We start from the raw sequence: 66,599 nt of genomic DNA on the forward strand, positions 1-66,599 counted from the left end.
TCCATTTCTCTAGGAGCTGGGTCAAAAAGGATCTTGCTGTGATTTATGTCATAGAGTGTTCTGCCTATGTTTTCCTCTAAGAGTTTTATAGTGTCTGGTCTTACATTTAGGTCTTTAATCCATTTTGAGCTTATTTTTTGTGCATGGTGTTAGGGAGTGTTCTAATTTCATTCTTTTACAAGTAGCTGTCCAGTTTTCCCAGCACCACTTATCGAAGAGGCTGTCTTTTCCCCATTGTATATTCTTGCCTCCTTTATCAAAAATAAGGTGACCATATGTGCGTGGGTTAATCTCTGGGCTTTCTATCCTGTTCCATTGATCTGTATTTCTGTTTTTATGCCAGTAGCATACTATCTTTATTACTGTAGCTTTGCAGTATAGTCTGAAGTCCGGAAGCCTGATTCCTCCAGTTTCATTTTCCTTTCTCAAGATTGCTTTAGCTATTTGGGGTCTTTTGTGTTTCCATACAAATTGTGAAATCTTTTGTTCTCGTTCTGTGAAAAATGCCACTGGTATTTTGATAGGGATTGCATTGAATCTGTAGATTGCTTTGGGTAGTATAGTCATTTTCACAATGTTGATTCTTCCAAGTGAAGAACATGGTATATCTCTCCATCTGTTTGTATCATCTTTCATTTCTTTTATCAGTGTCTTGTAGTTTTCTGCATACAGGTCTTTTGTCTCCTTAGGTAAGTTTATACCTAGGTATTTTATTCTTTTTGTTGCAATGGTAAATGGGAGTGTTTCCTTAATTTCTCTTTCAGATTTTTCATCATTAGGGTATAGGAATGCCAGAGATTTCTGTGCATTAATTTTGTATCCTGCTACTTTACCAAATTCATTGATTAGCTCTAGTAGTTTTCTGGTAGCATCTTTAGGATTCTCTATGTATAGTATCATGTCATCTGCAAACAGTGACAGTTTTACTTCTTCTCTTCTGATTTGGATTCCTTTTATTTCTTTTTCTTCTCTCATTGCTGTGACTAAAACTTCCAAAACTATGGTGAATAATAGTGGTGAGAATGGACAACCTTGTCTTTTTCCTGATCTTAGAGGAAATGCTTTCAGTTTTTCACCATTGAGAACGATGTTGGCTGTGGGTTTGTCGTATATGGCCTTTTTTATGTTGAGGTAGGTTCCTTCTATGCCTACTCTCTGAAGAGTTTTTTTTTATCATAAATGGGTGTTGAATTTTGTCAAAAGCTTTTTCTGCATCTATTGAGATGATCATTTGTTTTTTGTCCTTCAATTTGTTAATATGGTGTATCCCATTGATTGATTTGCATATACTGAAGAATCCTTGCATTCCTGGGATAAACCCCACTTGATCATGGTGTACGATCCTTTTAATGTGCTGTTGGATTCTGTTTGCTAGTATTTTGTTGAGGATTTTTGCATCTATGTTCATCAGTGATATTGGCTTGTAATTTTCTTTCTTGTGACACCTTTGGCTGGTTTTGGTATCAGGGTGATGGTGGCTTCGTAGAATGAGTTTGGGAGTGTTCCTCCCTCTGCTCTATTTTGGAAGAGTTTAAGAAGGATAGATGTTAGCTGTTCTCTAAATGTTTGATAGAATTCGCCTGTGAAGCCATCTGGTCCTGGGCTTTTGCTTGTTGGAAGATTTTTAATCACAGTCTCAATTTCAGTGCTCGTGATTGGTCTGTTTATATTTTCTGTTTCTTCCTGGTTCAGTCTCGGAAGGTTGTGCTTTTCTAAGAATTTGTCCAAGTCTTCCAGGTTGTCCATTTTATTGGCATGTAGTTGCTTGTAGTATTCTCTCATGATCCTTTGTATTTCTGCAGTGTCAGTTGTTACTTCTCCTTTTTCATTTCTAATTCTATTGAGTCTTCTCTCTTTTTTTCTTGATGAGTCTGGCTAATGGTTTATCTATTTTGTTTATCTTCTCAAAGAACCAGCTTTTAGTTTTATTGATCTTTGCTATTGTTTCCTTCATTTCTTTTTCATTTATTTCTGATCTGATCTTTATGATTTCTTTCCTTCTGCTAACTTTGGGGTTTTTTTGTTTTTCTTTCTCTAATTGCTTTAGGTGTAAGATTAGGTTGTTTATTTGAGATGTTTTGTGTTTCTTGGGGTAGGATTGTGTTGCTATAAACTTCCCTCTTGGAACTGCTTTTGCTGCATCCCATAGGTTTTGGGTCATAGTGTTTTGTCATTTGTTTCTAGATATTTTTGATTTCCTCTTTGATTTCTTCAGTGATCTCTTGGTTGTTAAGTAGTGTATTGTTTAGCCTCCATGTGTTTGTATTTCTTACAGATTTTTTCCTGTAACTGATATCTAGTCTCATAGTGTTGTGGTCAGAAAAGATACTTGATATGATTTCAATTTTCTTAAATTTACCAAGGCTTGAATTGAGACCCAAGACATGATCCTGGAGAACATTCTGTGAGCACTTGAGAAGAAAGTGTATTCTGTTGTTTTTGGATGGAATGTCCTATAAATATCAATTAAGTCCATCTTGTTTAATGTATCATGTAAAGCCTGTGTTCCATTTTTTTTTTTTTTTTTTTTTTTTTGCTGTACGCAGGCCTCTCACTATTGTGGCCTTTCCCATTGTGGAGCACGGGCTCCGGACCCACGGGCTCAGCAGCCATAGCTCACGGGCCTAGCCACTCCACGGCATGTGGGATCTTCCCGGACCGGGGCACGAACCTGTGTTCCCTGCATCAGCAGGCGGACTCTCAACTACTGCGCCACCAGGGAAACCCTGTGTTCCCTTATTTATTTTCATTTTGGATGATATGTCCATTGTGAAAGTGGGGTGTTAATGTCCGCTACTATGATTATGTTACTGTCGATTTCCCCTTTTATGGCTGTTAGCATTTGCCTTATGTATTGAGGTGCTCCTATGTTGGGTGCATAAGTATTTATAATTGTTATATCTTCTTCTTGGATTGATCCCTTGATCATTATGTAGTGTCCTTCTTTGTCTCTTGTAATAGTCTTTATTTTAAAGTCTATTTTGTCTTATATGAGAATTGCTACTCCAGCTTTCTTTTGATTTCCATTTGCATGGAATATCTTTTTCCATCCCCTCACTTTCAGTCTGTATGTGTCCCTAGGTCTGAAGTGGGTCACTTGTAGACAGCATATATATGGGGCTTATTTTTGTATCCATTCAGCCAGTCTGTCTTTTGGTTGGAGCATTTAATCCATTTACATTTAAGGTAGTTATCGATATGTATGTTTCTGTTACCATTTTCTCAATTGTTTTGGGTTTGTTATTGTGGGTCTTTTCCTTCTCTTGTTTTTCCTGCCTAGAGAAGTTCCTTTAGCATTTGTTGTAAAGCTTGTTTGGTGATGCTGAATTCTCTTAGCTTTTGCTTGTCTGTAAAGGTTTTAATTTCTCTGTCAAATCTGAATGAGTTCCTTGCTGAGTAGAGTAATCTTGGTTGTAGGTTATTCCCATCTACCGCTTTAAATATGTCCTGTCACTCCTTTCTGGCTTTCAGAGTTCCTGCTGAAAGATCAGCTGTTTACCTTATGGGGATTCCCTTGTATATTATTTGTTGTTTTTCCCTTGCTGTTTTTAATATTTTTTCTTTGTATTTAATTTTTGATAGTTTGATTAATATGTGTCTTGGCACGTTTTTCTTTGGATTTATGCTGTATGGGACTCCCTGCACTTCCTGGACTTGATTAACTATTTCCTTTCCCATATTAGGGAAGTTTTGAACTATAATCTCTTCAAATATTTTCTCAGTCCCTTTCTTTTTATTTATTTATTTTTTTAATTAAATTTCTTTTTAATTTTTGGCTGCATTGGGTTTTTGTTGTTGCGAGCGGGTTTTTCTCTAGTTGCAGCGAGTGGGGGCTACTCTTCATTGCACACGGGCTTCTCATTGCAGTGGCTTCTCTTGTTGTGGAGCATGGGCTCTAGGCACACAGGCTTCAGTAGTTGTGGCACTCGGACTCAGTAGTTGTAGCTCGCGGGCTCTAGCGCACAGGCTCAGTAGTTGTGGCGCATGGGCTTAGTTGCTCCGCGGCATGGGGGATCTTCCCGGACCAGGGCTCGAACCCATGTTCCCTGCATTGGCAGGCGAATTCTCAACCACTGTGCCACCAGGTAAGTCCCAGTCCCTTTCTTTTTCTCTTCTTCTTCTGGAACCCCTATAATTCAAATGTTGGTGTGTTTAATGTTGTCCCAGAGGTCTCTGGGACTGTCCTCAATTCTTTTCATTCTTTTTTCTTTATTCTGCTCTGCAGTAGTTACTTCCACTATTTTATCTTCCAGGTCACTTATCCGTTCTTCTGCCTCAATTATTCTGCTATTGATTCCTTCTAGAGACTTTTTAATTTCATTATGTTTTTCATCAGTTTGTTTGCTCTTCAGTTCTTCTAGGTCCCTGTTAAATGTTTCTTATATTTTCTCCATTCTATTTCCAAGATTTTGGATCATCTTTACTATCATTACTCTGAATTCTTTTTCAGGTAGACTGCCTATTTCCTCTTCATTTGTTTGGTCTGGTGGGTTTTTACCTTGCTCCTTCATCTGCTGTGTGTTTCCCTCTCTTCTCATGATCCTTTGGTTCTTAAGGTACAAATAAATCCAGACTTATGGGAATCTATGCAACCAAGGTAGACTCAGCCAGGGAGTCAGGAGAGCTGAAGGCTGTGTATAGAGTCAACACTCATTCTTATTGTCCCTATTCTTCATGTCTCCTCTCTCTCTGAGGTCAAAGAGGATGGGGTTGTTACTTTTGTTTCTGATAGCCATAAAAGTGGATTCATCTCACATGGTCTAGGATGTGGTAAGAAGATTTTAAATAGGGGCATTCAAAAGGACATGGACCTTTTGGTCCTGTTTAACCTTGAGTAAATTACTAGAATTCTCTGTTTATAATAGGAAATATCTATTGGGGTCTGAATTGTTTCCTCCCCAAAGTCATATGGGAAATCCCTAACCCCCAGTGTGACTGTACTGGTAGATAGGGCCTTTAAGGATGGAATTCAGGTTAAATAAGGTCAGAAGGGTGGGGTCCTAATCTAATAGGACTAGACTGGTATCCTTTTAAGAGACACTAGAGAATGAAATCTCTCTCTCTGCTCCTGTGCATGGAGTGAGGAAAGGCCAAGTGAGAAGGCAGATGTCTGGAAAGTAGGAAGATATTCCTCACTGGAAACCATCTCTGCTGGAACCTTGAACATGGGTTTCTGGTCTCCAGAATTGTGAGAAAATAAACATCTGCTGTTTAAGCCACTAAGTCAGATATCTTGTTATGGCAGCCCAAGCAGACTAGTATACATCTAACGTATATAAAGCATCTGGCAAAGAGTGGCACAAATATTGAGTTCCTTCTTCAATATCTTCTACACTTCAGACACAGATATTCAATCTCCCGTTATATTTTTCACCCAGATATTCCAAGCATCTCAAGATCAGCACTTCCTAAAGCAAATTAATCGTCTTCTCCCTCACACCTCCTAGTCACCTAGGCTGGAAACCTCCATCATCTTGTTTCCTCTCTTGCTTGCACCTCAAATCTGATGTGTCTCCAGGCCTGTCCACTGTTACCACAGTATCTCTTCTTTCCTCCCTGCACTCCCTACTCCATAGCCCTGCTTTAAACATTTCTTTCAACTTGGACTATTACAAGAGTACTCTTGACTCTCAGGGACACCAAGTGGTCTCTGTGACCCAAGTGTCTACCTTTCAAATCATATAGAAAAGTCTCTCCAAATTACCGACTTCACATCTCTTCCCAAAAACTTCACTGACTTTTGGAGGATATGGAATTGCTTGGTCACAAAACTTGGTCACAAAAAAGTATGTTTTAAAGTCTGCCAAGTGCTAAAAATGTTCCAGATATGGTTTTAAGGGGGAAAACACAGAGTTTTGGGTGACTTAAAAGTTGAAAATGACATTAGTTTTCTAAAACCATATAGATTCTATGTGTATTTTATACTTCAAAGAACACAATAGAAGAATCTGGTCATCACAAAATAATCATCCAATTTAGAGGAGGATGAGGTAAGTGGCCTTCCCAGGTTCCTTCAGACCATGAGAATCTGATTGCTTAGAGTTTGATGGTATTTTATACATTTGTCCTTTCACTACCTATTTAATTCATTCAACAAATGTAAGTGTGTGCTATGTGCAAGGCTGAAGAATGAATTATGCAATGAGCAAGGGCTTTCCAAAGAATAGAGAAGACTGAAGAAGAGGGAGAGGGATGGCAGACAGGGAAAGTGACGTTCTAGGTGGGACTCTAGCTAGGTTGCTACGGAAGCTGACAGCCAACCTAAAAACTTTCCAGAACTAAATTCTTAGCTCTTTCTCTAACCTGCTTTCTGTACTTCCTTCTTGGCCTTTCTTCATTAAAACTTTCAATTGAATGACTACTATAAGCCAGGAGTTCACTGTCTAGTGAGATGGTTACAATTCAGTTAAAGGAAGAACATCTAAGGAAGGTTCAAAGCCTACTTTCTGGAGGCCTAACTCTCAGAAATATATACTAGTCAAAGCAGAATAAGCAAAGGTACAGAGCAGTTTGGAGTTGATGTCATTAAGTGTGGGACAGGGAATGAAAGGTGACTTGTGCCCCAAGGCAGGAAGTGAAGCTTTGTAGGTCCAGTAAGCCAAGTGGGTCTCTTCTGGGAGATTTTTCTTCTGGCTGGCTATTTTTTCTCATTGGATCATCCATTACCTTCTAACCTGTGCTCCAAAAACCTTCATGCATCCCATCTTATTAAACCATTTCACTCTTAATGTTGACATTTAAGGCTCTGCTGGAGGCCCATTCCAGCCTTCTCTCTCACAACTCTTAGATGAAACTGGACTGCCAATAAAGCAGCCACCTGCTGTTCTCTGAGCAGATTCTTCTGTGCTATGCAGCTTCCGCTCCATCATGTACCTCTGCCTCTCACCATACCAGGCTCTCTCCCTCTGCCACCCCCTCCTCCAACACAGACACAGTCACACAGAGCCTTCAAAACATAATTCAGGTGTGGCAAACTGGTTAAGAAGTGTTGTGAACTTTAAAATCTGTTTCTCTTGAAAAATCAAAAGACCTGGCATATCTGGGCCAGAATCTCTGCATGGCATTAACTGGCTAAAACTGAGTCAGGGTTATCCTTTTAGATGGGCATGTGCACTTCAGTTTACAGCACTCAGCTCTTCTCATTTCATTTACATTAGCTACCTGGCCTCTACAGACTTTGGGGTTTCTATTCCCTAACCTAATGTAAATGTCAACCCTTTCAAGATCCCTTCCTTCTTCCCTGTACCAGATGTAAATTCTCCCAATTTGAATGGCAGTCATACTGTATATTCATGACCTGTATTTTTAGTATTACCTTAAAAAAAAATTACCTTTTCTACCAGTCTTTTACGCATGGCCAGTATTCAACAGATATTTATTTTCTCAACAGAATGACAGCACTTTACTTCCCTAACATGAGAATAAATACTGTTTGTGGCTATGAATTTCTATTTTGAAGAGGTACTCCCACTACCTGCCAAAAAAAATCATACAAATACTTACATTTTCCTTAGGAACTTATTAGATGGTTCTTGCCCTTTATAGGTATCCCTTTCTCTCAGGAGTACTGACTCAAGCCAAAATAAAATTGAACTCACCTTTAAATTTGTGGGAGTAATACTTTTGCCACTGACAATTTCAGATTTGATTCAATAGCTTCTCTGCCTCTGAAGACATAAGTCGATCAGTAAAATCTAAACAATGTCTTTTGTAAAAGATAACTGTGATCACGTCATAAGGTATACCTTGTTTTATTGTGCTTTGCCTTACTGCTTTTTTTTTTTTAAATAAATTGAAGGTTGTGTCAACCCTGCATCAAACGAGTCTATTGGTGCCATTTTTCCAACAGCACTTGTTCACTTCATTTTTCTGTGTCATATTTTGGCAATTCTTGCAATATTTCAAACATTTTCATTATTGTTATATTTGTTACATGATCTGTGATCAGTGATCTTTTTTTTTTTTTTGGTACACGGGCCTCTCACTGTTGCGGCCTCTCCCGTTGCGGAGCACAGGCTCCAGACACGCAGGCTCAGCGGCCATGGCTCACGGGCCCAGCCACTCCGCGGCATGTGGGATCTTCCCAGACCGGGGCATGAACCCGTGTTCCCTGCATCGGCAGGCGGACTCTCAACCACTGCGCCACCAGGGAAGCCCTGTGATCAGTGATCTTTGACGTTACTGCTATGACTCACTGAAGGCTCAGACGATGGTTAGCATTTTTTAGCAATAAAGTATTTTTAATTAAGGTATTACATTGTTTTTTAGACATAATGCTATTGCAGTTAATAGACTACAGTACAGTATAAACATAACTTCTATATGTACTGGGAAATCAGAAAATTCAAGTGACTCACTTCCTCACGATATTTGCTTTATTGTGGTACTCCAAGGCATGCCTGTACTCACAAAACACTTTGTGGATATCCTACTGGATGAAATGCTGTCAACAAAGCCATCTTCTATGACTCTGCACTCAAATACAAGGCCACGAGGGAGGCAAAGTTCAAGTATGAGACAATCAAAGACAGACAAAATAAGTGATTCTTCCAAAGGCTGTGATTTTAGATGTTGCCTACTACATCAAAACAATTTCCCAAGAGAAAAATAAACAGAAGGTAGTAGTATCCAAAATACTCCATTTAAAAAAGTTTTTTTATGGATAACTGTCATTATGAGTACAGCAGGAACTGTTATGATTTGAAAGATACAAAAAAAAATCAGGAGAGTGTTAGCATTCAATAGAAACTAAAACCTAAGTTGAAGGCTAATCAAAATGTTTGGTACTCGGCATTGTTCTGATGAAAGATAAGAAATTGTTTGGTTTTGTAAATAATTCATATAACTCAGAAAAAGTTAAACTTAGATTTCAAAGGAGCTACAATGCACCAACACTTGACTTTTTAAAAACCTCACTTTGCTACAGGCAAACATTTAAGATAATCAGGGTTATATGAAGCTCTCAAAGGGGAAGGCAGGGAGGCAAGTAAATTGTAGATTTTTAATTTGCAAGTTGAGATGGTTTTGGAAAAATAATTTTGGTTTAATTATTCATAGATCTAAACGGCTAGTTCAGTTTGCCAGAGCACAAGAGAATGCCAAGAGAAGTCAAAGCCATGGGGATGGACTAACATAAATCCATTCTAATTTCTGGAAAACAAGTGACATGGCGTAACACCATCACAAAGGATAGTATTAGCAGGAATAGGAGACCTGCGGTCTAATTCAGTTCTCTCTTTGGCTTCTAGAGTATCACTTACTAAGAATTTAGTGAAAAACAGGGAAATTCTACTCCTTTAATTAATTATCCATAAGCAGCAGGAAAGAAACAAAGGAAAGCTAACATAGAGTGATGCACCTTCTTGATTAAAAATTTGTGAACATGAATTCATTTTAATATGTTGAATCTTGAGTCATACTTACAAACCAATGGCTAATACACTACAAAACTTTACAAACATAAAATCTCATCTACTACAGAACTCCAAAACTAATGGAATTAATTTCTTCTCCCTTTTAAGTATTCCTTCCACAGAAATTCCTGAAACTGAGTAGTCATTGGAACTACACTTCTACACGTGTCATCAAAACATGACTGTTTTGTCAAAATGATGCAAGAAGCAATTTCGAATGAGATCAAGCTTATATTCTCTCAAAACACATTTTCAATTCTTTGTACTCCAAGTTACATAAAAAATAAGGAAGGCTGGACTCAATGTAATTTCTCTCAGTCCAATGTCATTAAACTCCCAATGTCTCCATGCTAGGAAAGGATACAGTATTTAAGTGCACTATTAAAAAATATCTCCAGTTCTAAAAGAAATGCTTTTTATTTTTAAAAGAGGGCTGTTGCAGTGCCCTTTACTTAGCGGAGACCAGCCACTGACTTCCTTCCTTTACCAGCTTTCCAAGATGATACTAAGTGAGTTTTTGCCCTAATATTTTTGCCCCGGGTTTTACGAGGCTTCTCTTCTTTGTGCACCTTCATGTGCTGCCTAAGATGAGAGCTCTGGCTGAAGCATTTGCCACATTCACTGCACTGGTAGGGTTTCTCCCCTGTGTGGGTTCTCTGATGTTGAATGAGGTGGGAACTCTGGCTGAAACATCGGCCACATTCATCGCACTGATAGGGTTTTTCTCCAGTATGAATTCTCTGGTGCTGAATGAGATTTGAGCTCTGTTTAAACCTTTCTCCACACTCATCACATTTGTAGGGCTTTTCCCCAGTATGGATCCGTCGATGCTGAATGAGATTAGAACTCTGAAAGAAACTTTTTCCACAATCAGCACATTTATGGGATTTCTTTCCAGTATGGATCTTCTGGTGTTGAAAAAGAGTTGAGCTCTGACTGAAACTCTTTTCACATTCGACACATTTATAAGGCTTCTCATCCAAGCTTCTTCTCAGTCTACTCAAGCTTGATTCAAAGCGAACAGTCATTCCCCATCTCTGCCGCTGCCGGCCTGTTTTGCGCTGGTTCTCATAGACTTTTCCTTGGCTCGAGCTCCGAGATATACCTCCCTTAGGTTTTCCTAACCGCATGGTGAAGAGCCAAATGTATTCTTAAGAGTCTACACTCTTCTTCTGAATGAATATTTCACTTCCTAGAGCTACACAGCTCAGAATTTTCTATGTGTAGAAAAAAAAAAAACAAAAACAAATTATAGATGATTTGTTAATTATTCAACTTTAATATCTCTTCAGCCCATCAAAACTGCATCCATTTTTAAATTAAATATCGTATATTAAGGCATATATATGGAATCTGAAAATATTGGTATAGATGATCTTATTTACAAAGCAGAAAGACACAGACATAGAGAGAGAACAAACATGAATACAAGGGGGAAAGGGGGCGGGTGGGATGAATTGGGAGATTGGGATTGACATATATACACTACTGATACTATGTATAAAATACATAACTAATGAGAAACTACTGTATAGCACAAGGAACTCTACTCAGTGTCTGTGGTGATCTAAATGGGAAGGAAATCCAAAAAAGAGGGGATATATGTATATATATATATTTGCTGTATATGTATATATACATATGTATATATGTATTTGCTGTACAGTAGAAACTAACACAACATTGTAAAGCAACTATACTCCAATAAAAAATTTTTTTTAATGTATTCAATATATATAAAAACAAAGACGGGCTTCCCTGGTGGCGCAGTGGTTGAGAGTCCGCCTGCTGATGCAGGGGACACGGGTTCATGCCCCGGTCTGGGAAGATCCCACATGCCACGGAGCGGCTGGGTCCGTAAGCCATGGCCACTAAGCCTGTGCGTCCGGAGCCTGTGCTCCGCAATGGGAGAGGCCACAACAGTGAGAGGCCCGCGTACCGCAAATAAATAAATAAATAAAAATAATAATAAAAACAAAGACAATTCTGGCAAAAAATACTTGCAAAATAATTCTAATAATTCCAGAGTCCAAACATAATAAATATAACCAAATTTACCTTTGGAGTTTTTCTCTGTTGGGACAGTACAAAAAAAAAAAAGAAAAAGTGATAATATGAAATCTAAATTTTTGTTGGACAATAACAAATGAGATTAAAAAGTGGAGACAATGTAATATCTTAATAGGAATAAAAGAACTCCAAAAGACAATCAAAATTTGGGTAATAGATTATCATTATATTTTAATATTTACTCCCATGTTAAACTTACACTCATGGGTGACTCATTATGGTGTCCAAATCAGAAAGAAATGACAAATCATACTACTTTGTTAACTATTTCTGTTTATCCTTGTTTGTTTAGCCGTTCTACTCGCACAGCTTTAGAGAACAACTGAGTTCTAACTTTGTAGCATAAGTTGTTTTGAATGTAAGAACTACTCTATAAGGAGTGGAAAATTTCTGTGAATCTATTCAATAAATACTGTATGAGGAAAATGTCAATGAAGAGATATTTCATAATTATTTCCTCTAGATTCCAATGATCCAAGAAAGAGGGCAATTCTTTGAAAACTTGAAACAAGGAATTTTTTTTGAGAAAGAAAAATTTCAAAAGAACTTTTACTTGATAGTGTAATGAAACAGAATAAAAGGTGGTAGGTAAAACACAAGAAGAGGAGGAGAAGAAAGTAAGTACATGTAAAAATAGGATGGAATTTTAAAAATACCCACATGCTACAAAAATTCAAAATTTCAAATAAATTAATTTCATTTAATTACTTATAAGGTTACTTAAAATAATGGCCACAACCAAAGAAGCACAAAGTCCAAATGTGGGAAATGTCCAAATGTCCAAAGGTGACAATGTGGGAAAACCTAGGACTGCAAAGGTAATACAATTATTGGAACTAATTTCCACATCTTATTGTCAGCAAGTAGACTTTAAAATGGGAATAATTACCCTGGGTCTCTGCACACAAGCTTACAAAGCAAATAACTGAAAACAAAAATTACATCATTGTTCTTGCCCTTCCATCATCTTATTGTATAATTGAGACTCCAGGCCTGACAGTGCTGAGACTTCGTGTATTTAAGTATATCTGCTGCAATTAAGGTAAGTATCAGAAAAAGCAAACTGCATACAACACAAAACTACAGAGAGAGCACTACTCATTTCTTAACTTTAGTAAATATTTATAGAACATCTATTACAAGGAGGTATGTCAGGTACATGATGTTGGTGTTCAAAAATAGCTATAATGGTAATTATACACTGAAAAACACCCCACGTTTATTTTTCAACACTACAGAAGTCAGTCAGAGACTATCTAAACCATCTAGAACACTACAGATGAGGAAATCATACCAACAGGCAGCCTGGGTGCCAGTCACTGGGCTACCTTATTTAATTCTCAGAGCAGCTTTATGGGATTATCTTCATTTTACTTCCATTTCTAAGGAAAGGCAGGTATACTTTGGCCAAGTTCCCACCCCCTAGTAGCCTGACCCCAGAGCCTGTATTCTTAGTGGCAGAACTGACTGCAGCCCCAACTTCCAACGCCAAGTCCAGCGCTCCGACTGGTGCTCAGCCTCATTTCACAGCAAGTGCGGGTATTAAGGGAAACTTGAGTGAAAGGAGCTGTTGGCCATGCGAATACGCCTCACTGGAATGTGCCTGCTTTCTCGTCCATAAAATGGGGATGACAATAAGGCCACTACATTATCATGGTGTTAGAAGTTTAAATGAATCTGTAAGTCGCTCCGAACAGCCCTGTGCTACCCAAGCGCTTGGTTCAATCTGTTTTATCCTGACACGCGACTGATGGGAGGGCGTAAGGAATGCGGCTCACGATCCCGGGCCTGTCCTCCTCTGGCCTCAACTCGCCCGGGCTTCCGTTAAGATCTCCGCTCTCCCGAGGCCTCTGGCTGCCGCTCCTCGCAGGCCGGGCCCGCCCCGCTCCCTCCGCCCCCGGCGCCAGCCACGGCAGAGCCCTCGCGGCAGCCGGGAGTTGAGGACCGAAGCCGCGCCCGGCAGCCCGTTGCCCAGTCTGCACCGCCCCACTGCAGCCAGCTCGCGCTCCTGAGGCCCCGGCCCACTCACCGCGCCAGCCCGCCGCCGCCCTCGCTCGCTCGCCCCGCGCCCTTCGCGCCGCCGGAAGTGCAGGCCGAGCCGTTCGCCTGCGCCGCGCGGTCGCTCTAGGATCTTGGCGGAGTGACCCTCTATGCTCACGGGCCCAGCGGAAAAAAGCAACTTTTCGTTTCTTCCTGTCGTTTTGTTTTCCTCTCCTACCCCTGGAAGGCGTCCTGTGGCCCCCAGGACCACAAGACCTTTGAGATGGAGGAGCCACCCACAGGGCCGACGAGCTGCAGCCTGTGTGTCACGGCTTTTGAAACGCAACACCAGCCTATCCCACCCTGAGACTTCATTCTTTTACAAATATTGTTTAATTATTATATAGAGGTACTTTTGGAGAGCCTAAACTGTTCCCGATATTTTTCATGAGTCAACTTATTTGATTATACCAAAAAGCCCTTACAAAATGGGAACGATCATACTCATTTTACGGGTAAGGAAACCAAGGCTTAGAGTAGAAGTTTGCTCGAGTTCAGACAGTGTATAAGTGGATGGCCAAGGACTGGAATGGCTCCAAAGTCTCGTGATTTTCAACACACCCCCTTTTTTCTCTTTAGTAATGATCTCTCCTGGTTCTCATTTCTTACAGCCAACCTCCTCCTCCGCCAACCTAACCTGTGCTGGGTCACCCCATCTCCTCTCTTCTCTCCGGGCCCTCGTTTGCCTGCAGAACTCCTTCAGTCTAATGGCTTCAGATACCATCTGTAGTCGCTGAAGACTCCCTAACTGGTAACTCCAGTCCAACCTTGGGATGCAAATATTACTGAACTCTAGATTTATATATCCAGTTAATTACTCAATGCCATTTGCACGTGTGATGGACATCCCGAACCTAACATACCCCCAGATATTCACCTAACCTGATAGAAGATCTTTCTGGGAAAACTGGGTCAAGAGAGGCCAGATCCCTTAGTGGCTGGGGTTCCTCTGGGAAACGGCTCGCAGTGGGGTCCAGTGTGTCCCTGAGTCCAGTTGTATTTGAAAGGCTCATTCTAGGAAGAAGAGGCTTCTGGGCTGAGAACAGTCTTGGCAAGACAGCTTCCTTTTACTATGGCTTTGTCCCTTGCACCCCACTCCCTTGCAGACAGACAGAGACACACACCAAAAAGCACTGTCTCAACAGGGAGCACTGCTGCCTTGGGTCTGCATTTGGCAACAATGCAAAAGAAGCCGGTCACATGTGTGGTCCAAGGGCCAAGTGCAGTAAGGAGCAGTCTATCTCCCATGAAGGGCCCCTGAACAAGGGTTCTGTCCACCAAGTCTGAGACTTTGCTTTCTGTTTCCTTTGGGTTCTCTGGGAAAGGAAACTCTGGGAATTCCCATTCCTGAGTTTGCAGAAAACATCTCTGTTAAAAACCCAGCCAGGAGGGAGCAGAGCCCCACCGGAATGCTGGGAGTCCAAGGGCGGGTCAGCAGCTGGCTTTCTCCCAGACAATCACAGCTCATGGGGGCTAAATACAGCACTTGTACTTGCTGGTTTTACATTTGGAAAGGCTTGAGTCCGACTGCCTTTCCTGCCCGATCATGGCTGAGGGACTGAGGGGCAGGGAGGCTGCTGCCCAGCAGGGCATCTGACAAAAATATCCCACTGCTGCTTTGCAGCTGCAGGGCACCTGTGTCCTGCCCACATGGGCACATTGTGTATTGCCAGCTTCTCCACAGATCACCTGATCCGACAGGATAAGCCTCGTGCTTTGTTTCCCTAGGACTAAGGGGCCAGATGTATCCTGGGTGGACAAACAGCATTATTTTAACAGTGGGAAGGTCTTTAATCCATTTTCTTGTAAACATTCTAAGCAGGTAGCATATGGTTATCACCATGGGAAAAACAAGCTCTTTTTTGGTTCCTTCTGGTAATTTGCTCTGGGCAAATCACCCTGTTTTTCCTGAGTTCAGATCTTCTTTTGCAATCATGTTGATTTTATCCTGTGTTTATGATTTTCCCTGGTTCCGGAGGCCTGACCTGGGAAGACCGTCCTGTTTTAGGAGAGGACACTCATCACAGGAATTCTTCACTTTATCTTTGGATAACATTTACTACCTGCGATACCAGTGAGTTAAGCAACATATGACAAATAATCTATGCTCTGTGGAGAGAGGCACATGGAACTCCCATACAAACCATCAGGAAACCGCAGAGCCAAACAGAGAAAGTCAGGGTGAGCTGAATTAGCAGCTTTTCAAATTGCCTCTGAAAAGCAAGTAGTGTTGATAAAAAGTTTTGTAACGCCCCAGATGATTGCAGAAGTGCACAGGTATACCTTGTTTTACTGTGCTTTGCTTTATAGTGCTTCACAGGTATTGCATTTTGTTTGTTTGTTTTAATTGAAGGTTTGTGGCAACCCTGCATTGAATAAATCCATTGGTGCCATTTTCCCAATAACCTTTGCTCACTTTGCGTCTCTGTGTCACATTTTGGTAATTCTCACTGTGGACAAAATAAATGTAGCCAGCCATTTCAGTAAACAAGAAATGTTGGTGCTATCAAGACATCAGCCACTGCAGCTGCTCCAAGGGGTGCACCCTGAGGGCAGCTTAGGATGGAGAGAAACAGGATACTGGCCCTAGATAGTTAAGATGCGTATCTAAGGAATAATTTTAATGAACCCAGACTCTTGCATCTTCCCATACACCAAAAGGCACTAAAATCATTAACTTGAGACTTCTGCTTTTTGTGGTCAGCAGTCATGTTTTGGTGTTCAACTACATGTTTGGCTTTTTTTTTTTTAAGCAAAAACTCCTGCATATCTTGGTTCCTCCCCTACCTCTTTGAAACAGTTCCTCAGAGCTGTCTGACAGGCTGTCTCATGGGATATAGTTCTCAGTAAGGTCCCCAAATACAACATAACTCACAAATTTTAGGTTGTGTTTTTTTTTCAGTTGACATCACAATTTTCAAGCCCTTCATTATTATTATATTTGTTATGGTGATCTGTGGTCAATAATCTTTGATGTTTCTATTGCAAAAAGATTACAACTTGGCTCAGATGATTGTTAGCATTTTTTAGCAATAAAGTATTTTAAAATTAAGGTACGTACATTGTTTTTTTAGACATAATGCTATTGTACACTTAATAGACTATAGTAGGGCATAAATGTAACTTTTATGTGCACTGGGAAACCAATCTGTGTGACTCACTTTATTGTGATATTTGCTTTCTTGCAGTGGCCTGGAACCAACCCTGCAACATCTCTGAGGTATGTCTGTACATTTTCCCCTTTTTGTACAACTTGTTAGTGATTTCTTAGCTATGTTATTCAGAAGTTAGTTTTGATAATTCTATTTCACAAGTGACACGTATCGAGATAGGCCTTAAATGAAGTAATATTGTAACAACTGAAAGAAAACAAAACAAAAAACCCCAAAAGCAAAACTGGGGATGTTTACAGAGGGTTTCTTCATCTGATGGCTTCCCATGTGCCAAGCCCTGTCTGCTCCAGGGCTGGCAGGCCTTTTCAGGCTAGAATGTCACACACACTCTCTTAGGCAAGTCGGGCTCAGCCTTGGGCCTCCTTCCAGGGACCTTCACCATCTCTCTGCCCTGCCGGTCCCCTGACCATCCAGGGTGTGTGGCCTGCTTCTCCCAGGTCTTGTCTGAGACCCCTGAACACAGGGCACAGCATGGCTCTGTCTTTGTCCCTCTAGGGCTGAGCACAGGTCTGGCACAAGGCGGTCCCTCAATTACTGCTGAACAATGGACAACAGTTGTGCTTGACCTGAGCTTATAAATATGGTCTGGGAGCTATTTCACTATTTTACTGGGGAGCCCTGTTTGAGTCGTTCCCTACCCTCTCCTAGACCCTGTCACCATGCCCCGCCCCCAGCCCTGCAAGATCCCCGAGGTCCTCCTGATGCTGGGACTCTGCGATTCGGGGTGACCCTTGTGCTTGTTGTCCGGGCTGTCCACAGACCCCCACCAATGACTCCTCCTCTGGGCCCTGCAGCTGCCTCTGTCCTCAGGCCCCACACCAGCCCCAAGCATGTGCACGGAAAGGAAGGAGTCGTGTCAGTGTCATGAGCCGCGGGCTGTGGCTCAGCTTTGGCTCTTCTGCCAAACTTGGCCACGCGGCCTGTGGAACAGGAGTGTCAGAGGTTAGGGCAGAAGGTCAGGGTGGACACACACAAGCAAAAAATAAAGCTTGGACCTAACTCCTTCAGTTCAATACCTCACACCTTTATTGAGTACCCAGGAAACTATGCTGCCAAAGGCAAGCAGAGACAGCAGAAACTACAGCAGACCCTCCCCTGGGCGTCTCTGCGCCTGCCTCTGTGCAGATGGTGCCAGGTCGGGGCAATCCTGTTGCGAAGTTCACCCTGAACGGTGGGTTCCATTGGCACGGCTGCTCCCAGGCTCTGTTCTTTATGGGCGCTGCACAAGGCACCGAGGGAATCTCCCTCATATTGAATTTCTGTATTTGGGAGACTTTATACTTTTTCCCTTTAAATCCGCTATCCATGGGCCCCAGTGGGAGAACTTGGTCTTCAGTTTGCTCTGTTTTGGACAAACACCTCACATGACCAATGTAAACTGTTACACAATTTTTGCAAATGCCTTCTTGTTCATTCCAGATGTTTTCCATCAGCTGACAAACCCAGATCGTTCTGCATCTGGCCCCAGGGAATTCAAAGCCCTTTCTCCTCAAACAGACATTTTTCCCTTGGTGGCCCTTTGATGGGAAGTACTGAGAGAGGAGGAACGCACACCCAGAGAGGGCAGGAGGCACACAGGTGTCCGAGGAGAGCAGCAACGGGGCAGAGCGCGGCCTTCCCGAGCCACTGCCGGCGGTCCCTGGACAGCTCCTGGACCCGCATGCACCCTGGCAGCATCCTTTCCAATGCCACGCGGGTCACCTCCTCAATGTGATCAAATTGACATGTTTCTGGCAGCGAGCTCCTTGTAAGAATCCCTTCAGGTCTTGCTGAGGAAGCTCAGAGTGAGTGTTGCAGAGAGAAGATGGGCTGCTGGTGGTCTTACTCCCAGTCTGACCTCTGCTGCCGGGGCACGGGGCTATGTGAGGCTCATGGAGTGACATCAGAGGCTCGAGGGCCAGGGACGCCATGGTGAAGTGATGGCTGGGAGCATCGCACACCCCATACCCGCTGGCAGCCCTTGCTTTACCCAGCGGAGTTTCTGAGTGGCAGCATGAGACGAGGGCAGACGGGGGTCGAGTGGCTCATGTGTTTGATGAGGATAAGGGCTTGTGGTTCTGGGCTGGGCACTGGGAGAGCAGATGGAGCCCACGCCCTAGAAACAAGGTCATGTCCTGCTCTCCTGAGCAGGAGGCGTGTGGAGTGAACAGAACTGGCCATGCTGTGCAGCTACATAAGTGGCCCATGTCACAGCTTCAGGGCTGCTCACGGCCCAGGCCAGTCTCACACGCAGACCCCACCCAGCAAGTTCCTGGCTCCTCAGGCTTAGGTCTGGGCACTGTGAGTGCTCACCTCGGAGCCAAGAGCCAGGGACATGGGACTCACGCTACCTAGGCAGGTGGACAGGTAGAAAAACGGGTGCTGGATTCCTCAGCCAGTGTGACCAATGTGTGTGACAATCAGGGCCCGGCCACCAGCGCTCAGAGTGCGCTGGCTGCTGGGGGCTTCGGAAGAGGCAGGTGCTGGTGGGCTACTTGGCCTCCACCAGCTGCTCCAGGCGCTGCAGCATCGTCAGACGCAGGGCTTGGAACCTGGAGGGAGACACAGCCAAGAGGACTCACTGCTACTAGAGGGGACAGGGAGGGGGCGAGCAAGGGAGCACATAGATGCTGGGCCCGGAGACCCACGGCTCCTGACCAGCTGATTAGTGGCCACTATCTCTCCTCTGCCAGGAGAGGGAAAAGCCAGGCCCACATCCCACAAGACCACTGGCTTTGAGGAGCAGTCAAACAGGGCTGCAGAGCCTGCCAAGCTTCGAAGCAGAGTGATCTTTCTATTCCAAAGATTCTCCAGTACGAGATATGGGGACATATGTATATGCATAGCTGATTCACTTTGTTATAAAGCAGAAACTAACACACCATTGTAAAGCAATTATACTCCAATAAAGATGTTAAAAAAAAAAGATTCTCCAGTACAGACAGGAGTGTGCTGGAGTACACAGGGTGGCAAAGTAGGGATCAGGAAGCCTGCGTTCAAGCCCTGGCTCTGCAGTCACGTGGTGCTGCCTCCTTATCGCAGGCCGCTGTTTCCTCTCTGTACATTGAACAGGCTGACCAGGTGACCCTCAAGTCCTTTCTAGCCACGGTGACACTGCTGACTGCATGTAGACTGTATCCTCTGATCGAGGTCTCTGCTGACTGCCTGAATGGGGCCTGACTGCACACATAGAAGCCTTTCTAAGAATCATTCAGCCAGATGCCAGAATCGGAACCAGTCCCCTGACCGCGGGCCCTCACAGCAGCCTCTCTCCTTCCCTGCCTAAGAGGGACTCTGGGACCGAGCTTCCCCTGCAGAGGGAGAGACAGATCATTGGGATGTGCAACCTGGATGACCTCACACAGCCGGGCCCTGAGGTAGCTTCCCCAGGAGCCAGCAGGTAACACCTGCTCACCTTTCCATTGAACTGGTCCCCTGCACCTGCAAACATCAGCTGGTGCAGGCAGTTCCAATAACTGCTGCTTTGGGACAGGCCTAGAATTCCGGCTAGCGTGAAAGGCCCAGGCGAGGCAGAAGGTGCACAAGCAGGCCCCCTCTCGGTTGCTCCTCCGGAGCAATGTCACCAGCAGAACACAACCCTGGTCCAGGGCCCACCCGTGCTCCTGCCTGACTCTCCTGGGCATCTTTCAGCAGCTTGTGCCTGTCCTGTGCTGGCGAGATTGCCGAGGCTAGATGAGTGGTCTGGGCTGCATCCCCCTATTCTGGCAGGCTGTCACCCCAGCTTGGTGTCAGTGTTGAGCAAGGGGTCAGAGGGCGGTGCTGGGGAGCCAGGGTTAGCAGGTGTCCCCGAGCTGCGTGAGGACACCTGGCACACCTGGAGGAGAGAGGTCTCCCAGCCGCGGGCCTGGGTGCTCTGCCCTGCAGACTTGCCCTGACGTTCAGTACCCACGACTGGCTCTTTAAGTGCTGCTTACTTCATGGTCAGTTTGATTATTTCTCTTTCCTCCTCTTCTTTTAATTTTTCAACAAAACTGTCCAGCACCGGCATTTCAAACTTAATGTACTGAGCGACCTAGAAAATCCAAGAACATTTTAATGTGTTTTAAATTAGAAGCCAAAAGTGTGTTTTCTTTTCCTCGTGGCTTCCATAGCGGCCGATTCAGCAGTCTTAAATCCAAGGAAGAGGCTGTCCTGCTTTCCTCCCACGCCCAGCACTGCTCTGTGTGTACCAGGATGGGAGGATGGAGCCCATTCTTACCTCAAAGGCAACTACGATTGCTGGGAGGAAAGATTAAGCTGAATTTTAGGAAAAGCATTCAATAGTGAGTGGAGTCACACTGGGTGTTCTCTGGGGGTGGGGTGGAGACGGTGGGAATGCCATTGTTTTTAACAATGGAATGAAACTACACTAGTCTGAATGGCTCAAGGGATACAGGGTCACTGGGGCTTCTCCTTGGGGTCCACACCCTATAGGCCTTTTCTGTGCAGGGAGTTTGGAAATGTGCCCATTGCCCAGCCAGGACTCAGGCTGTCCTGAGACACAGACCTCCATAGGGTCCCTTCCATAAGCCCTAGTTAGGCCCTAGTTAAGGAGCCCTTGTTGTGGGTCTTTAATGCAATGACAACAAACCATGCTCCAACGAAGGAAAAGATTCTATCTGTCTGAGGCGGAAAGGCCAGGCCATGGTTTTCTAAGACCCAACTTCTTATCTCCCCTGAGCCAGCTGATACATCTGGTGGTGGCTGACAGGAAGAAGAAGGGCTGAAACCAATACTGTACTGGTCCTTCAGAATGGCCATGGGGGCCCTGGAAGCATCGCCCAAGAGGGCTGTGCCCAAGGTCACCTTAAGAGCCCTTGGGGGTCCGCCATGCTGTCCCCCAGCCCCGAACTCAGGAGCAGGCCTCCCCGAGCCTCAGCTCTCACTCACTTCGTGGGGGACTTCCTCGCCCAAGTCAGCTTCCATCAGGAATATCCTGGCGATCTTCTCACAGGGCCCGTGCAGGATTCTGGAAATCAGCGGGTACTCAGAGTCTTTTAATTTTGTCCTCTCTGAAAAAGAAAGCGGTGGACAAAATTCATGGCATCTCTGCGTCTCTTTGTTCCAGGACAGGAACGTAAGGGAAGACAGGTGTCCAGGGGGCCTGGCAACACTGCCAGGTGTTGTGTGGTGGACACTGCCCTGATGATGTGTGATCATGTCCTTCAGTGAAGGCCCAGCTCCGAGAGGAACAGTGGCTGAAGGAGCGGGGAATGGGGAAGTGGACTTGGGGAGGCCAGGCCTGCTCAGTTATCAGACCTGTGCTGTGCAGCACTGGACACAGGGCCATGCAGTACAAGTTCTGCAACAGCAGTTCTCAGTGGGCGAGGGGCTTCTGTTCCACCTTGAAGACCCAGATGCACATTCCTCCCCACTCCCTGCTGAACCTACTGGAGAGAGTGGCTTACCATGTGGTTTTGGTGGGATTCTCAAAGGGATGACAATGTGCCTGGATTTGGGCCTGGGAGGGATGCTCGTGGTGGGGGCATAGCATGTCCCGAGGCCAGGAGGGCACCTGCCCCGTGCCCGCTGCACAAGCCAGCCCAGCCCCCAGAGAAGGAGCACAGCTGGTGAGCTTGCCAAATGGACAGGGACTTTTGTTTTTATGATCAGGAAGCAAAGGCAGACACTTACCCCCAGACTCGTGAACGATGTAGAGTGCAAACTCACTGGGACCATTTTCCACCTGCACAGGAAGTAATAGGAAGTCAGACCACGGCTTTTCCAGACAGGAGAGACAGAAAGGGACCCCTGGTAGTAACCACATCCTCAGTGCCACACACACAAATCCCCAGGGACCCTCCCCTCTCTCTGCTTAAATTCCCAGAGATGCCAGCTCAGCTGAGGAAACCTTGGTCATCCTTCTAGCCAGGAGCCATGGCTTTCTCCAGCCCCCTCCCCCAACAGAACAGCAAACCACCAGCAACTGGGGCAGGGCCGTCTGTGGCCAGACTTACTCGGAACTTGTTCAGCAGCAGGGTGAGGACCTGCAGGGTGGTCATGGTGCTGTTGACTCTCACGTTGGTCATGGACCCATAGGCAGGAGTAAACACGGAGGTCTGTACAGGAACGGGGAGGCAGTTCAGGGCAAGTCCAGAGGGGACACGGGGCTGACATCACACAGGGTCTGGGCATACTGTCGGCCAGATGGTGCTGAGCAGGCTGGAGCAGTAGGCGAACCTGAGCTTCAGGAACACCTGCGTCTATCCATCCACAAAGATCCACACACAAGCTATGCCCAGATCTGGGCACGCAGAGGGAAGCTGTAACAACTCACATCTTACAGAGGCCTCTAAGGAAGATGCCTACAAAGCTATAAGGTCCAGCTCTCTGGATTCCAGGAACCAGGGCCGTAGAAGTAACTCACAAGGGGTTGGGGGAACCAGTCTCTCCTTCACTCTTTCTATCCATCAAATCACCAAGTGTCTGCTGATCCGAAGGCTGAACATTCTCCAATCTGTCCACTCCTCTCCATGCTCCCAGTGGTGCCTGAGGTGAGGCCCTCCGCTTACACTGCATCAGCTTCTCAACTCTCCCCTTCCAGTCTCCGCCCTTTCAATCCATTACCCACACTGTTGGCCAGAGGAACAACCTTTCAAAATTCTGCAACTCAAAGTGTGTTCTGGACCAGCTGTCAGCTACAGTCTCAGGCCCCCCGAGTCCAGACTCCTGGATCAAAATCTGCATTCGAGGGCTTCCCTGGTGGCGCAGTGGTTGAGAGTCCGCCTGCCGATGCAGGGGACACGGGTTCGTGCCCCGGTCCGGGAAGATCCCACATGCCGTGGAGTGGCTGGGCCCGTTAGCCATGGCCGCTGAGCCTGCGAGTCCGGAGCCTGCGCTCAGCAACGAGAGAGGCCACACCAGTGAGAGGCCCGCGTACCGCAAAAAAAAAAAATCTGCATTTGAGGAAACTGCCCCGTGATGCTATCTGTAGGGTACACTTTGAGAAGTACTGTCTTACAGCATGTCCCACAGCCTAGACAGTGCCATCCGTGGCTCCTCTCATGTTATGCACATGTGATACATGGTTCCCTCCCAAGTACCCTGTGCTCTAGCCACATGGCTTCTGCACAGTTATGGGGGCCCGTGACATTCTCACAGGTATCTTGCCTTTGTTTATGAGACACCATCCGTGAAAGTCAACCAGGGCATTGTCTGAGGCTTATTGAGTCCTCAATGATCACTAGCTAGGTAGGAAACCTGCTAAACACTTTATATATAATCTTTGATTTAATTCTCACAACAGCCCTTAGAAGTACCTGTCACTAGTCCCCTTTTCTTAGGAAAGACATGGAAGCTTGGACAGGTTAAGGGGCTTGTCAGCATCACCCATCTAGAAAGGGCAGAGCTGCCCCAAACCCCATGCTTCACCACTGTGGCACAGGGGCCTCCCTGCGTGTCTGACTTCCGTGTGGGTAAGCTCCTCCTCGCTTTCCAAATTCCAATTCACACATTCCTCCCGTATGGCCCTAGCTCTGCTTTTCCCAGTAGGGGCTCGGGGTGTGCAAGGGACTTGTTCAGCGTCTGCAGCTGGTCCCCGAGTACCAGAGCCAGACTCAAACTTGGACCTGCCTTCTGCACAGTGAAATGTAGAATGCCTCTGGGTGATACAGAAAGCCAGCCTAGATTTTCAGTTTCTAAGAAATATGGAATACAGAAGTCAGGCTATTTCTAGGAGAAGAAAGGTCATGTCAATAAGACATTGTTAGTGTTTCTTCTGCCTGAAGTTTTTTCTCAAGAAGATACCAACCAACTCCATGTAGGAACAAGGGTACCGTGGCTGTTTTCCCATCTCTAACCACAGTGGTTTTCCCCTCACAGAACACATTTGAATCTAACAGGCCAGGGCAAAGCAGTGAAAACAAGTACTAAGTTTGACCCAGTCTGGAAATCAAGCCAACATTGCTGTGAATAAGAACACTTTTGGAAAATAATTGAGTGAAGCAATAGGGTACAGTTCTAAGAAATAAAACCTGGAATAACAACCCCAGGAAGTTAATTCTAGGAATTTTTTTTTTTAATTGTTGCCTGTGGCTCAAGTACTTTGTTGCCTGATTTCTAGGGACACTGATTCTGAATGCATGTAGCGCAGGGAGAAAAAGAGGGAGCCCCTTACTCATCCAGGAGATGTGAATCAACTGTCCAACATGCCTAAGACACTAGTTCCTGTCCTGGCAGGTACTCAATTTGCCTGGAAGAATGGGTCTACATTTCGGCGCAGGTAAATCTGTGACTGGGGGAATATCTGCCCTTACTGGGGCCTGAATGGGTAGTGTATCGAGTGTTGGCCTGGCTGGCTAAGAAGCCCTTCTTGGCAGGATGGCTCCAATGGACATGAAAGGCTGTGATGAAAGCCCTCACTGTTCATTTGTTCATTTCAAAGGCTACAGGGTGCTCAGACATCTCCATGTCCCTGTGACATTTCGAATGACTAACGTAAGATTTAATGTGCCCAACACCCCTCTTAGAGATGACTCCTTTAGAGTAGAGGTGAATGTACTGAAGACAAATTCCGCTATTTGGTACCTTGAGTCATGGAGCAAAAAGCTCCTTTTTAGGAATGTAGAACTAGAAAGAGCCTAAACCCGTGCAAATAGTCTTTCTAAATTTTTGAGTAATCCCTTAAAATAGCATATCAATATATATTCAAATACTAGCACGTGGTACTTAACACTTTAAGGACAAAACCCCTTTGGAGCAAGATTTAAAGAATACCCAAGTCAGACAGTGGGTTCTTTGGCTAATCTAGACATTCTTAATCTCTGTTTAACTTCAGCCCTGCCTCCCCCTCCCTCTCTCAGGAAACTACTCTCAAATAGTCCTGGGTTTTCCTGGATTTAGTAAAGATAACCTATTGTCCCTCATGAACACTCACTGCAAACCTAGCAGGGAGTGGAGGGAGGTCCTGATGGTGAAGCAGGGTCCTTTCAGCTGCCTTGCTGAATTCTTCATCCCGAAGTGCAGGGCACCCCAAGAGTGGCTTGAATGGCTCCCAGCAGACCTCACCTGGGGGACTGTCCTTCAGATCTGACCCTGAGACCTCCCTTTGCCCAGGCTCCCCTTCCCCTCCCACGAGTCATCACCTATCAAGAAGGCAGCTGCTTAACCTAAAAACCTTGGCTTCCAGTTTCCCAGTGCTGCAGGATGTGGCTCTGTTACCAGAACACTCCCATCTAGGGCCTCACCCACACGGCCACTCGTGCCATTTATAGTAATCAACTTCTCCTTTTACAGTTTGGTTTGTTTACGGAATGATGTCATCTGGGGAAGGAGCTCTTTTTCCTGAGGTCAGTACAATACTTGGACAAAAGGCTAATTGCTGGGAATAAGGAGAAGTGTGGGTTCTCTGGGACACAGACACACGTGCTCCTGGGCACACCTCAACCTAGTTGCCTTCATCTACCAAGTGGAAATGACAGTAGGGGACAGGACGTTCCCATATCAACTGAGCTTGGGTGGAAACCTCATAGAAAATCGCCTGATTAAAAGTGAATTTGGTATCACTTTCCAAATATCCATGCAACTTTTTTTTTTTTTTTGCGGTACGTGGGCCTCTCACTGTTGTGGCCTCTCCTGTTGCGGAGCACAGGCTCCGGACGCGCAGGCTCAGCGGCCATGGCTCACGGGCCCAGCCGCTTCGCGGCATGTGGGATCTTCCCAGACCGGGGCACGAACCCGCGTCCCCTGCATCGGCAGGCGGACTCTCAACCACTGCGCCACCAGGGAAGCCCTCCATGCAACTTTTGAGAATGAACTGACAGTGAGTGTGTGATGGAAAAAATACAGGCTTTGGGGCCATGAAGTGGAATGATATTTTGATGTGACTTTGGGCGAGACAGTTCTCCTCCTGAGCCCGTTTCTCCATCGGGGCAGGGGCATGGCCACATCTGCACACAGGGCCATGGTGAGGGTGAATTCTGGCATGACCGCCACGGGGCCCAGCCTACAGAAGGCCCAGTGGTTACACCCGTGCTTGGGGCTGTTCCCTGTGGCCTCAGCTTCAGGGCCCAGGGGAGAGGCCAGGCTGGGACCTCACCTTGTGGTTGTAAAAGTGCCCGTTGATAGAGAACCGATGTCGCCGGATCCTCTGGGCCTCACCGGGGGCGCGGCACCTGGGCCGCCTCTGGATCACACAGGCTGCATCGCTCTTGGTCCGCATAAGCTGTGGGGTCTCCTCGTCCTCCTCCACGGGCTCTGTGGTGAGAAGTGGATGAGGGGGTCAGGCTGGGGTGAGGGCGGTGGTGACAGAACTGCTCCCGTGGTGGTCCCGAGTGTGGAGCGTGGCTCCCTGTAGCACTGGGCTGCAGCAGACGGCGATGTGACCACTGTCCCTGAGTCAGAGGCTGGGGTCCAGCCTGCGTGATGCCCACTTTGCAGATGGGAAAGGTGATCCCCAGACAGGATAACCTGTGTCACCATGCCACATGGCCATAAGCCTCCGGGCCTCCGTCTCCAGGGATCCAGAGCAGGACTTTGACAGCCCCAGCCCTGTCCTCTGGGACAAGCCCTTCACTGAGTGCAAGGGGAGAGCACCGAGAGGACAGACACACAGGGATGGATCCCAGTGTGTGGGGAAGAGGTCCCAGATGCCTGCAAGGCCAGGAGGCAGCCGCACCCTCTGCTGATGTTCTCTCCTTTCTATAAGGGTGCGTGTTGCAGGGACTCAGGCAAACGACATCACCTCTGCAAGCCTCTGATTCCTTTTCCCTCGGTGAGGAGTCGATGAGAAAGCCTCTTCCGGGTTAAGGAGGGATTTAGCAGGGGCTGCAGCTGAAGGGAAACAGGCCATTCTTTGCTACTCCACAAAGCTGATATTCAGAGACGGTGGTCATGAGCCAACCCCTCCCTTCCTTCCCACCCCAGATGAGCAGGACAGGGCCCCCCTGACCTGAGCTGTCTCTGGAACTCTCCTCCCTGGGTCTGGCCTGAGCGCCTGGTTCTTGGGCAGTGACTCTGCCATCCTGAAGAGGTGGCTCCTTTCTGAAAAGAGACAATCGTGGTGCTCAGAGGGCTGTAGGCAGAGAAAAGTAGCTCAGGTCAAAGGGAAGAGGCTGGCTGCCTTTGGGGACAGGACACAGGCAAGAATCAGGGCAGGCAGAGCTGAGGCCAGGATTTCATATTAAGTCAACGTAAAAGATTAAAAGAAAGGCAAAGGATCGCCCCAGTGTCTGCTGGAAGGAGAGGGAGTCTGTCCTGAAGACCCGGTGTACTGTGCTGGGCGCCGTTGCATGGACACAGGGACACACACAGTGCCCGGGTGCTGCTGGGGGCTGGGCTGAGGCAGCTGGCATCTGCGGCCACATGCCGAGGGGGCTCTCTGGGCTGCCCTCAGGCCTGCGGGGGCTGGGCAGCAGCAACCTCGAGGGAGCCAACCTCCAGGCCTCTGAGCAGGGTGGTCTCCAAGCCAGAGCTGGTGGTGGGCTGGGGAAGGAATGGGCGTGATGGGAAGTAGCCACATGGTGAGGAGGAACCTGCAAGGAGCAGACAGAGCATCCAACCCAATGCTGAGAGGCCTCTGCAGGCCCTTGTCTGAGACTGCTTGTGTGACCACTTTTACCCTCCTTTCTAAGGAGCCCATCCAAACTCTAAGCTCTAAGTCTGTGCGGCTCAAAATTTGCTATGAGTGACCAGGGATACCTGGGGACGCCCCAGGGGTGTCAATGTGTTAAGGGCTCTCAGAGAAGCAACTTTACTTCAGTTTCTGAAGGGGAAAATGTTTTGAATTTCTGACTCTTAGAAGGATTTATTACATGCAGAAGCAAGCAAAACGCAGCAGCAAACTGCCCGTCTATGGGGTGGGGTGGGAAGAGGCAAACGTCCACTAAAACGATAAGGCAGATAGAAAGCCATTTCATCCTGATCGAAACATTCTTCTGATAGTTAAATAAATCTGATATTAAATTCTGATAAATTTATAAAAATAAATTCTGATATTGGAATAAAAGCAGAGCAGGAGGAGGCTAAAATTGTGTGCGTTTTTAACATAGAACAGGAGATGCTGAGATGCTTAACTTGCAGAGGGTGTTGGAAGCCCCCCCCGCCAGAGCCCTCTCTCTCTTACGGACAAGGCAAGTTTGAGAAGCACAGCCAGAGGTGAGGGGAGCCTGGAATGTTCTCCAAGAGGGAGGTGATTTGGTTGTCATGGAGAAGGACCACCTGGGGGTGAGGCTGCAGGTTGGCAGGTGAGGTCATGGGCTGAGGACGTCACGGGGTGACAGGGATGAGGTTGGGTTATCCTGCCATGCTCCTGCCCCAAATGGGAATGGGGCTAGGCTGAGAGCAACTTCCCCCGCCCCCGACACCCCAAACGATACTTTTGGGTTGAACGGGTGTCACGGAGACCACCTGGCCCCGCCCCACCCAGCCTGGCACTCACGGGTGTCCTGGTGCCCAGGAGGCGGGGGAGAGGTGCACGCGCTCTCTGTCATCCTGTATCTGGAGCCGGATGGGCCGCCTCAGTCCCCAGGAGATGTTGAGGAGCCCCTCGATGATCAGAGCCCCTTCTTCCTGTGGGGATCCACACGGGTCAGCCTCTTCCCCCAGAGCAGCCGCGCTCAGGGGTCACTGCCCACCCTCCCCACCCACCCTCAGGACTCAGCCCCTGCCCACGGGACTCGCCGTGCACTCAGGCCTCCCCAGACACGCCCTCTCCTCCCTGGCGTCCTGTCCTCCTTTGGGGGGAGGCCCACGAACTTCTATGTGCTCCAAGGCACGCGGCCCGGGGCTGAGAGGAAGCCTGAGGCGTGCCCTTCCACTGCCCAGGCGCAGGGTCTGGGACAGGGCGGCTGAGTCAGGTGTCCCACAGGAACGCGGCCGCTGTCTGGCAGGCACGTCCACAGAGCGGCAAGGAAACACGTTCCAGGGAAGCACGGCTGTGCAGACACCAGTGCAACACAGGGCACCTCTCCACCCACTGCTGCACCTGGGCAGGGGACCCACGGTCAGCTGGCCCTACTGGGCATGTGCCGAGGGCACTGGATCCCATGCCCACGAGAGCAGAGGTGGACTAGGACAGTCCCCACACTGTTCCCATAGTGGCCTGAACCCACCCCCAGATTACCGAGCTGCCTTCTTTCCTGAGGGCCAGTCTTGCTTTCCTCACCACCTGGGATATGGACAGTCCCGCGTCCCACCACTGGCACACACACTCGGAATATCTACATCAGCTCCCAGCCCGCGTCCCCGACCAGCCTTCATTTCCCAAGGTCTGCAGATGGCATGGCCACTCCCCTGCCACCAACCCTGGGGTCCTAATCGACAGAGTCCTCCAGAGGCACCCTCAGCCAGCTCCCACTTGCTCCCCTCAGGTCCTTGATTCTGTTCCTCTGACCTATTTCCGGCTCCTGTATGAGCGCTACCACCTCCAGGCTCCCTGTGTCCAGCCTCATCACTCCCACATGTGTGCCTGGCCAGGCAGCTTTGTCTGCACCCTCAGAGCACCTGCCAGAAACCTTCTCAGCTTCACGCTTCCACAGAGTCTAGGTCTTCCCAGCTATGTGCTCCTAATCTGCTTTGACACTGGTCTTTTGGCAATGAACTTAAATCGTCATTCTCCCAAAGCCATCTCAAGCACCATTTTAGATTCACAAATGCCATTTCTTTCTCCTTGCTGACATCAAAAGCCCTGTGAGAAGAGGGACCTTGTGGAAAATGTCATATCCCTGGCAGTGCTTACAGAGGTGTCCTGCAGTGTCGATTTCATGGTTAGTTAGTAATAGTTTAAAACACCCTGCCATACACGGAGAAAATATTTCTCCTCTGTTCAAGTTTATAAAAAATACACATAAAATGGCCTTGCACTATTTGCTAAAAAAGAAAACAAACAACAACAACAAAAAAAACCAGAGCTATTTTTGATAACCACTGATGCTACACAGGCACAGATATGTAACTAAAGATATGGAACTGTATGTATGTAATATGTAACAGATATGTAACTGGAAAGGAAAGACTAGATTTATCCACTGCAGTTAAAGGTCCCGTGGGGATAGTAAGAAAACCCAAAGTGGGGTTCAGGGCTTTGTTTTCAGACTTAGCTTCACATGCCTCCATCAGATGTTGACAGGTCACTGGAGAGAGCCTCTGCCCCACCGGGAACACATCTCGGTGTGTTCATTCATGGACATGTTTATTCATGGACACCAGCCCCATGATGGACTCTGGGTGGAGGAGATGAAGCAGACACAGCCCCAGACCCTTTGATGCTCTGGGGGCACCGCTGGGGCAGGGGCAGCAAGGCTGGACATACTGAGGCCAGACCTCCAAAGTTGCTGTATGAAGGCTCTGGGGACCTTGCCATGAAGAAAGAGGCAGGGGGACTCGCTCTGGGGAAGCGAAGGGCTGAGGCAGAGCTGCTGCCTCTGAGGTCAGGGTTAAGCTATGCTGGGGACCAGCTGGCCTGGTGTCCCTGCACAAGCGGCATGGGTGCGCCCAACCTGAGCCCCCTACCACTGCTCTACTGCTCCCCCAGCCTGGCCCCATCAGAATGGAGGGGAGGCCCTGTCAGCCTGCAGCGTTCTCTGATCAAATCAGAGAAGCCCAAAGTAGAGAAGAGGGACCTCCAGGACAGCCCTCACCACGCAGGTGGGGAAGTAACAGGACGAGAACACAGGTCCCAGGGCCTGGACTTTCTACAAGTTGGGAAATCAACCTGGGCCCCCTAATTCTACCCCAGTCAACACTTTCCTCCTCAGTTTAGCCTATTGGCTTATTTGCTAATTGCTAATGAATTCAAAGAGAGCCAGAGAAACAGACAAAGGCTCTACAGAAGCGTCCAGATGGAAGAGCCATGGAAGTGGGACTTGGTATGTTTAACTGAAATCCTGATCACGGGTTGGCCGCATGCCTTGGCTCACGAGAGATACTCTAGCCAGAATGCATGAACTTGGGACTGCCAGCTCCTCCCGCTTGCCTCGGCACCTAGGGGCTGTCCAGCAATCAGACTTCTGACCTGAGCTTCTGTCTCAGTGACTTGCTTTCCATCCCCTGCCTGTGGGAACAAGACAGGTGCCTTCCAGGTGGGCCCACGGCTAGGTGGATGACGTGAGGTCTGTCTGAGAAGGGCATGGTGCTGGCTCTCTACAAGGGCTTTCCCAGGGTCACCTGCCTCTCCCTCAGCTGCCTCCTGTGCTGACACACTCATCCCTGGACACTAGCAGTGGCCTCCCAATGCTGGCCAGGTGTTCCTCGGTCTCCCTGTTAGCTGCCCTTTAGCCCACGCACAGCGGCAAAGTCAATCCTTCAAAGCAGAAGCCAGACTCTTGCATCCTTGTTCAAATCCTGCAGTGTCTGTCCATCCCCTTCAGAGGGAAACCCAGTGTCCATGCCAAACCCACTGACTTCTCCCCACCTGGGCCAGTCATATGGGCCCCTGGCTGTCCCCTGCCCAGCAGACTCTTGCCACAGTGGCTTTCCACATGCTGCCCCTCCACTGGGAACACACGACCCTCGTTTGTTCAGCTCTCTGCTCAATGTCCCCTCTTAGAGAGGACCCTCCCAACCCCTTGACCACAGCGCAGCTGGCCTTTTCTTTGCAGCTGTAATCAGTACCCAACATCACAGCACCCATCCACTGAGTACTTAATTCTTTCCCTCCCTAACAGCTAAGCTCTAGGACGCAATGATTCGTTCACTGCTTATGTCCTCTGTACCTAGAACAGCCACTGGTGCACAGGAGTACTAATTAGATACCTGGGGAACAAAGAAACAAACCAGTTATCATTTGAAAGCACCACATCTGGGAAGCAGCAAGACCAGGACCCTGCAGGCTGCCCCTGGTTCCAGAAGAAGGTGGGCACATCCCAACCCCCAGCAGGCCCAGGGAGCCTGGCCTTAGCCGCCTCCAGGCTAAGCCCTGCATCGCTGTGTCTGGCAGGGTCCCTCACAGGTGCAGGCCCAAAGCTCTGCAAGAGCGAGCACCGGGCCAAAGTGTCCTGGGGTTGCAGGGTACTAGTGTAAGGTGTAGTGGGGAACACTTCTAGGCGGAGGTGGCAGACCCTAGGGTTGCTTGTGGGAGCCCAGTGGAGCCCTCTGCCTCTCCCAGTGGCCACCCCACCCCTGCCCTGCAGAGTAAACATTCCCAGAACGTCCCACAGGCACAAAGCCTTGCTCCAAGCTGGGCCAGGCCCCGCCCGCCAAGCTGTTTTCCTCTGAGAGCCTTCCTGAGAACTGCTATTTTTGGCCCGTGTGACGGTAACTGATTGCTGGTGGAAAGGTATAAAAGCAGCTGCCAGGCCCCGAGGTTCGCCAGACAGCTCAGGGAGGGTTCCGCTCTGGACAGTGGCACATCGTACAGGGGCCGTAGCACGTCTTCCTCGTCGTCCCCCTCCCAGCAATCTGACGCCGGACACAGGGCTCCAACTACTGGACCCCGATCCCTCTGCTCTGAGCTTCCTGGGGGCTTTCTGTGGACTTCCTTGCTCATCCAGCTCCCCTGCTACCCCCAGACCTCCTCAGCTACAGGTAAGAGACAGCAACTGCCCTCTGGTTTGAGGTAAAACAAAAAGGCGTTGGGTATCTTTGAGGCAGTTCTCAGCCTGGGACGCGCACAGCCTCACTGCGGGTTAGAGACCAGGATGCAGCTAACTGCTAACAACAGCTGCAGAGGGCTTTATATTCATAATGGAATTTCCCATGAGGTGTCATTCCATAAGCTTTTCCCAACGCCCCTGAGAGGTATATGTTTAACCCCATTTTATGGATGAGTAAGTGGAAGCTTGGAGAGGTGACTTTGCCAAAGGACTCCGGGTCGGGAACTGCTAAGTTTGGTTTTAAACCCAGGTTTCCTCTGACTCCAGTCCGTGAGGCTGGGTTCTCTGATTTGTACAGGTTCCTGAACAACAGTAATGATAGAATCTTAAGTAATCTTAAGCAGGAAGAGCCCAGGAGTTCGAGCCTGGTCTTGGATCTGCAGACTTTAAACTGCTCTCAGACATGTGATTCACCCAGGCAGCCTCAGGTGGGGAGGGGACACAGGAAGGGTGTCAGGATGGCACACTAGTCCCTCACCCCAGTCCTCTGTCAACCAACAGGTTGCTGCTTCCTTGTGGCCGGCAGCCATGAGGTCCCGGCTTTTGCTTTCCGTGGCCCACCTGCCCACAATTCGGGAGACCTTGGAGGAGATGCTGCCCGGTGGGCCTGGAGAGGAGCCCCCCGCCTCCCCTAGCCTGGATGACTACGTGAAGTCCATCTGTCAGCTGGCGCAGCCCACCTCAGTGCCGGATGAGGCTGCAGCCAGGGTCCGACCCAGTAGACCCCACCGGCCAGCCCGTTCCCGTGAGAAGAGCTGCACCACTGGGTCCCTACAGGACATCACCACCCGCTTCAGTGGCCAGCAGCCCACACTGCCCGGGGCCAGCACTGTGGACCCTCTGGACTGGCTCTTTGGGGAGTCTCAGGAAAATCGGCCAAGTGGGAGGGACATGCCAAGGAGGACTGGATCCTCTGCTGACCCCTGGGCTTCATGCAGACAGACGGACAGTGGCAAGGCCCGGGGGGCCCCCAGAGGGAGGCTGAGTGATGTCAGGGCTCCAGGGCACTCTCCGCTGAGACTGCAGAGGGACTGGCACCAGTGCTCCCAGGCTTCTGGGCAACCTGGCCAGGATGCAGTTTCCCCAACAAGCCCCCGTCCCAGCAGCGTCCTTAGAACTCTCTATTTGCACCTCCCCGTGATCCATGAACTCTGACCCCTCCTCAATAAAGACTTCTGCAAATAACATACAGGTCTGCATCACCTCTCCACCCTCTCCCTCCCCCCACCCCAGGTGGGCACCGCCCCTGGCAGGTCTCTGGGAGGGAACAGAGCCTCTGCAGAGAGGCTTCCTGCTTTGGCAACTCATAGTGAGACCCCTGCTCCAAATAAGAGCCTATCTCACATGATGTGTCAATCGATACGCGTCCCGTCTGCACTACTCCTAACTGGCTGATCACCTCGGGCAAGTTATTTTAACATCTCTTCCTTGGTTTTCTCACAGGTAAAATGGGGGTAATTAATAGGACCTGCCTCCTAGGTTGTGCTGATGAGTAAATGGGCTAAAACGCGCATACATCCTGGGGCGCATGTTACAAGCCCACACATGGAGTACCTGTTGTTTACGTGGCTGCCTCACAGGTAGGGAAATGAGTAGGTGGGGGGAGAGGAGAAGCAAAGGCCTCAGCCTTGGTGGTTTCAGAGCCAGGCCCTGGGCACTCTCAAGTCAGCCCCGTGGCTCCCGACACCCCTGCTCCCCCCAAGAGGCCCATGAGCAAACTGGGGGTCTCAGCAAATGCACCTGCTGTGTTTTGGGGGACTTGTCACTGGGCCACCTGCGGGTACCTCAGTGGCTCCACCTCACAGGTCCTGTTGTGTCGTGGGGAGCGTTTTCCCCACGCTGACGGCCAAGACAGAACCTGCACCAGCTAAGCCTGCAGGGCACCAAACAACTGGACCAGGTGGCCCTGTCCCCGCCCGTCCCCACCCTTACCTGCCTCCACCCAGGGGCCACTTATCCGTGGGGCAAAGTGCAGGGTGTTGTCCAGGTGCCCTGCTCTCGGGCAAGTTCAGGGGCCAGGGCCTCACTCCACATGTCCATGGGTCCCCCACAGCCCTGGGTCCCTACATCCTGGCAAATCCCAGTTCCCAGGGGCATCTGGCAAGCAAGAGGTGAGGGTGAGGGATAGGGGAGGGGGCAGATTGCTTTCCTCAGGGAGACAGGTGAGGCATCAGAGAACTCAAAGAGACAGGCTTAAGACCCATTGCCCTGTTCTCTTGCGCCAAGCCAGAGCTGGCTGCCCTGGTCAGCGTGGGAGGGACAGAGGAGAGGAGGAGGATGCAGCTGGGGCCACGGGCAAGCTCATGGCCAGGTTCAGCTTCCCCCACCTCCTTGCCCTGTGGACTAGCAAACTACTTTGCCTTCCATTTCTCTCTCTCCCTCCCTCCCTCCATCCCTCCCTTCCCCCCTTTTTCCTTTCTTTCTTTCTTTCTGACTTTAAAATATTTTAAAAATTGCTTTGGACATTTACAATATTTATCTGTCTTCTTTTTTTTTTTTTTTTGCGGTACGCGGGCCTCTCCCTGCTGTGGCCTCTCCTGTTGCGGAGCACAGGCTCCGGACATGCAGGCTCAGCGGCCATGGCTCACGGGCCTAGCCTCTCCGCGGCATGTGACATCTTCCCGGACTGGGGCACGAACCCATGTCCCCTGCATCGGCAGGCGGACTCTCAACCACTACGCCACCAGGGAAGCCCTGACCTCTTTTATGTGTTTTGTGGGGAGGCAAAATGTAAACCGTGAATTTAAAAGAAAAAGTTTCAGACAAGTAGTTTACTTAGTTTCCTGATCTGTAAAATGGGGACAGCAACGCCTGTCCTTCATACCCTACAGTGGTTGGGGAAACGGTACAAATGAACTTGGAGATGGAGTTATAAGCACTGTATACAAATTTTCCAACTGTCACAACCGCTGTGTCTCTGGTTGACTCAAACCTCTGGGTCCCTGACTCTCTCCAGCAAATATGTGTGGGGCAGGCTTTGGCCAGAACGTCCTAAGGAGGTGGTGAGGAGGGCTGACCCGCTGAGCGGGTGCCTGGCTGGTGACTGGACGGGTCAGGCTTACTGCGCCAGCCTCATAGCAAAGCGGTGTGAAACTAGGATGACGCTGGCTAATCCCCCCAAGCTCAGAAATCACACTGCTGCATTTGGGGAGATCAGATAGGGCCAAGGAGATTCCTGGGCTCTGGGGTCCTCTGCTAATACCCCCGATGTAAAAGAAGCTAATGGCACCTTCAGAAGTTGCCAAAAAAAAAAAAAAAGATGAATAAAGGGCTGGGGGAAGGGGCTTCTGGCAGTGTCCCAAGCTCCTGAGGACAGAACAGCCGAACAGAAAGTCCTCGTGGTGGGGCCCTACGGAGCAGTCTCATTCTCCTCCCACCCACCACTGAGACAGGGAAGGGACACAAATGCCCCTCCCGCCTGGAGAGACAGACTGGAAAGCACTCAGGAACCCCCAGGGAATACATCCACGGGCCTAGCACTCACCAGGAACCGGTGGTCTGTCTGTCAACCCTGTCATTCCTGCCTTCAGGCCTTAGAAGAAGAGGGATCATTATAAGAGGAAAGGGGACCCCTGGCGGAGGGAAGGTCCTTCCCTTTCTTGCACTTGTGCAGGGGGCCAGGGGCTGAGGTCCTACACTGGGTGTAGTGTGCGCTCACGCCACCAGGGGGAGCTTTGAGCCTACTCAGAGCTGAGCGCGGGGCGGGGTGGGAGGCTGGCTTTGGCAGCGGCCACACACCACACACCAGGACACCAGGGCCCTACTGCCTCCAGCTCACACAGTCAGCAGTGATATATTTGCCCACTGGCATTTCCGGGGTGGTCCATTATTCTGTAGAGGCACCAACCAGCCTGGTTAAAATGCTTTGCTCTCTTCAAAAGGCACAATTGCTCCCAGTTGATCACACTTTTCATTGTAAAACAAGCAAAACGATCCCAAAGGCTAGGTTTACAATGAAGGAAGCTACTGCTCCGGCCTCCTGAGCGGGAATCCTTTGCTCCTAGTTCTGTAGAAGCTGCGGGAAAGTTCACAGGGAAATGCCTGCCCCAGGGTGTGCCCCTGCCAGTGACACATTTCACCTCTCTGAGTTCCGTGGGCCCCAGATGAGACAGTGGACAAGAAAGTGCCCCCAACTGTAGCAGCCAGGCTGAGGCTGCTCCGGGGCAGGCCCAGAGACAACAAGTTGGGTGGGAGGGTCTCTTGCAGAGCCCCTTGCGGCGCTGGGAGGGCATACCCGAGGCTGAGCTCACCACGCTTAGCTTGGGGATCGAGCTTGGGGGGCAGGGGTGAGAAACCGCTTTCCGAGTCCCTGAGTCCTGGTGAGTCCTACTCAGTCAAGACCTCCACAGACCTCCAGAGCTTAACGCTGGCGATGGTATCGCTGTATTATACACGTCTCTGTTCAGGCCTCGGAGCCACGCCAGAGCCTCTGACTTCCTTCAGGGTCATCTTGGGCCAGAGACTCTAAGAGTCTCAGTTTCTTTGTTTGGAAAATGGTCACTCCTCCCTCACAATGCCCTTGTACTACAATAAATACAACAGAGGCAAAGCTCCTCTTGTCTGCCCTGCCCTCAGCGTCTGCAGTGCCGGGAGAGCCCAGTCTCGGGTGGCCCGGCAGCAAGTTCTAGGAACTATGAGTCTCTGAGGCCCAGAAGGTCCCAGGTCAGCAACCTGAGGAACTGCAGAGCCCCGGACGCTGGGTGGTGGGTGAGTCACCCAGAGATGTCGTGCCCCAGGACCCAGTCACGCATTTCAGCATTAGAACTCCCGACTCGCAAGCCGGTAGCCTGTCTCTATGGTGGAGGTCACCTCCCAAAGACACACGCTCCCTCAGGCAGGCACACCTTGGCTGTTAAAGCTGCAGAAGGTTCCTGAAAGGTACTTTCCGGCTCCAGTGAGATCAGGTCAGACCCTCACACCTTCTTTAGGGTTAGGAATATGAAAATCCCTGCCTGTGGGATGTTAAGTTCCTGCCTTTGGGGCCAGCAGGAGCGCCTCTTCCCCACTGCAGGGTCCTACACTCCTCCATGTGGACTGTCCCATCACACAAACAGGTCTGGGGCTTCCCTGTCCCTCTCCCCACTCAGCTGTTCCAACAGAGGGGATTGTTTTGGGGAATCCCAAGTGCCAAGATCAAGCTCTTAGACTGGCTGTTCTCAGACTTGGCCTTCATCAGAATCCCCTGGAGGACTTGTCAAAACACAGCTGGGAGGGTGAAGAGTTTCTGATTCAGCAGGCCTGCAGGAAGGAGGGTGATAAGAATTTGCAGTTCTAACCAGTTCCCCGGTGATGCGGAAGCTGCTGGTGTGGGGACCACATGTTGAGAACCATCATGATCTTAGAGCAATCCCTGGATGGCCCAGAGCTGAGGAACAGGGTCCAGTCAGAAGACCCCACCCCATGCCTTCAGCACAAGAACTGAAGTGGGCCCAACTCCTCACTTAGCAGCACAGATCAAAACTGCCCAGCACGCTGGGGCTCAGGACTCATCCCAACTTGCTCCAGGCCTGCATCTGCTCGTTAGTTATCTAATACCTATGCACAGGTACCGCCCCATGCCTAGCGGAGGGGATGCAGGACTAGTAGGGCACTTGGCCCAGGTCTAGGGGCTTATCACTCAAGTAAGAAAAGAGACAGCGAAAGCAGAGATAGCAGGATGCTAGGATCAGAGCCCTGCGGGCAGCAGTAAGGAGCTGGGCCAGGGCGGGCTGCTGAGACAGGCGTCAGAGGCTGCTCTGCAGAGGAGTGCGAACACAGAAGCATGCAGAAATTCTGAGGGGTGGGGAACAAGTTGTCAGGGCTGGTCCCAAGGCCCCACGCAGGGTGGGTGGGTCAAGGGGAGGCAGAGTGTGAGGTCTGCGTCATTCCAGGTTGTCACAAGCAGCCTAGCACTGCCTGAGCCAGGAGCTAGCAGCCTCCCTCCCGTCCAGGCTCCTGAACTGTGTGACACTGGCCTGGCCTGGCTGATGGAGGTCACCTCCCTGACACTGACTGGCGATCCCCCTGCTGCCCAGAGCTGCCTGCACCTCGGGGCTCACCCTCTGTTCTAGTAATTACAGAAGGGGATGTGTGGTTGTTTGAAGAACTAATAGAAGCGAGATTAGTGAGCAGAGTGGCTTCCGCCTGCATGAAGTCTCTGTGGGTTGCCGGGGCTTGAACTGTCCGTTCCCATGTTCAGCAACAGAAGGGGGACTCAGAGGCCACTGGCCCTTGCCAGACACTGATGGGCTAGAGAAAATTCCAAGAGTCAACCCGATCTCAACCATGGAAACCTCCCAAAATAAAGCCTAATCATGATCACGAAAAGACACCCCATTTTGGCTTTTCAAATGCCCCAGTATCCCGACCAGGGCTCCCATGTGAAAGATTTGGAAGTTCTAGATGGTGGGTGGCAAGATCAGGCCTTCACCTGATCTGCCCGGTGAGCAGCTCCCCGAGCCTGGGCCCTGCTGGCCACTCCCTGGAGTCCAGCTGGTGCCCACGTGCTTCTATTTGGCTTGTTTTGCTTAGGCCACACAGTGCTTCGAGGTTTGGGAATTCCACATGAAATTCCAGATACCTAGCTTCCTTTGAAAAATCAGGAAGGGTCTGGGTGTACCAAGCCCACATCCCTGCACAGCTGCCCTGGGTTTGATCTGACCCGTGCTCTCCAGTGTCCTCCACTCCCCACGCCCACCCTGCCTCTCAAGTGCGGACCTTCCTGGCCCTGTAAGCATCTTCTGGGGAGCTCTCCTCTATCGCAAGGCTTTCCTGTTGGTTGACAAGCACAGAGAGGCTGCTTTCACTCCTGCATTGCCCCGTGAACTTGGGCAAGCCAGGTCCTTGTGCTGAGTTCCTCATCTATGCTGGGATGAGCAGAGGAAGCACTGGACCGTGCGGTCTCAAAGATTTCAGACTCCAATGTCCCGGCCTTCATGAAGACAAAAGTCCCAGGTGGAAGGAGAAGGCGCACAAGGGGATTTCCATCGGCTCTGCATTCTCACGGGGATGGTCCGACCCTCAGTACCCCTTGCAGGGATCTCAAAGGAGATAACCTGGTCCCCAACTCAGGGGATGGGTGACCTTACAATTTATTATCCAAACTGGACACTCAGAGTGAAGGAAATGGTCTTTAGCATTACCCTTGATTAACAGGTATAAAGCAGCACTATTTTTGGCAAGCCAGGATAAATGGTGACCCTATGAAAAAGAAGAGAAATGGGCCTTACCTCTCTGTGTCTCAGCTGAAAGCTTCTGCCCTCATGGTAGCAGTTGTAGGTCTTCAGCAGGCTTAAGAGCTCTGACCTAAAAAAGGTAAAGACACACATATGCTCTTGGAATGTGGTGGGGCCTTGGATAAGGCATCTGGCTTCGCTGGGCTCAGTTTCCTCATTTGTAAAATGGGCATAATGTACACATTTTGCCAACAACATATAATCCATTGAGAGACTAGACTTTGCCATCAGACACACACCCTTTGGTCTTCTAAGGAGTTTCGCAGATCAGCGCTCCTGGAAAGCCCGGGGTGGGGCTGCGAAGGAAGCAAAACTCACAGAGGGGTCCAGGTCAAAACTCACAGAGGGGCCCACGCTATTGTACTTCTAGGGTGTTTGCACAATTTCACTATTATAGATGAGAGTTCCTGACAATCTCCCTGTACCTTACTTCTGAGTCACCTTCTCAGAATAAGTCACTTGGGCTTGGATAATTGGCATTTTAAAGGCTTCCTTTTTCTCCCCATATTTCTTCCTACAAGGGTCTGGGGTGGCTGCTATGAAGGTACCACCAGGGTGCCTCTTCCCCATCCTGACTTCCTGGACGTGTGATCATGGGATGAAGGTGACAGCCCCTGAGACTAAGATCCTGAAGGCCCTAGGATGGCTACTCTGTCCAAATGCTGTCTCCCCAGGATAAAGGGAAAGCCACAGCTTGTGCCTTGGCCGAGGTGTGGCAGAGAGAAAACGAGGACAGCTCCCTGTACCCAAGCTGGGCTCTGCAGGGCAGTGCAGTCCAATAGACATGCAATGCAAGCCACACACATCATTTAAAATCTTCTAGTAGCTATACTACCAAGGAAAATAAAACAGGGGAAATTAGTTTTAATAACATTTTATTGAATCCAGTGTATCTAAAATACTATCATGTCAACGTGAAATCTATGTAAAAATTATTAATGAGATTCTGCTCGTTATTTTATTTTGTAAGAAATGTTCGGTAGCTGGAGCATCTTTTATATTCACTACATCTCTCCAGCCACAGGTCCCGTGCTCGGCAGCCACGTGTAGCTGGTGGCTCCCCTACTGGACAGAGATGCTCTTGAACCTCTCAGGTACTGCTGTCACCCACACTCGAGCAACCCAGGGCCTGGATGAGAAACACACGCTCTGGTGCTCTGTTGTGCAGCCCTGTGTGATGTGGGGTGATGGTAACTGACAAGGGAACCCATTTACAACTTAATGGCATTAACAATGCAGGATTCAATACTGCATGTTCACTGTGATAAGTGTGCAAACGCTGAATATTAAATTGTTAGGATACGTACATGTATAACATCTAAATCATGTACGGTTGTTATGACTTTTTTCAAAATGATATTTAATATTGTTACATTGTTCTTATTATCGGATTTAAATAAGGAAAATGATGGTGTGGGAGCACTGTCTGTTTTCTCAGGGTCTTTAGTAGGAGGACCCCAGCGGGCAGGTCCTCAGCAAAAGCTAGTCCATTTCAAGGAGGCTTGCTTTGTCTTCAGAATGGCAGATAGGAGCTACCCAAATTTAGAAAATACTTGGACTCAGGACTTGAAAAGCAAGATAAAATGAAAAAATACACTTTTCTTTAGTTCAGCAATGAACTTGGAAAAGTATCCCAAACAGTTTTTTATGAGACCAGGAGTCTCGTCATAAACAAAATAAAATAAATAAAAATAAGCTGAGAAAAATATACCTTTTTAATAAAAACTCAAAACTAGTTTTGAGGTGTTTTTTTTTCCCCTGAACTGTTTAATGCAATAAGATGTTAGTATTGCTCTAGTTTTTATATAAACTAAACGCCATCTCTGCAGGTTCACAGCAGGCACTGTCACGCTTTCCTGCTTTTGTCTGCCCAGGGAGGCGGGGGTCAGACTCATGCCTTGATCCTTGATCTCCAAAGCACTTCAAAAAGAAGTGCTCTCATCACTGTTCCTGGGGCAGGCGCATCACTGTATCTACAAAAAGTGCCCAGAATTCCTCCACCCACAGGCTGCCCATGGCAGGGGAGTGGCCACGGGGGAAAGGCAGGCATGGAGACCCCTCTTCGCTCACAATGGCTTACTTCAGAATGGACTTGCTGTCGCTGATGGGCACGTGAGAACTGGGTGGACAATCTTCCTTCATCTTCTGCTGTTGTCTGCAGACTCGGAAGTTACCTGCTGGTAGACAAAGGAGGGCCCACAGACACCTAAGCTGGGAGGAGTGATGGCCAGTGTGGCGCCGGAGCCTTGGTGCAGAGGCTGCAGCTTCTGCCTCACCTCCCACCTCCCCACCCTCTCACGTGCCCACGCCCCAACCTCTACCTCACTCCCACCCCACCCCCGCCCCCAGGTACAGGGCCAGACCTAGAGGACTTCATGGGACCCCACACCCACACGCGTCAGCCCTGGCAGGGCAAGGTCAGAACCGCCCTATCAGCCCCCTTCCCAAAACCTCTTCATGAGCCCCAGGAATCAATCAATCTCCTCAATATTTCAGATTATATGCTTTTTTTCTTGATGGACACCCTGAATGATGCTTTCTACCTTGATTGCTCCCTCAAACCTCTAAGTCACCCCTGGCCTTTCTCCTCCGTTTCCACGGAGCCTGAGGTGGTCCCCCCATCACTGCCTTTGGAGTCAACACACCTGGACCAGCTCTCCTAGTGACGGGCTAATCGGTACCACGTTCACTACATGCTGGAGACTGTTGAGCATATTCTATGAATTATCTTGTTTATTCCTTACAACACCATTATGAGGTAAGTACCATCCTATTCCCATTTCACGGATGAGAAAACAGGGACAGAAGTTAAGTACTTGGCCCAAGATTCCCAGTGAGTAAATGGCGAAGTCACCAAACACAAGCATCTAGACTCCAGATGCCGGTCTCTTAGCCCCTTCTCTATACTGAAATCGGACAGTAACTTAAACCCCCAGACCCTTCATTTTCTCATCTGTACGATGGAGTAACCTCTATCCTATAGGATTGTTCGTGGACTCACCCATGAAACTGTCTCTATCTCTTCTCATTCACAACCTGGAAACGTTTGTGGCGCTTCCCAAGCCCTCCTGGGTTTCTTTCACAGCAGGTAAATCCACTAGAGCTTTCTCTACCCTGCTGGCATCCTCCGTATAGATTCTTCTCTCTGTCTCTGCGTTATTCTGGCTGAGCACTCTCTTATCAAGGCCCACTATGTGTCGGGCACTGAGCCCCAGCTTCACACACATGCATACTCTAACCTTGACCCTGCCTCTACCCCCCCTTCTCCCAAGTTGCAGCTAGTAATCTGAGGGGTTTAGTTACCCTGGGAGGTGGCACGGACAGGGCACACAGTGTGTCTTTCACACCGTGGAGCTTGCTTGGCTCCTTCACAAAAAACCCCCAACATCTGTTCACACAAACCTGGCTCAATCGCGTCTTCCTGACCTGTATGTGTGCCAGTGCTACTGGGGGTGGGCGGGAGGTGGTCAAGGTCAGGTCCAACTGCTGTGTTATCGGTGACCTCAGAGCAGAGCCCGTCGCGGCGGAGGGGCGCTGACTCTGACTAGCCCAGCACACTCCTGCCTGCTGGCTTGATCCACCCACAAACCAGACGTACCAGCCTTCTTGTGGCCACATCAGCCCTGAATGAGCATCTGACTCTGGAGGCAGCGGACACACGGCTGGCGTAGAGAAGGGGAATGGTTTGAGAGAGGTGGGCTTCCCAGTGACATCAGAATCATCCCCTAAATTCCTCCCCTCTGCCTGAGTCTACAGGGAGGCAAACTGTGGCCTGCAGAGAGGGCAGGCCCCCGGCTGTGGCCAGCAGCCAACCCTACCTCTGTAGGGCACAGGGCATTGGCACCATGGGGGCCTGGAGCTGGGGACTCCCAGCTGCCTTCTTCTTGGCCTATTTCAAAATAGGGTTTCGGTTCCTCAGCACCTCAGATACCCTGTGGAAAAAGTGACCTGCCAGGCTCCCTCTCTGGGTCCTTCCTCAAATGCTTCCAATGCAGAAGCTGGCTTCAGCCCAGGGCAAGGCTGGGTTTCTCCGTCAACACCGTTTCTGTGGGTCCATGACACAACTGTCTTGCTTTAAGCCAGCTCATAATGGGAAGGGCTGGATTTACCCAGAAATAACAAGAGATGCTTTTTTCTCTTGCCTTCCTCTGTAGCCAGCTTCTCTTCCACTCCCCCCACTTCCTGCTCTGAGCTCCACCGTTCCCCTAATGGGTTCTACGCTTTTTCTCCCCTTTGGGCTTTTACAGCCATTCTCTGCTCAGAACCCAGCGTCGTCCTCATCCTATACCCTAAACCGTTGCTTGCCAGGCAGCCCGTGCCGGAGCAGACCCCTTCTGCAGCAGTAGCAGCAACAGCTCCTCTCTGGCCCAGTTCCTGCTCTCGGCTCTCCCCTGCAGGGCCGGCCTCTTGTTTGGACTCTCCCAGGAGAGGAGGAGGGTGGTGTGGCTGGGATGTTGCTTTTCTGCCTCACCACTTGTTTCCAGCACGGAGTGCAAGCCTGGGACGCTGCAGGAGGTCCACAAATGGCTGTTAAATCATTGGACGAATACAGAAAGCCTCATGGGGTCCCCCAAAGTCAACTTTCGAGAGTTGTGCATACACAGCTGGAATAAATCATGCAAAAGTCTCCAGGGGCCGGGGGAGTGACTCAGCTGAGGGACACTGGTCAGGGCACTTGGGGACACATTCCTCTTCCAGAGGGGCAGATCTTCTGGTGTTTCACGAGAAGCCAGACATCTGGATTTTTATGGGCTACATTTTACTGTTTAAAGTTGGGTGACTGTGGTAGAGACAATTACTGCCCCTGGAATGATCACATGATAGCTCCCGTTCCCCAGCCCCCTGCAGCTATGGGGCCATGTGACTAGCTCTGCAAACAGAAGTGTTGTTGTCACTCCCAGGCCAGTGCATCTGAGCCAATGCATGACCCTGCGGCTCTCCTGTTCCCTGTTGTGGTGACCCAGAAAGCCACATGTCCCAGTAAGTACAGCTTCCTGATGGTCAGCCTGGGTCCCAGAGTGCTTCTGTGGTTGCCTCTGCCAGTCCACAACGAATATGGACTGGGAAAGAGAAATAAGCCTCTGCTGTGTTTCAGGGATTTGTTACTGCAGCATAACCTAGGCTATCCTGACTGATTCGGTAGATAATAAAGTTAAAATGAATATATACATGTATGTATATGTGTGTGTGTGTGTGTGTCTGTGTGTGTGTGTGTGTGTGTGTGTATGTGTGTGTATAACTGCTGACGCATGACATGACTCCACTTATGAACACTGTATTTCTCCCAAAGCATGTGGGGAATATGCCCATTTTGCTCTATTTAGTAGGGACACTTACAAGGGGAAATCTCTATATCAAGCAGCGATTAGTTATTAATAGAAGATGCTTCTTAAAGTGCTTTGGGCTGGGAGCTGCTAAAGACCCGTGTAGCTTCAGTTGCATGCTTTTTCCTCTCTGGGCCTTGATTTTCCCATCTGTACAATGAGTTAGAAATTTTCTCAACTGTAGAACTCTTTGTTCAAATGTAACAGTTATGCAAATCAGATTAAAGGGGCTGCTCTGGTTGAAGGTGAGGTGCGTGGCGGGGAGCCCCATCCGCGGCTTTGCCTAGGGCTTTTGATAATACTGTGCTGAGTAACACAGGAGAGGCTCCCTGCAACGGCCTTCTGGAAGGCTTTGCCCTCAAGAGCCTGCTTATTTAAAGGACACAACCAACGAGCCGAGTGTCTCCAGCTGGAGTTGGGTGACATCAGCTGGGGGAGATAGCTCAGAGGGAATCAGGAGGAAAGTGCAGAAGCGTCCTGGATTGCAGAGAGCAAAGTGAAAGGAGAAGGTGGCTCGTAGGGTAAACAGCTTATGTGGCAGGGACAGAGAATGGGGTATACCATCCCAGGTGAGGGAAGGAGATAAGTGAACAAGGCTGGGGGGGAGGCAACGAACTGAGGGTTCTTTCAAATTGCCGGGCGGGGTCTGAGCCTTATGGGGGGGGGAGAACTTTGCTCTATAGAAAAACAATCTCTTATTTGAGAGAACCACATACTGCTGTGTCCTCTGACATCCATCATGTGCGTGGCCCGAAGCCAGTCTCATGGTCTCTGGTTCTCACATGTCCCAATCCCCCACCCCAACTCGGCAACACCTCCATCTCCTTGTGTTCCAGACCTGAGCTCTGGGGCCACTCTCAGAATTCCTCTCCCAATGCCAGCACTGCATTTGCGCCTCCTTTACCCGACTGGAGGTAGAGGAGGTTTTCATTGATTTTGATACTCCCAGTATCTTGTCCGGTTCTCAAGTGAGCTGCATGTGTACCTGAGAGGCATCCTGGGGGTAACCTGAATGAGAGAGCTTTGAGGGACAGCGGGCACACAGACCCCGGGAAGAAAGGCAGCTGAGATTTCTCTCCATTTGGAGCGTGTTCCTGAAACCGCCTGTTAAACACTCACCGTCCTCATGCGTTGGGCAGGACTTAAATGAATCTCCAGTGGAGCATTTTTCTACCTTTTAAAAAAGGACAATCTTATCTTTAAATAAAGCCCTAGGAGAAGCTTCACACACAAACGGATTAAAGCGGGGCTGCTTTGGTTGAAGCAGGAGTCGGGAAGAGGATGGGCTGGCCCACCACCCAGGCGCAGGCTGCAAAGCACAGAGTGACAGGTGCAGCTGCGCAGGCCAAGCCCTGTGGCTCTCGGGAGTCCAGCCTTCCTTGTCCCAGCCTGCTCCCCTCCCCCAGGCCCCAGCGCACAGAGCTCAGGCCTCCACACTTGCTTCCCTGGCTGGAGGAGGCTCTGTCCCCAACCCGAGGACTCAGGCTGCGCCAGGGCTCCCTGTCCCCCGGAGGAGGGGCCCCAGGGCAGCAAGCCAGCCCTGGTTACCTGTCCCAGTGAACAGGCAGTGGATTGTTTTCGCTTTCCACTTCAGCAGCTGCTCTGCCAGCCGTGAGGAGGGGCTGCTGAGGACAGCGGGCCCGCTGCCTGCCCTCGCTTTGTCCCTGGCCTTTGGTCTGGGACAAAGGACAATGAAGCCTTTAAAGCTGCGGCCCATCTTTCCTCTTCTGGGGTCACGGAGCTGCTTATTATGGGAGAAGGCAGCTCTGCGGCTCCTCAGGCCATCACTACAGCCCACTTCCTACCGGCGAACGGCAGAAGGAGAAAAAGAAAGCTAACGCAGTGGTGTTTTCATGAAGCTGCATCCACTGCGTTCAAAAGCCTTTTATTTCAAGACGACGTGCTGCCTACTTATTAGTCCTACGATGCCCTCTCTTTCATAAGCGTGGCAATGATAGATGGTTGTTGTTCTAACTCGGCAAAGTGGAAAATGTATCGGCATCCAAATTAAAACGTTCTGAGGATGTCTGTGAAATCTGAGTGCTTGGTAACCTCTGTGCTAACATCTTATAAAATTATGACTCTGAAGTTCTTCTTTAGGCAGGATTAAAATCAAATATGTAAAGACCGTGACATGGCGAGTCCAAGAAAGAGGATGGAGCACGTGGGGGCACAGCTGGGAGCCTCTCAGCCCAGGCTGCTCAGACCAGAAGGAGGTAGGAGGTTCCTAGGGAAAGGGCAGTTGCTGGTGACACTGCCATGCATTCCTGTGAAGGCTGGGTCTCCTGCTCTGCAGTCCGTGGCTGCAACTTTCAAATGCCAGCCAGGGCCAGCAGGAAGGTGGCGCAGAAAACAATGAACCTTTAAATGGGCCCTCCCTAGCTAGCACCTGTTAACCGGCAAATGGCAGGAGGTTGGCCAGGGAAGAAGCTGTAGTGCCTGCTGGTACCAGCTGCCTCTGAGAGGGGGTCTGGCCAGACACAGGCCACCCCTTGGCAATGTATTTTTGCCGAGAAAGCCAGCTGTTGGGATGCGGATGGCGGGCAGGGACACAGCAGCTGCAGCTTCCATTCCCTTCCACAGTGCTGTCCTTGCCCTTCCTCGCTCCTCTACCTTCACTCCCTGGGCTTGGCCACACCCTCCCTGCCCCAGCCCTGGTGGCTGGAAGCCCAGGGGGACGTTGTGCACAGTCCAGCTGGAGTCGAGGGAGAGCAGGAACGGCAGCTGCAGAGCCACCCGTTACCTCCACTCGCCGCCTTCCCCTTGGTCTACCCCCTGACCCCAGCTCACCTTTACTGTATCGTCCCCACCCTCGAGGTCCTGGGCTTCCACCAACACTCTCCCTGAGGCTATCCCAGCACCAGGCACCCTGACACCATTGCTCTTCCTCTGAAGGGCCCAGGCCTCTGCATCCAGGCAGGTTGGCCCTCCTCACAGCTTTCTGACAGTCGCCACCTAGAGGCGGTGCTGCAACCAGACCCCTGCAGCCAGGTCTCTGGCTTCTGCCCTCGTTTTCAAGGCCTGGCACCCTGGGGCAAGAAAGCATTTCCCATCCTACTGCTTCCCCTTACATACATATTCCCTGGCCCCGCGGGATTATCCCTCCCCAGACTGAGCTTAGCTCTTGCCTATGGAAGAAGAGATCTAGGAAAAAAGGAATCCTCTCAGCTATGCTTTTTGGGCCAAACAGGTACTCAGAATGACCACTGGTTAATATCCCAATGGCCCGGAGCCAGAGGTGCCGGCCCTCCGAGTGCCCAGTGCCAGCTGCTGCAGGGCTGCACTGGGTGCACAAAATCGCTGCCCCTCCTCGTCCCCCACATCCTCTCATCCCCCCAGCCAGCGCTACCCACTGCACCAGACCTGTGTGCTGCATGCAGCTGCTGGAGGTGGTTTCCTGTGAGACACGGTTCGGCTCAGAATATTCTGGGTCATGGAGCCCTCTGGAGTTTCCTGAAAGCTTAACACACTGTCTCCAGAAACATGCCCGTGTGTGCACACACACACACACTGAATTTGCACACCATTGCAGAAGGATCAGTAAGCCCCTGCTCATGTGCTCCTGGACCTGCAGGTCCCAGGTTAAGAACTTCTATTGAAATGTGCCACAGCAAGGGAGAGGAGGCAAAGGGGCATACTAGAGAGAAGTCTGGGTATGAGCTTCGCTGGGGTATCAGCTTGGCACATGACTTCAATGTGTTGTGACATCTCTCGGGCCTCAGTTTAGCCAGGATTGCACTGGCAGCTGGACCAGAGTGTCTTTAGGTCTCTTCCTAGCTCTTTGGCTATGGGGCTGTATGACACCCTCGACTCCACCCCCCAAGGTCAGGCAAGGCAAGGGAAGGGGGTTCCAAATCTCTCTAAGCAGTGCATCCTGGGGAAGGAGGTCAGACAGCCAGAAAAGGAGACTGAGCAAACCGCAAGTTCCCCTTTAACAAGAGTGACAAAACTGCAGAAGCTTCGGGAAGTACAGCCACTTCCTAGTTGATTTTGATTTACTTTAAAACAACTTGAAAATATTTTCTTCAGTGCACTCTGTGAGAGAATAACCACCAGCCTTTGCAAGGATCTGGGTTTAAAGCTCTGCTCTGGGATTCTTTAGCTGTGTGACCTTAGGCAAGTCCCTTTTCCCCCTCTGAACCTCAGGTTCCTCATGAGCTGAATCACTAACTGCTGTGAAGGTGAGTGAGGAAACAGGTGAGATGGGCCTCATATGGGGTTCACCCATGATAAACAGAAGTTCCCAGTAGAGGTCATAGTGGGAGTCAGGGTCTCCAGAGAGACAGTGAGGCTCTGGAGATGGGAACCTGGGACTCAGATCTCAGCAGGAGCATCTGTGAGCCACAACATCTGGCTGAGTTCACTCTCAAAACCAAGATCAAGTCCAGAGTGCTTTCTGGTAATCAGAGTCTCCCCTTTGAGCCTTTGCATTTACAGGACCTGAGCTATAACACACGCCTGAGTTCTGTTCATGTTCTGTTGTCATGGGTCATTGTCCAGCTGACCCTCACCCGGGGGGACCCTGCACTTCACTCTATTCTCAACCTCCAGGCCACTTGCTGGAGTCTCATGGTGGAAATATGGTCCCACCTCCCGGCTTTCACACTGACACTTTAATCTGTGGCCTCAATCTCACCTTCCCTGTAAAGTCTCAAACCACAGGCACTACACACAGAGGGAATAATGACAAAAACTAATGAAAACGTACCGACAGTGTTGAAACACACCCCATTACAACTTCTTAGCCAGCAATTTTGTGACCTAGGTTTAAGGAATTCATCTTCTCTTCTCTCCCTTCCCCTTCCACCCCCTGCCCCCCACCCAGCACCTCCCACCCTGCTGCCAGCAGCTCAGGAATTACTCAGGGGAGCGGGGGTGGGGGGGCAGGCAGATTGGCATTTTAGCTGTAGTTAATATTTACTCATGGCTTCTGGCAACAAATCTTGATTGTGCCGTGAGCAGTTAAACTAGATAGAAGCCAGTGAGGATCCTTCCTGCAAGTGCAAGTACATGGCTTTGGAGTCCAACCTGCTTGGGCTAAAATTCCAGAATCCCAGCCCTCACCTGTTGTGACCCTATTTAATTCCTCTGTGAAGTGGGATTACTCACAGCTCTCTTTTCAGTGTTTCAAGAAAACACTGGCACTGGCCTGGCACTGATCCTGGTGTGAGAGAAGGCCCTCACTCCCCCAGGCCAGATGAATAAAAACAAAGGCATCTGTCTGGAGTGGGAAGTGCAGGACACAGTCAGGAGCACGGGGGTGAGCAGAGTGGCTGGCAGGGTGAGCTCTGAAGTCAGTGGGTGAAATGAATGAGACCTGGCATAACAAGCCCTGGGTTAAAATGCTGACTCCACCACTGACTCATCTGGGTAAAACTGGACAATTCCATAACTCTTAAAGCCTCAGTTTTCTCATCTGAAAATGGGGATAATGAAAGTATCAAGGCTGTGAGAAGTAGGCATACTGTGCTAAAGCTCTTAGCACAGGTCTGGGAACAAGGCAAATCCTCTATAAATAGCAATTGTGAGGCCCTGCTTCTGCTATTATCTTGGTGCTCATGGTCTTCCATCCATGAAATCTGAGAACTGTGCCAGAGGCACTTCGAGCCTCTCCCCCCAATTCTAAGATCAATGCTTCTAGGATATTGGCCAAGATGAGAGACAAGGTGGGCAAAGATGTAGCCTGCTGCCGCGCACACACCTGCTGTGCTCAGGTTTTAGCCTCTAAAGTGCCCTCTCCTTGGAGGAGGTGCCTGGCGCAGTGCTCACTCTCAGCCTTGGGCCCGAGGCCCGCAATACGCCAGGCTGGCAGAGGGAGGGGACTTTGCACGCGGCAGCCAAGGGCACCAGTGCCCAGACTCCGGAGCCCCTGTTTGGGAAGGTCCTGGGCTCGGGCGGTGGGCGGAGGTCGGACGCGGACCGACCGAACTCTCTCGCCCGTGCATCACTCACCGTCCACTCATCGCGCTGTCCAGAAGCAGCTGCTGGTGCCTTGCCCTCGCAGTCACCGGAGATGCATCCGCAGCGCCTACTGCTCCGGGGCTTGGAGCGTCAGGCCCGCCCCTCCCCGCCCCTCGCCCCGCGCCGGCCAATGGCGTCACGTCACCTTGTGCGGCCAGCCCAGCCCCAGGCACCGCCGGGAAGGTCCGCTCCAGGCGGTGTCTGAGAGGCCTCGGGGAAGGTTTGGGGCGTCTGCTTTGCGGGGTGTCCCCGGACTACACAGAGGGCGCCTGGAGACTCGCGGAGGAAGCAGCCCCGACTCGGTCGGGAGGGTCCGGTATGCAAACCAAGGACAGGGAACTTGGGGGAAAGGACAACCTTGGGTTTCCAACAAAGGTCGCAGTGCGGGCCCCGCAATTACTAGTGTGCCTGTCACGAAAGAGGAGGTTATCAGTAGAACCTGAGCGATGTTAGTTTTTGCTCAAGGGCCACCTGTGTGCAGTCCGGCTGTTTGCTTGCTGTGGCCTCTCAGAGCTCCACTCCATTTAAGAAGCCAGACCCTGGACTTGCCTGATGGCGCAGTGGTTAAGAGTCTGCCTGCCAATGGGGGGGACACGGGTCCAATCCCTGGTCGGGGAAGATCCCACATGCGGCGGAGCAGCTACTGAGACCGTGTGCCACAATCCATGAACCCTAGAACCCGTGCATGGCAACAAGAGAAGCCACTGCAATGAGAAGCCCGCGCGCCACAAAGAAGAGTAGCCCCCGCTCTCCGCAACTAGATAAAGGCCCCGCACAGCAAGGAAGACCCAATGCAGTCATAAACAAACAAACGAACAAACAAATAGTAAATAAATAATAAAATAAAATCTCATTTGTAAAAAAAAAAAAGAAATCAGATCCTCTGATGATTAAGAGGAGATAAGCTTCTCTGCCGGTTACTGCCTGCTGGAGGAGGATTTGCCTGTGCAGAGGCAGAGGGGACAGAAAGGCACAGGCCTTTTGAGGAACTCAGAGCAGTTCAGTGATTCTGGGGTGTGGGGTGACAGGGAAGGGGAAGGGGCTGATGGAAACAATTGCAATTTCTGTTTTGTATCACTATCCCAGTGCTGACCTCGGGACTTCCCCTTCCCTCCCCCAACGTGAATCATTTTACTTTCGTTCAGTCTGTGGTTCCTAATCTTTTTACAGTCACATGGCCATTTTAGAATCAGATATGGACCTTTTAGAAAAAGGCAGGTGCCCACATAGGCAAAACTCAGCCTGGGATTTGAGTCTTTGAGCCCCTGGACCCCACTTGAGAGAGGCTGGGCTAATCGTTGTTGTTAGGGTTGCTGGATTGGGGGTAAAGAGATTGATCTCTACCATCTACTTCCTGCATGACCTTGCCATGTTGCAATCGCTCTGGCCTCAGTTTCCCTACCTGTAAGAATGAAGGAGCTAAAGATGACCAGGCCAGGTAGGGACCTTTCAGCTCTGCCTTGACATGAATTCGTGAAGAGTGGCCCAACCTCTGCCAGCTCAGGGCATCCCAGTGGTTGGGGACCCCCACTCCTGCATAGCCCAAAGGTCTGATCCGCAAAGCTGAGGACAAAAATTGGGTGCTTCACAAAGTTGTTTTTTTTTCTTTTAACAGTAAGTAAAATTCAACATAGCCCTCAACCTCTGAGCATTCATTCATGCCCAGTAGGATAAGTAGACATAGCACCCAGGTAGGATACAATTTCCCTGGCGCCCTCCAGCACCTGAGAGTGTGGGTGCAGCTGATGTTCTCATCAGGGCCAGGACTAGCCTGGAGTGACGATTGGCTTTGAGGAAGCAACCTGATGTGTCCTGCACGCCCACTGTGTGTCAGGCACTCCGCTAGCTGCTTTACAGCAGGGATCCCACACAATCCCCTCAACATTCCTGGGGAGCTGGGTGTTACTACCCACATTTCACATGGACCATGAGTGTCCATCGTCAAGTACCTTCAGAAGGAGAATCACCTTTTCCTTCAGTATTCAATGGAGCTGTATTTGACCCACAGCTCACTTATGGTGGGTGTTGTGTATACGGTTAGTTGCCAACCCAGTACCCATTCCCTTCTTTGGAAAAAAGAAAGAGAGAAAGAAAGGAAAGGAAAGGAAAAGAAAGGAAAGTTGATGCAGCCACTATGGAGAACAGTATGGAAGTTCCTCAAAAAACTAAAAATAGAGTTGCCACGTGATCCAGTAATTTGGAGAAAACTAGAATTCGAAAAGATACATGAATCCAATGTTCATAGCAGCACTATTTACAATAGCCAAGACATGGAAACAACCTAAATGTCCATTGACAGATGAATGGATAAAGAAGATGTGGTAAATATATACAATGGAATATTACTCAGCCATTAAAGAAGAATGAACTAATGCCATTTGTAGCTACATGGATGAACCTGGAGATTATCATACTAAGTGATGTAAGTCAGAAAGAGAAAGACAAATACCATATGATATCACTGACATGTGAAATCTAAAATATGACACAAATGAACTTATCTACGAAACAGAAACAGACTCACAGACATAGAGAACAGACTTGTGGCTACCAAGGGGAAGGGGGCATAGGGGAGGGATGGACTGGGAGTTTGGGATTAGCAGATGTAAACTATTATATATAGGATGGATAAACAACAGGGTCCTATTGTATAGCACAGGGAACTATATTCAATATCCTGTGATAAACCATAATGGAATAGAATATGAAAAAGAATATATATATATATATATATATATGTAACTGAATCACTTTGCTGTACACCAGAAACTAACACAACATTGTGAATCAACAATACTTAAAAAAGTTGAGAGGGAGACAGAGAGGGAGAGAGCAAGGGTGAGCAACTTGTTTGGAGCAGCAATGTGCCACTCCCTGGTGAAGGATCATGACAACTTGTATTTTTCATACTGTACTTACAACCCAACAGTGTATCATGAAATTAAGTTAGTAGGTGATTTGACTAGTATTTAAAAAAAATAGAAAATATCAGTGTATAGCACACATAGTAAATGTAAGTTGTGTCTTGTGAAACTTCTGTTTGCACTATGTTTCATTTATGTGTATTAGGCTGTGATATAAAATGTGTTTCTCACTGTGGGCCACAGTCAAAAGAGGTTGAAAGCTAGTGTCTAAGTCAGTCTTGACAATCTTTTTCATGGCTTTCTCAGCTTCCTTTGAAGCTATAAGTGGTCACATGACCCAATTCTGGGCCAAGAGATAGGGAAAAGTGTGCTGTGGGAGAGTGAAGACAACTTTTGCTTTCCTGATAGAAGGATCAGATAGATACCCCCTTTCCCTGCCTTTCTGTCTCAAATGTGGAAACTGTGTAATGTCTGGAGCATTGGCAGCCATTTTGAGGTTATGATAAAACATGTCCACATACTAAAGCTAGGGGAGCACAAAGATAAAAGAAGTCTGGGTCTTTTTTAACATCATGGAGTTGCTGCATAACGCCTTCACTGCCTACTCTAGACTTCCTGCCATGGAGAAAAATAAACCACTATTGGTTTAAGCCAGAGGTTGGTTAAGTCTTTTCTGTAAAGGACCAGATAGTAAATATTTTAGGCTTTGTGGGTTAAGTGCTCTGTGGGTTAACAGCTCTGCTGTTGTGGTTCGAAAGCATCCGTAGATAACAAGCAAATCAAAGGGCATGGCTGAGGTTCCAATAAAACTATTAACAAAACAGGATAGGCCACATGTGTCACATGGGCTATAGTTTGCTAACTTTCACTTTTCCTAGATGATCTTGCCCCTTTTATTGCCTCTCTGACCTCATCTCCTCCCACTTCCCCTCCCTCTCTTTGTTCTGACCACACTCGTCTTCCCACATATCAGGCCCACTCCCACCTCAGGGCCTTTGCACATGCTATTCCCCCAGCCTGGAAAGCTTTCCCCTCAAACATCTGCATGGACTCCCTCCTTCATCTCCTTCAGGTTTTACACAAATTGCTTTTCTCTGAGGTCTTCCCTGGCCCACTATCTAAAATGCCCATCCCTGGCCCATGAATACTATTTTCTGGCACACTGTGTATTTCATTTCTTTTATCATGAGCTCCTTGATGGAAGGAGATTATATCTGTTTCCTTAGATATTGACTCTGCCTGGAATGTCAAGGTGTTTAATCAACATTTGGTGTAGGACTGATTTTTTTTTTCCTTTCTGCAAGATTCAGGTGAGAAAACAGACTTGGGGAGGCTCATTACCCCATCCAAGGGGACATGGAATCTGGGTTTGCCCCCTGGTGGCCCTGGTGGTCATGTTTGTGCCACCAGAGAATGAGAGTAGAACAATATCTACCTCTATGGGAAGATCAGGCCTCAGGGAAGCTGGGGCCACAGAATTTTCTGCAAGACTACTTCCCCCAGGGCATCACCCCAATAAAGGGGGCCTTTGGGAGTCCATTAAGGGAATAGAGCATTTATCCTGTTATCTTGGGCAGTCTCATTTTTTATAGCATTCCTGCATCAGAAAGTCTTTAGAAAAGTTATTATTTTGTGAACAGTCCAGACTGACTTGTAAGGTCCATAAAAAGCCAAGTGGGGGCGCTCATGAGCCAACATTTTTAGCTAAGAAAGAGCCACAGAGAATAAACTTATGTTTGATTTGTACGTGTGGAAATGGAAAGGAGCCTGAGTCTGATCAAACACATGTGACTTCTTGCATCAGGTAAGGCTGCCCCTGGGGCAGGGTGCTCTGCTCAGCTTTCGCCTGAAGCTTCTTGGCAGTAGGGCACCGTTCCAAGAAGACTGAGCAATTGCTTTCTTCCCTCTGGTGCTTTGAGAGGCACGTCGTGAAAATGACTCGGTATAATCACATGTTGTTGAGACGCAATTTAGATTTCTCTGTGCCTTGAAGGAAAAATAGGCTTATGTATTTTAACATAAATCATATTAATAATGAAGATTATTTTCAAGGCCATTCCCTTAAAACAGTAAAGGGGAGTTTGAATTAAAATTACTGGTTAATTGCCTAAGGTCTTTTATGGATGACTTTGTATGATTTTTCCCCTTTACTCTCTCCAACATAAGATTCTGAACAAGTGAGTTTTTAAAGCAATTTTTCAAAAAGTCTGCAGATTCTGAATGTATATTCTTTAGAAAACAATTGGATGATTGTACTTGATTGAGATCTGTAAGATCCAATTTAAACCAAGCAGCTTTTCTTTACCTTTAATGGGCTCTGTTTTATTAAACCCATCAGGAGGAAGAGGCCACTTATAGAATGCTTCTTGCACCATTTGTTTTGGTGGAATCCTTGAGTAGTAAGGTCATCCCATTGCATGATCTTAACATGCAGCAGGATTTGCCATCAGTTTTCAGTTGATTTCTCAAATTATTTGCATACCATCTACCTTTCTTTCCTATGTGAAATGGTTTTCATTAACTCCATTTGTCAGCATAAATACAATAACTTCAGGTTAATATATGGAATTCTGCAACCCATTCCAGAGGTGGGCTGGGAATGAGAATTTATTCTCCAAATGGACATAAATTTCAGTGATATATGCCATATAAGTGCCTTCTCCTTAAACGGGCATGCATGTGCGCCTGTGTGCGTGCACACACACACACACACACACCCCATATTGTTTATCCTTTAAGTTATGCTTTGGAAAACCTTCTGTATCCCATTCTGCAGAACTAATAAGTGCTTAGGCACTGGGTTTCCTAGGAGGAAGAGAGTTTGCTTTAAAAGGTGATACAGCTAAAGACTGCTGCTGAAACTTCCTTCTGAGGAAGAATAACAGCTTATCTCAAGTCCCTTCTCCACTTGGTCCAGAGAAGAGGATGTAAATTGGCCCCAGATCTGCTCGAAAAAAATATATAAGAACAAGGATGGCATGAACATCTACAGACAGAGAACATAAACAGGTCTGGTTTGTTGGTAAATCAAAGATCTTTCTCTTCACCCCCTCCTCCCTATCTTCCTGACACTGGACATACATGCTTTTTTTTTGGTTCATCCAACAGTACAAATCAGAAAGCTAGGGAAAGGACATCTCTCCACTTGCTTGGATTTTCCCTGCCTTCCTGCGCCTCCCCCAGACCTGTGTCACCTCCCCACTCACCTGCATTTCATATGTTCTTCCACCTTCTATGTGGCTATGCCCCTGGAGGATGCTGCTAGAAAGTCGATTATTATGAATGGATATTGTAATGGCCATGAGTTAATAACGTCTTAAAAATAAGATGAAAATAACTGGCAATGCAAAATTCCTGAGCAAACTGCATTTTCATTGTAACTATGATTTTAATAGTAGAAAATGACTTTATGTTTTTTTTAATATTTTGATTCATTTAGCAAAGAGCAAGACCGTTTATTGGACACAGTGGCTGGTCATGAAACAGTACAAGGGCAGGAGGACTTACAGGACAAGGCTTCTCAAAGGAGAGTGTCTTCAGTAAGGCTTTCCCTCCACACAGAGTCTGTTGCTGCTTAGGAGCCAGAATTTCTATGAATAGCAAGATACTGACTGATACTCAAGGCTGAGAACTAAGAAGTGTTAAGACCTTCCCTCAAGCCAGGATATTAAGCAGCCAAAGGAAGTGGAGACCTTCTAGATGGAAAAGAAAGGAACCTTGAGAGAGCACAGAGCATTTGACAAACAAGGGCCGTTTGTCCAGCTCCTGGGTTGTGAATTTCAAAATGATCTTCCTCAGGCACTTTGGGGAGACACACCAGCTAGAGAATGTGGCTGCTACTGTGTCCTGGAGGGAAGAGCGGGCTCCTCTACCTCTTCTTCTAAGCATGCAGCTTCCCGAGGAATGTAAAACATCCCCAGTGGGGAAGGGGCAAGCTGGCCAGACTTGACCCGTAAACCCTGGGTTTAAAAAGATGTTTCAGCTGAGTTGACCTTACCTCTGAACCTGCCATCAAAGCCACCTCTGTTTAGCCCCTGATGTGACAGAGGCTGTCCATTCCCAAGTTTCCTTCCCCAAATGTGTAACTATAAACTAAGGTCCTGGGTGTTTAAGAAAGGATGGCGCCATAGAATTACTAAAATTCTTAAATTTTGTGTCCATTGGGAATCATTTCTGGTTCTTCACTTTGAAAACTCTCTCATTGTAATAATTAAGATGTCAGCCTTACAGATGGGACAGAATTAGAATGACCAGTGTAAAAGGGTTCTTAAGAGAATCAGACCAATAGGAAATATGTATTATGTTATATTATTATATTATATTACATTATATTATATTTATTATATACCCTATCGTGATAGGTAGAGATGAGAGATTTATTGATTGATTGATTGATTGATTTAAAGGAATTGGCTCATGTGAATGTGGGGCCTCACAGGTCCAAAATCTTCTGGAAGGGCCAGCTGGCTGGAGATTCAGGTGAGAGTTGATGTAGCAGGCTTGAGTCTGAAAGCTGCAGACCAGCAGGCTGGAAACTCAGTCAGGGTTTCTATGTTGCAGTCTTGAAGCAGAATTGTTTCTTCCTCAGGAAACCTCAGTCTTTGCTCTTAAGGCTCCCTTAAGGCCTTAAGATTGGATGAGACCCACCCACGTTATGGAGGGAAATAAAGTCTCCTGATTTAAATGTTAATCCCATGTAAAAAAAAAAAAAAAACCTTCACAGCAACGTCTAGGCTTGTGTTTGACCAGACAGTTGGGCACCATGGCTTAGCCAAGTGGATGCAGAAAATTAACCATCAGAACCCGTGAGTTTGACCAACAGCTTGTATCCCCTCATGTCTTTCCCGGGACAGACTCTGTGGCAGGTTGTGGCCTGATGCTTGGCATTTGAGACACTTTAGGATGTGACAGTGCCTCCTTTCCTAGGGATTTCATGTTTTCATGTACCTATATATAATCTGTGACAATTTTTTTTTTTTGTGGCTCGCGGGCCTCTCACTGTTGTGGCCTCTCCCGTTGCGGAGCACAGGCTCCGGACGCGCAGGCTCAACGGCCATGGCTAACGGGCCCAGCCGCTCCGCGGCATGTGGGATCTTCCCGGACCGGGGCACGAACCTGTGTCCCCTGCATCGGCAGGCGGACTCTCAACCACTGCACCACCAGGGAAGCCCAATCTGTGACAAGTTTTGAGGAACTTTTGCTTCTCTATTGGCCTACTGAGTGTAAATTAGGAGTTGGCCAGATAGTAAATATTTTCTTATTTGTAGTCCATGCTGTCTCTCTTGCTGCTACTCAAGCAGAAGCAGCCACAGACAACTCTGTAGAAGAAGGGCATGGCTGCGTTCCAGTAAAACTTTATCTATCAAAGCAGGCAGAGGGCCTCATTTGGTCCACGGGTAAAGAAAGATTTGGGGTTGATATAGGACATTTTCTTTATGCAAAACCTGGCAAAGGGTGTGGGTAAGTTACACTCTAACATGGGATGCTTTCATCTGTGAGGAATAAAAAACCCAAACAAAGGGGATTTTATTATCTCACACAGTAAAAAGCCCCCAAAATGGGTAGTTCCATGGTTGGTTAAGTCAGTATCTCAAAGACATTTTCAAGGACCCGAGTTCTTCCCGTCTCTGCACTCATCCTCAGCATAGCGGTTAAGTTCCCCCTCATATTTGCACATGGTTCCTGTATTTCTCAGCAGTCATGACCATATCCACCTGAAGGAGAGGAAGAGTGTCATCCAGTCAGGGTCATTTTAATAGCAAGGAAACTTTTTCCAGAAGGTACTGGGCCACCCCCCTCTCACTTCTTGCTGTCCGGCAGTGGGGTAGGGGTGCGCTGCAGAGGATGGACCCTTGGGACTGACAGTTTGAAGCACATGGCTGGTCGAAGGGAGGGAGATAGATCAGCTGTGAAAATCCAGGCTCTACCAGCAAGCAGGGATCAACGGTGCCCCTGGGAAGAAGTCCGGCAATGCCTGCCCTGACTGCAAAGCCCCCGAAGACAAGGCCAGCCCATTCCATGGAGCAAAGTCACTATCTTGTGATGAGTGAGCCAGGTCTGAAGGGGGAGGGGGAGGACAACAGACGGAGAGAAGGTCAGGAGAGTACTGGCCTCTGTTGAGCACCAAGGAAGTGGGGTGGATGCTCTGAGTAACTGGGAGAGGACCCTGGCTAGAGAAAAGTGGCCTGGCTGTGAGCACAGGGGGCTGCCCAAGCCAGAGAAATGGGAACTGAAAAGGTCCATGGAGAAATGAAGAGCGGCCGTGGGGTCCTGAGGCCAGAAAGACCTCCCACCGGCTGCTGGGGGGCGTTAGCCAGGGGGCTCTGGGCTCAGGGGAGCAAGGGGACTTTGGGGGGTTGTGCCGGCTGGTCTCTCTCTGCTGACCTTTTTTTATAAGCCCCAGGGACTGGAGCACAGCAAGCAGAAGCCGCAGGAGCCCCGGGCCTCTGGAGGGAAACCAGAGGGTAGCCTGGGTGTTGATGCTGTCTCCCTAAGTGTCAGAGATGTTTGCTTCGCCACTTCTCACCTGCATGGCGGGGGAGACCCTGCTGAGGCTGGGAGTTTTGTCCTGGGCGTGGAGGCGGGCCGCGTGGCGGGACCTGGCGCAGCTCCCAGGCTTGGCTCAGGCCCATCAGCCACCAGGGAAAACCCCAAAGGCGCCAGGCCTCTGGCAGGGTGAGCCGCATGGCACTGACCGTGCCGGGGGCAGGAGTCAAGCACTGCTCAGGCTCTCTCTGTGTTGGGGTTGGGAGAGTTTAATGCTCAGAATAGAAACTGCTCCTGGGCATGCAAACACAGGGTGAAAAATGGGGTAAACACAGTCACAGCCTCAGTGCGGAGCTGGTTTTCTGCCTCGTCCCACCTAAGCTAGCTCCCTAAACTTTCTTTCTCCCTCCCTGTTCCTTTCCTCCTCTCCATCCACCCCTGAGAAAAGTCAATCTCAGGTGACTTAGATGTCAAGCACCTTAGGGTCATTTGGTCAACACCCTTCTCTTTCAAAACACAAGGGAGAGAGGCCCAGGGGAAGGGGCGTGGTCAAGGCTATGGGCTGATGAGGTCTGCGGCCAATCTAAGACTTTGTTCTCCTGATGGCATTAAGAATTTCGGTTCCGGGGACTTCCCTGGTAGCGCAGTGATTAAGAATCCGCTTGCCAATGCAGGGGACACGGGTTCGAGCCCTGGTCCGGGAAGATCCCACATGCCCGTGCGTCACAACTATTGAGCCTGCGCTCTAGAGCCCATGAGCCACAACTACTGAGCCCACGTGCTGCAACTACTGAAGCCCGCGCGCCTAGAGCCCGTGCTCCTCAACAAGAGAAGCCACCGCAATGAGAAGCCCGCGCACTGCATCGAAGAGTACCTCCTGCTCGCCGCAAGTAGAGAAAGCCCACACAAAGCAATGAAGACCCAACACAGCCAAAAATAAAAATGAAAAAAAAATTAAAAAATAAAGAATTTCGGCGCTGGAGTCTGGAATGAATACTGGCTCTACGGCTTTTTAGCTGTGAGCCAGTGTGCAAGTTACTAAATTCTCCATGCTATGATTTCCCATTTGCGACATGTAATTGTAAAAGACCCTGCTTCATAGACTGTGAGGATTAGAGGAGGATGCACCTGCAAAGCACTGAATGCCCCCCACACACTCACGTCGCTTCTGTCCGTTGTTATTGTCTTTGTTGTTGATAGGGCCCTCTGCCTTACGCTTTCTGTACTGCACAAAAATCTTCTTTGTTATGTATGGAGAACATATCGGCTGGCTTCAGATTCTGATGGACTTTGCCATGCTCCCCTTGTCCCAGGATAGACAATTACATACCTGGTAATATTCTAGTCCTTCTTCTGAAGCTCAACACAAATCTACTTTCCTAGGTCTCCCTCTGGATTCATGTCTCGTGGTACATTGTCTGCAATTTCATTGTAACGCTTATATCTGCCTCATGTCGGCCACACTTCCATCTATGGGGTCAGACAGTAAGCTCGACTCACCCCTTTAGCCCAGCACCTTGCATAGTGCCTGGCCCCCTAGGAAGAGTTTAATGAATATTTGTTGAGTTAAATGGACTCTTGTCCCTAGCAACCATTTTCTCTAAGTTTATACTGGTGCTGCTGATCGAAAAGAGAGATGTGTTCCACTTTGGAAAGAGGAACCTGCGATTAGGAGCTGCAAACATCTCACCGAGTTTCCTGGAAACTGGATACTGAAGCGATAGTGGACTTTAGGCCCCCTCATCCCCACTGTGTACCACGTGCAGCCTCAGACAGAAGCAGCTGTTTAGGGGCAAATGAATCATCACCGGCATTGCCTATTTACTTGTCATCTTCCCTTCAAAGAGGAATTGGATTTGAGACTCACTAAGGCTTTCCAATATCCATTAGGTGGTAAATGTTGCATTGGATGGTCTCTTGCACCTGCCCCAGTATACATCAGTGCACTCCCGCAGTTCTAATGTTCCCAGCTGCCCCAGATCTCTGTCTTAGGTTGTACAAATTTCCCGGATGATCATGCTGTTAAAAAACAACAACAACAAAAACCACACAGCCTATCTTTAGACTTAATATTGGATTTTCCTTGGACCTGCTCTGAAGTCTGGGCACGCACTCCCTGTTAATGTGCCCAGCTGGGCATCCCTGAGGCTTGGAGCTGGCAGGACCCTTAGAAATGACCTCATTCTCTCACGTTACATATGAGGAATGACCCAAGGCCCCAAATCTCAGCAGAGCCCAGTGGGACCATTCTCCTGGCTTCCTGGAAGCTTCTTTTTATAAAGTGTCTTCACCCTTATCATAATGTGAAACTCACAACATAATGTTCCACTGAAATGAAACTTGGCTTCTCTGAATTCCACTTCTCTCCTGTGCAAAGGTCTTGACTTACCAGTTTTTCCTTCTTCTCCAGACGACGATAAAATAACCAGCCAGGCAGATCTCATGGGGGCAGCCCCTAGCCAGCCAATGGGGACAGGCCCTCTTTGTTTCCCAAGAGCAGTAGTTTTTCCTGCCATCGACAGGATGGCAGCTCTAATCTCCAGCTTATCCCAGGGTTTTGAGGGGAAGGTGCAGGCTGGATGACTGACCAGTTTGCAGAGAAAGCTTGAAATTTTGTGCAGGCAGGGGATGGTGCAAGAGGTTCTCCCATTTGGATATGTCAAATAGTATGTGTCCTTTGAGAGATCAGTGAGGTGTGGAATGGGGTAGAACACCAGGAGAAGAGGCTCAAGTGTGTTCCCGGGACATATATACCATTGGCAAGGTTTTGGCTCTAGGCTGAGCTGAAAGGGTAGGTGGGACTTCGAGACGATAACATGCAGCCTGCAGAAAGGAGCTGGCAAAAGCTTCCAGAATGGCTGTAGGCACCCGCATTCCAAGAAGGGAGCACTCAAGGACCAGGAGGGCCAGGGAGCTGATGCTTACTGAGCCCCTGCCAGCAACCAGGTGCTTTACTTCACTGATAACATAATACTTGACTCTCAGTCAATTCTTGGAGGTAGGTACTTTTATTATTTCTTTTTTACAAATGGAGAAGTGGAGGCTCAGAAGGGTTACACGAGCTCTGGCCACATAGCTGGTGAAAAGCAGATCTAGGGCTCCAGCCTACATCTTGTGCACTTGATGGTCAAAGTTCTCATCAATGCATCCCATTTCTTCATGGTCATGGCACAAAAAATTAGGAGCAAGACTTCTGGACTGGCAGTGCAAGGAGCTCGGGGGACACTCTCCCTACAAACCAACTATTTAACTGGAGGAAATTAAAAGTATCAATTATTTCAAATCTCTGGAAATTGTCCTAAGGGCATGTAGCAAACAGAGAAAAATTCATTCAAGAAAATCTACTAAATCTTGGTGAGAACAGGGAGGGTATATGGCGCTTGAACCACTACCCCTTCCCTTATTCCCTCTCAGCTCTATCTCTTGGAAATTATTCCAGGCACTCCACTCTGGGCAGGGATGGCTAATAACATGGGGACTCCCTCTCCCTCCAGCGTTCACTTACATTACAGTTTTGCCCCAAGCATTTGACAAATCTAATAACCTTTCGTGATAGGATCACTCAACAATGTGGAAATAGAAAGAAACTTCCTCAGCCTCATGAGGACATCTACAAATAACCTAGGTATCATCGTGTTCAATGGTGAAAGAATGCTTTCCCCAAGAATCAGGAACAAGATAAGGATATCTGCTCTTGTTCTATTCACTGTTGTACTGGTGGTGGTAGCTAGGGAAATCAGGCAAGAAAGAGAAAAGGCTTCAAAGGACTCTATCAAGAAAGTGAAGAGGCAACCCATAGAATGGGAGAAAATATTTGCAAATAATGTAACTGGTAAAAGTCTAGTATCCAGAATATGTTAAAAACCCTTACAATTCAAAATAAAAGGGCAAATAAACCAATTTTTTTAAAAGGGCAAAGCATTTGAATGGACATTTCTCAAGATATATAAATGGTCAATAATTACATGAAAGGTTGCCCCAAACCGTTAGTCATTAGGGAAATGCATATCAAAACCGTAATTAATGAATGACTATAATAAAAAAGTCAGACAATAACAAATGTTGGTGAAGATGTGAAGAAATCAGAACCCTCATACACTGTTGATGGTAAATGGTGCAGCCCCTTCGGAAAACTGGCGGTTTCTTAAGAAGGTAAACACCGATTTACCACTTGACCAAGCAATTCAACCCTGAAGTAGATATCAAGGAAATGACTATATATGTCCACCCAGAAACTTGTACATGAAGATGTTCATAGCAGCATTATTCATAATAGGCACAAAATGGAAACAACCCAAACGTCCATCGACAGATGAATGGATAAACACAGGTAGTATAACCATATAATTGACTATTATACAACCATGAAAAGGAATAAAATAAAGATACATGTTACAACACGGGTGAACCTTGAGAACTTTATGCTAAGTGAATAAAGCAAGTCACAAAGACCACATATTACAACACAGGATTCGAATGACATGAAATGTCCAGAATAGGAAAATCTATAAAGACAGAAAGCAGATTAGTGGTTGCTTAGCATAGGCGTGGATTGGAGTGGGGAATAATTGCTAATGGGTAACAGGCTTTTCTTGGGGGCGATGAAAATGTTGTGATCTTAGATTGTGGTGAGGTCGATCTTGAATATAATAAAGGACATACAATTACACACTTTGGTGAATTTTATGGTACTTGAATTATATCTCAACCAAGTTATTTTAAAAACTAAAAAGATCCTTTCGGACTGGTGGGAGAGATCTTGGAACACTGGGTGACCCCCCAGGGCGTGGCTCCCCGTGACTGGCGGTCCACTATGGCTCTCTAAGCTGGAGGGTGGTATCTACACCCTTTCCAGGCTCGAGCCCTGGAATCTGGATTTGAGACCTGCATTGGCCTTGCCCTGGAGATAAGCCTTGGTGATGTTCTCTGTTTCCTTACTTTGGGGTTTCCTCACTGAGAGGTCCCCACAGCAATAGGAACATGCGCTCACACCGACTTGGGTGATTTGTGATCTGAAAAGCACTTTCCCCATCTTTCTTGGAGGACTCATTGCACCCATCCTGAGAGAAGTGCTGTTATTCCCACTTACTAGGGGAGCCTGAAACCAGAGAAGTGAAGGGGCTTGGCCCAGGTCAATCAACGTGTTAAGGGCAGATTTCACGATCCCCAGCCCAGGGCTCTACTTCCAATAGCTCAGTTCTACGTCTACGCAACATCTGCTCTGCCTTCTGCTGACAAAGGAAGGCGGGCTACGACAAGGTCAGCCCTTCTAGTCTGTGTTTCTCAGCAAGGATGGGTGTCATTACACATTTGCAGGGACAGCAGTAGCTAAGGATGTGGTTGTAGCGTCTTGGGCTGAGAATCAAATGGAGACACGTGGTAGTCGCCTGCTTTTGAGGAAGGTGTCACTTTCTTGCCTGGTCCACTGACAGAGATGAGGGCTCTGGTCTCTTGAATGATCTCACCCAGACCCTTTTTTCGGGGGAGGGGGTGGGGTCAGCAATAAGAGTGTGGAAGAGCTTTACTTTGTTAACCTAGGTAAGCTC

The 66,599-nt window shown here is 48.7% G+C and overlaps 3 protein-coding genes across 15 annotated transcripts; 1 reads left to right on the plus strand and 2 right to left on the minus strand.

Annotated features, from left to right (window-relative positions):
• Nucleotides 1-9,617: 9,617 nt before the first annotated feature.
• Nucleotides 9,618-13,558, minus strand: ZNF22 (zinc finger protein 22). Of its 2 annotated transcripts, none has more exons than XM_027111848.1 (2): nucleotides 13,513-13,558; nucleotides 9,618-10,630 (listed from the first exon to the last, which is right to left on the minus strand). In XM_027111848.1, exon 2 carries the CDS (start codon nucleotides 10,541-10,543, stop codon nucleotides 9,866-9,868), a length of 678 nt encoding a protein of 225 aa, XP_026967649.1. In that variant the 5' UTR covers nucleotides 10,544-10,630; nucleotides 13,513-13,558; the 3' UTR covers nucleotides 9,618-9,865. The 2 variants fall into 2 exon arrangements, with proteins under 2 accessions (XP_026967649.1, XP_026967650.1); XM_027111849.1 differs by lacking the exon at nucleotides 13,513-13,558 and adding an exon at nucleotides 13,262-13,409.
• Nucleotides 13,450-34,387, plus strand: DEPP1 (DEPP autophagy regulator 1). 9 transcript variants are annotated; one of them, XM_027111845.1, is made up of 6 exons: nucleotides 13,450-13,978; nucleotides 14,135-14,274; nucleotides 15,502-15,704; nucleotides 16,712-16,743; nucleotides 33,007-33,136; nucleotides 33,706-34,387. In XM_027111845.1, exon 6 carries the CDS (start codon nucleotides 33,733-33,735, stop codon nucleotides 34,357-34,359), a length of 627 nt encoding a protein of 208 aa, XP_026967646.1. In that variant the 5' UTR covers nucleotides 13,450-13,978; nucleotides 14,135-14,274; nucleotides 15,502-15,704; nucleotides 16,712-16,743; nucleotides 33,007-33,136; nucleotides 33,706-33,732; the 3' UTR covers nucleotides 34,360-34,387. The 9 variants fall into 9 exon arrangements, 4 of the variants coding, with proteins under 4 accessions (XP_026967646.1, XP_026967647.1, XP_026967644.1 ...); XR_003433783.1 differs by lacking the exons at nucleotides 33,007-33,136; nucleotides 33,706-34,387 and adding exons at nucleotides 20,788-20,958; nucleotides 21,744-22,303 and having other exon boundaries at nucleotides 14,135-15,704; XM_027111846.1 differs by having other exon boundaries at nucleotides 14,135-15,597.
• On the minus strand, nucleotides 17,700-51,788 carry RASSF4 (Ras association domain family member 4). Of its 4 annotated transcripts, none has more exons than XM_027111839.1 (11): nucleotides 51,695-51,787; nucleotides 42,499-42,592; nucleotides 40,413-40,488; nucleotides 29,052-29,182; nucleotides 27,564-27,655; nucleotides 26,712-26,869; nucleotides 22,633-22,734; nucleotides 22,310-22,361; nucleotides 21,566-21,687; nucleotides 20,611-20,708; nucleotides 17,700-19,227 (listed from the first exon to the last, which is right to left on the minus strand). In XM_027111839.1, the coding sequence occupies exons 2-11, from the start codon at nucleotides 42,558-42,560 to the stop codon at nucleotides 19,167-19,169; spliced, it is 954 nt and encodes a 317-aa protein (XP_026967640.1). In that variant the 5' UTR covers nucleotides 42,561-42,592; nucleotides 51,695-51,787; the 3' UTR covers nucleotides 17,700-19,166. The 4 variants fall into 4 exon arrangements, with proteins under 4 accessions (XP_026967640.1, XP_026967641.1, XP_026967642.1 ...); XM_027111840.1 differs by having other exon boundaries at nucleotides 42,499-42,595; nucleotides 51,695-51,736; XM_027111841.1 differs by lacking the exon at nucleotides 51,695-51,787 and adding an exon at nucleotides 46,862-46,902.
• Nucleotides 51,789-66,599: the final 14,811 nt, after the last annotated feature.

This window comes from Aethalodelphis obliquidens, unplaced genomic scaffold (genome assembly GCF_003676395.1).
Source record: "Aethalodelphis obliquidens isolate GAN/ISIS:26980383/991018 unplaced genomic scaffold, ASM367639v1 scaffold11, whole genome shotgun sequence".
Classification (NCBI taxonomy): domain Eukaryota; kingdom Metazoa; phylum Chordata; class Mammalia; order Artiodactyla; family Delphinidae; genus Aethalodelphis; species Aethalodelphis obliquidens.

Bases quoted from the DNA above. Each gene is read 5' to 3' on its own strand.
- ZNF22 (XM_027111848.1), bottom strand. From the start codon at position 10,543: ATGCGGTTAGGAAAACCTAAGGGAGGTATATCTCGGAGCTCGAGCCAA.
- DEPP1 (XM_027111843.1), top strand. From the start codon at position 13,952: ATGGGAACGATCATACTCATTTTACGG. The intron at 13,979-16,711 runs GTAAGGAAACCA...GCTTTCTTGCAG, and splicing joins CGATCATACTCATTTTACGG to TGGCCTGGAACCAACCCTGC. The intron at 16,744-33,006 runs GTATGTCTGTAC...TCCCCCTCCCAG, and splicing joins AACCCTGCAACATCTCTGAG to CAATCTGACGCCGGACACAG.
- RASSF4 (XM_027111839.1), bottom strand. From the start codon at position 42,560: ATGAAGGAAGATTGTCCACCCAGTTCTCACGTGCCCATCAGCGACAGC. The intron at 40,489-42,498 runs GTAAGCCATTGT...TACCTTTTTTAG, and splicing joins GACAGCAAGTCCATTCTGAA to GTCAGAGCTCTTAAGCCTGC. The intron at 22,735-26,711 runs GTGAGGTCCCAG...GTTCCTGTACAG, and splicing joins GGCACTTTTACAACCACAAG to ACCTCCGTGTTTACTCCTGC.